This window comes from Mchenga conophoros, linkage group LG7, assembly GCF_057382185.1.
Source record: "Mchenga conophoros isolate Kocher_MC1m ecotype Shallow Benthic linkage group LG7, M_conophoros_male_GT1.1, whole genome shotgun sequence".
Classification (NCBI taxonomy): domain Eukaryota; kingdom Metazoa; phylum Chordata; class Actinopteri; order Cichliformes; family Cichlidae; genus Mchenga; species Mchenga conophoros.
Window position 1 is genome coordinate 57,673,586 of NC_140532.1, and position 71,845 is coordinate 57,745,430.

Below are 71,845 nucleotides of genomic sequence, written 5' to 3' on the forward strand. Positions count from 1 at the left end.
CTGTTTGCCCAGCACGGGGATATTGAATTCTATAAGATAAAGCCATGAATATGTATTTCTGAGTCTTCTATCAAAAGTTACAGCTATTTATATGAAGTTGTACAAAAACGCTTTCTTTCGCCAAGACAGTGCTTTTCTGACGATTACATGCATTTGAATGGGGAACTCGCCCGAAACAAAGTATAGGTTTTCATTATGTGAATAACTTTAACATCTTAGCTCCCACAGCTGCAAAACCTGTTTGCCCAGCACAGGGAAATTGAATTCTATAAGATGAAGCCATAAACAAAACATGTGTGTCTTAGTCGTCTATCAAAAATTACACCGATTTATATGAAGTTGTACAACAACGTTCTTTCGTCAAGACAGTGCGTTTCTGACGATTACATGCATTTGAATGGGGAACTCGCCCGAAACAAAGTATAGGTTTTCATTATGTGAATAACTTTAACATCTTAGCTCAAACAGCTGCAAAACCTTTTTGCCCAGACTTTATCTTGGAATCTGCAAGATAAAGCCATAAATATGTGTGTCTGAGTCGTCTATCAAAAGTAACAGCTATTTATATGAAGTTGTACAAAAACGCTTTCTTTCGTCAAGACAGTGCGTTTCTGACTATTACATGTATTTGAATGGGGAACTCGCCTGAAACAAAGTATAGGTTTTCATTATGTGAATAACTTGGAAATCTTAGCTCAAACAGCTGCAAAGCCTGTTTGCCCAGCACGGGGATATTGAATTCTATAAGATAAAGCCATAAACATGTGTGTCTGAATCTTCTATCAAAAGTTAAAGCGAATTATATGAAGTTGTACAAAAACGCTTTATTTCGCCAACACAGTTCGTTTCTGACTATTACATTCATTCGAATGGGGAACTCGCCCGAAACAAAGGCTGGCTGGCTGATACCATCTTCATTTCACCAGGGCCTGCGTTGCTGGCTCATGTCATCCACATTTCAAGAGGGCTTGTGTTCATGGCTGATGCGATCCAACACACAAACGGGACTGTGCTACTGGCTGAGGACATTCACATTTCACCAGGACCTGTGGTCATGGCTGACGCCAACTACATTTCACCAGGACCTGTGGTCATGGCTGATGCCATCCAAATTATACCAGGGCCAGTGCTCCCTGTGATGCCATCTTCACCACACCAGGGCCTGCGTTGCTGGCTGAGGCCATCCACATTGCACCAGGGCCACTGCTCACTGTGAGGCCATATTCAACACACAAGGGCGTGTGCTGCTGGCTGATACCATCCTCATTTCACCAGGGTCTGCGTTGCTGACTCATGCCATCCACATTACACCAGGTCCAGTGCTCCCTGTGAAGCCATACTCACAACAACAGGGACTGCGTTCCTGGCTGAGGCCATCCTCGTTTCACCAGGGCCTGCGTTGCTGTCTGATGCGATCCACAATACACAAGGGCCTGTGCTACTGGCTAAGGCCATTCACATTACACCAGGGTATTGGTGGTGTTGACCAATACCATCCATATTTCACCAGGGCCAGTGTTGTTGGCTGAGGCCATCCACATTACACCAGGGACAGGGCTTCCTGTGAGGCCATCTTCACCACACCAGGGCCACTGCTGCTCGTTGATGCCATCCACATTTCACCAGGGCCACTGTTTTTGGCAGAGGCCATCCACATTACATCAGGGCCTGTGATGCCGGCTTCTACCATCTACATTACACCAGGGACAGTGCTTCCTGTGAGGCCATCTTCACCCCACCAGGGCCTCTGCTGCTCGTTGATGTGCCTGTGGTGCTGACCGATATCATGCACATTTCACGAGGGCCAGTGGTGTTGGCTAAGGTCATTCACATTACACCAGGGCCTTTGCTACTGGCTTAAGACATTTACATTACACCAGGGTGTGGTCATGGCTGAGGCCAACTACTTATCACCAGGGCCTGTATTGGTGGCTGATCCCATCCACAATATACAAAGGCCTGTGCTACTGGCTGATGCTATCCACATTACACCAGGGCCAGTGCTCCCTGTGAGGCCATCTTCACCACACCAGGGCCTTTGTTGCTGGCTGAGGCCATCCACATTACACTTGGGCCTGTGCTACTGGGTGAGGCCAACTACATTTCCCCAGGGCTTGTGTTGCTGGCTGACGACATCCACAATACCCAAGGGCATGTGATACTGGCTGATGCCATCCACATTACACCAGGGGCAGTGGTGTTGGCTACGGCCATTCACATTACACCAGGGCCTGTGGTGCTGACCAATACCATCCATATTTCACCAGGGACAGTGTTGTTAGATGAGGCCATCCACATTTCACAAGGGCCTGCATTGCTGGCTCATGCCATCCACATAACAACAGGGCCTGTGCTACTGGCTGAGGCCAACAACATTTCACCAGGGCCAGTGTTGTTGGATGAGGCCATCCACATTACACCACTGCCAGTGCTTCCATTGAGGCCATCATCAACACACCAGGGCCTCTGGTGCTGGATGAGGTCATCCACATTAAACCAGGGCCTGTGCTACTTGTTAATACCATCCACATTTCACCAGGGCCATCCAACAGTGGTGTTGGTCGAGGTCTTTCACATTACACCAGGTCCTGTGGTTCTGGCCAATACCATCCACATTTCACCAGGGCGAGTGTTGTTGGATGAGGCCATCCACATTACACCACGGACAGTGAGGCCATCTTCACCACACCAGGGCCTTTGCTGTGGGCTGAGGCCATCCACATTACACCAGGGCTTGTGATGCCGGCTTCTACTATCCACATTACACCAGGGACAGTGCTTCCTGTGAGGCCATCTTTACCCAACCAGGGCCTCTGGTGCTCGTTGATGCCATCCACATTATACCTGGGCCTTTGATGCCGGCTTCTACCGGTATCACAGGCTGGTAGAAGCCTGGTGTAATGTATCCTGGTCTAATGTGGATAAGTTACACCAGGGACAGTGCTTCCCTTGAGGCAATCTTCACGCCACCAGGGCCTCTCCTTCTCGTTGATGCCAACGACATTAAACCTGGGCGTGTGGTGCTGGATATCATGCACATTTCACCAGGGCCAGTGGTGTTGGCAAAGGCGATTCACACTACATAAGGGTGTGTGATGCTGACCAATACCATCCCTATTTCACCAAGGACAGTGTTGTTAGATGAGGCAGTCAACATTACAACAGGGCCTTTTCTACTGGCTGAGACCAACTACATTTCACCAGTGCCTGTCTTGGTGGCTGATCCCATCCACAATATACAAAGGCCTGTGCTACTGGCTGATCCCATCCACATTACACCTGGGCCAGTGCTCCCTGTGAGACCATATTCACCACACCAGGGCCTGTGCTGCTGGGTTAATACCATTCTCCTTTCACCAGGGCCTGCGTTGCTGGCTGAGGCCAACTACATTTGACCAGGGACTGTGCTACTCGTTGATTGCATCCACATTACACCCGGGCCTGTTTTGCTGTCCGAAACCATCCACATTTCTCCAGGGCCACTGTTGTTGGATGAGGCCATCCACATTACACCACGAAAAGTGCTTCCTGTGAGGCCATCATCACCACACCAGGGCCTGTGGTGCTGGATGAGGCTATCCACATTACAGCAGGGCCTGTGGTGCTGGCCAATACCATCCACATTTCTCCAGGGCCAGTGTTGTTGGCTGAGGCCATCCACATTACTCCACTGCCAGTGCTTCCTTTGATTCATTCATCACCACACCAGGGCCTGTGGTGCTGGCCAATACCATCCACATTTCACCAGATCAAGTGGTGTTGGCTATTGCCTTTTACATTACACCAGGGTGTGTGCTACTCGTTGATACCATCCACATTTCACCAGGGCCAGTGTTGTTGGCTGAGGCCATCCACATAACACCAGGGACAGTGCTTCCTGTGAGGCCGTCTTCACCACACCAGGGCCAGTACTGTTGGCTGAGGCCATCCACATTACACCAGGGCCTTTGGTGCTGGCCAATACCATCCACATTTCACCAGGGCACCTGTTGTTGGCTGAGGCCATACACTTTACACCAGGGACAGTGCTACTGGCTGATGCCATCCACAATACACAAGGGCCTTTGCTACGGGCTGAGGACATTCACTTTACACCAGGGACAGTGCTTCCTGTGAGGCCATCTTCACCACACCAGGGCCTGTCCTGATGAGGACTTTGGCTTCAATAAAACCTTGGCAAATCCTTTTCAATTTCGGGTTGGCTCGCCATCCAGTTAACTGGAACTGTGGAATCACTGCTCCTCGATGGGGCTTGCTTCAGACTGGGTCCGTCTGTCGAGTCATCCTTTTACCAGATAACAAAAAAACCTGACCGTTGACAGGGTGAAACTCTGAACAACCAAAAACAACTGCAGCAGACTTGCTTTTAACTCCTAGCGATTCGACTTCGGGAACATTAGTTTCTCTGGCACATGGCATTATATGAACAGGAACGAAATGGCAACACAGGAAATCATGTGATCAAGGTCAACAGCAAGGGTCACTGGGAGCTCATTGCTGATTGGCCAAGTTAAATGACAACAGATAATCTTATTGGTCCACATCTTCCTTTAAACATAAAAAAAAAAGAAATGACTAAATTGTTTACATTATACATGAAAAAAAAACTACTTTCCACTGCTCTTTTTTTCTAGCTGGGCTACACCATCATCACCACACCAGGGCATGTGGTGCTGACCAATACCATCCACATTACACTAGGGCCTGTGTTACTTGTTGATGCCATCCACATTTCACCCGGGCCTGTGGTGTTTTCCGAAACCATTCAGATTTCACCAAGGCTTGTGTTTCTGCCTGATGACATCCACAAAAAACAAGGGCCTGTGATACTGGCTGATGCCATACACATTACACCACTACCAGTGCTTCCTGTGAGGCCATCATCACCACACTAGGGCCTGTGGTGCTGGATGAGGCCATCCAAATTTCACCAGGGCCTGTGGTGCTGGCCAATACCATCCACATTTCACCAGGGCCAGTGTTGTTGGCTGAGGCCATCCACATTACACCACTGCCATTGCTTCCTTTGATTCATTCATCACCACACCAGGGCCTGTGGTGCTGGCCAATACCATCCACATTTCACCAGGGCCAGTGTTGTTGGCTGAGGCCATTCACATTACACCAGGGTGTGTGGTGCTGACCAATACCATCCATATTTCACCAGGGACAGTGTTGTTAGATCAGGCCATCCACATTACAACAGGGCCTGTGATTCTGTCTGAGGACATTTACATTTACATTTACCAGGGCCTGTGGTCATGGCTGAGGCCAACTACATTTCACCAGGGCCTGTGTTGGTGGCTGATCCCATCCACAATATACAAAGGCCTGTGCTACTGGCTGATGCCATCCACATTACATCAGGGCCAGTGCTCCCTGTGAGGCCATCTTTACCACACCAGGGCCTGCGTTTCTGGCTGATGTGATCCACAATTCACAAGGGGCTGTGCTACTGGCTAAGGCCATTCAAATTAAACCAGGGTGTGTGGTGCTGACCAATACAATCGAAATTTCACCAGGGCCACTGGTGTTGGCTGAGGCCTTACACATAACACCAGGGACAGTGCTTTTGGCTGAGGCCATCATCACTACATCAGGGCGTGTGGTGCTGGATGAGGCCATCCACATTACACCAGGGCCTGTGTTACTCTTTGATGCCATCCACATTACACCAGGGCCTGTGGTGCTTGCCAATACCATCCACATTTCACCAGGGCCACTGTTGTTGGCTGAGGCCATACACTTTACACCAGGGACAGTGCTACTGGCTGATGCCATCCACAATACACAAGGGCCTTTGCTACGGGCTGAGGACATTCACTTTACACCAGGGACAGTGCTTCCTGTGAGGCCATCTTCACCACACCAGGGCCTGTCCTGATGAGGACATCCACATTACACCAGGGACAGTTCTTCCTGTGAGGCCATTGTAACCGGACTTACGACTTATCATTAAGAATGACCGAACTCCACTAGCCAGTAGCAGGAGATCTAGGATCGGCAGGAGCCCAAGGTATAAACACCAATAAGGAGAGACCACACCACAATAGACTGTTCACAAATTTGTTATATTTGACACACAGCAGCTGCAACAATGTAATGAAAAAAACAATAAAATAAAATACAAAATATTTCCCCCAAAATAACAAACTAAATAAAAGTGCGCGCATACAGCTTTCTCTGAGTCAATTGTATGAATGGACAATGTCTGGTAACTGATGGATCGTTGGGGCCCGTTCAGTTTGTTTAATGTTTGTCCTACCACACTCCGATGAAGGAAGAAAATTCGTAGTCCTGCAGGTATCTGAAGCTTCAATGGGAACGAAACTTTGGCTTCAATAAAACCTTGGCAAATCCTTTTCAATTTCGGGTTGGCTCGCCATCCAGTTAACTGGAACTGTGGAATCACTGCTCCTCGATGGGGCTTGCTTCAGACTGGGTCCGTCTGTCGAGTCATCCTTTTACCAGATAACAAAAAAACCTGACCGTTGACAGGGTGAAACTCTGAACAACCAAAAACAACTGCAGCAGACTTGCTTTTAACTCCTAGCGATTCGACTTCGGGAACATTAGTTTCTCTGGCACATGGCATTATATGAACAGGAACGAAATGGCAACACAGGAAATCATGTGATCAAGGTCAACAGCAAGGGTCACTGGGAGCTCATTGCTGATTGGCCAAGTTAAATGACAACAGATAATCTTGGAGAACCATTTCATGCACATTTCACCAGATCAAGTGGTGTTGGCTATGGCCTTTCACATTACACCAGGGTGTGTGGTGCTGACCAATACCTTCCATATTTCACCAGGGACAGTGTTGTTAGATGAGGCCATCCACATTACAACAGGGCCTGTGATACTGGCTGAGGACATTTACATTTCACCAGGGCCTGTGTTGGTGGCTGATCCCATCCACAATATACAAAGGACTGTGCTACTGCCTTATGCCATCCACATTACACCAGGGGCAGTGCTCCCTGTGAGGCCATATTCACCACACCAGGGCCTGTGATGCTGGCTGATACCATCCACAATTTACCAGGGCCTGCGTTGCTGGGTCATGCCATCCACATTACACCAGGGCCTGTGCTACTGGCTGAGACCAACTACATTTCACCAGGGCCTGTGCTACTCGTTGATGCCATCCACATTACACCAGGGCCTGTGGTGCTGGCCATATATCATCCACATTTCACCAGGGCCACTGTTGTTGGCTGAAGCCAAACACATTGCACCAGGGACAGTGCTTCCTGTGAGGCCATCTTCACCACACCAGGGCCTGTTGTGCTGGCCAATACCATCCACATTTCACCAGGGCCTGTGCTACTCGTTGATACCATCCACATTTCACCAGGGTTTGTGTTGCTGGCTGATGCGATCCACAATACACAAGGGCCTGTGCTACTGGGTGAAGATATTCACATTAGACCAGGGCCAGTGGTGCTGGCCAATACCATCCACATTTCATCAGGACCACTGTTGCTGGCTGAGGTCATACACTTTACATCACGGATAGTGCTTCCTGTGAGGCCGTCTTCACCACACCAGGGCCTGTGGTGCTGGATTATACCATCCACATTTCTCCAGGGCCAGTGTTGTTGGCTGAGGCCATCCACATTACTCCACTGCCAGTGCTTCCTGTGAGGCCATCTTCACCACACCAGGGCCTGTGCTACTTGCTGATTCCATCCACATTACACCTGGGCCTTTGGTGCTGACCAATATCATGCACAATTCACCAGGGCCAGTGGTGTTGGCTAAGGCTATTCACATTTCACCACGGTGTGTGGTGATGACCAATACCATCCACATTTCACCAGGGCCAGTGTTGTTGGCTGATGCCATCCACATTACACCAGGGACAGTGCTTCCTGTGATTCCATCATCACCACACCATGGCCTGTGCTGCTGGCCATTACCATCCACATTTCTCCAGGGCCACTGTTGTTGGCTGAGGCCATACACTTTACACCAGGTACATTGCTTCCTGTGAGGCCATCTTCACCACACCAGGGCCTGTACTGTTGGATGAGACCATCCACATTACACCAGGGCCTGTGGTGCTGGCCATTACCATCCACATTACACCAGGGCCACTGTTCTTAGCTGAGGCTATACACATTACACCAGGGACAGTGCTTCCCTTGAGGCCATCTTCACCCAATCAGGGCCTCTGCTGCTCGTTGATGCCATCCACATTACACCTGGGCCTGTGGTGCTGAACAATATCATTCACATTTCACCAGATCAACTGGTGTTGGCTATAGCCATTCACATTACACCAGGGTGTGTGGTGCTGACCAATACCATCCATATTTCACCAGGGCCTTTGGTGCTCGATCAGGCCATCCACATTACACCAGGTCCTGTGGTGCTGGCCAATACCATCCACATATCACCAGGGCCACTCTTGTTGGCTGAGGCCATACACTTTACACCAGGGACAGTGCTTCCTGTGAGGCCATCTTCACCACACCAGGGCCTGTACTGATGGATGAGGACATCCACATTACACCAGGGACAGTGATGATGGCCTCACAGTTCTTCCTGTGAGGCCATCATCACTACACCAGGGCCTGTGCAACTTGCTGATACCATCCACATTACACCACCATCCACATTACACCACAGGCCTTGGCCTGTGGTCAGCACCACAGGCCTTGGCCTGTGGTGCTGACCAATATCATGCACAATTCACCAGGGCCAGTGGTGTTGGCTAAGGCTATTCACATTACACCAGGGTGTATGGTGCTGACCAATACCATCCACATTTCACCACAGTTTGTGTTGCTGTCTGATGCGATCCACAATACACAAAGGCCTGTGCTACTGGCTGAAGACATTCACATTACACCAGGGCCTGTGGTGCTGGCCAATACCATCCACATTTCACCAGGGCCAGTGGTGTTGGCTGAGGACATTCACATTACACCTGGGCTTCTGGTGCTGAACAATATCATGCACATTTCACCAGATCAAGTGGTGTTGGCTATGGCCATTCACATTACACCAGGGTGTGTGGTGCTGACCAATACCATCCATATTTCACCAGGGACAGTGTTGTTAGATCAGGCCATCCACATTACAACAGGGCCTGTGATTCTGTCTGAGGACATTTACATTTACATTTACCAGGGCCTGTGGTCATGGCTGAGGCCAACTACATTTCACCAGGGCCTGTGTTGGTGGCTGATCCCATCCACAATATACAAAGGCCTGTGCTACTGGCTGATGCCATCCACATTACATCAGGGCCAGTGCTCCCTGTGAGGCCATCTTTACCACACCAGGGCCTGCGTTTCTGGCTGATGTGATCCACAATTCACAAGGGGCTGTGCTACTGGCTAAGGCCATTCAAATTAAACCAGGGTGTGTGGTGCTGACCAATACAATCGAAATTTCACCAGGGCCACTGGTGTTGGCTGAGGCCTTACACATAACACCAGGGACAGTGCTTTTGGCTGAGGCCATCATCACTACATCAGGGCGTGTGGTGCTGGATGAGGCCATCCACATTACACCAGGGCCTGTGTTACTCTTTGATGCCATCCACATTACACCAGGGCCTGTGGTGCTTGCCAATACCATCCACATTTCACCAGGGCCACTGTTGTTGGCTGAGGCCATACACTTTACACCAGGGACAGTGCTACTGGCTGATGCCATCCACAATACACAAGGGCCTTTGCTACGGGCTGAGGACATTCACTTTACACCAGGGACAGTGCTTCCTGTGAGGCCATCTTCACCACACCAGGGCCTGTCCTGATGAGGACATCCACATTACACCAGGGACAGTTCTTCCTGTGAGGCCATTGTAACCGGACTTACGACTTATCATTAAGAATGACCGAACTCCACTAGCCAGTAGCAGGAGATCTAGGATCGGCAGGAGCCCAAGGTATAAACACCAATAAGGAGAGACCACACCACAATAGACTGTTCACAAATTTGTTATATTTGACACACAGCAGCTGCAACAATGTAATGAAAAAAACAATAAAATAAAATACAAAATATTTCCCCCAAAATAACAAACTAAATAAAAGTGCGCGCATACAGCTTTCTCTGAGTCAATTGTATGAATGGACAATGTCTGGTAACTGATGGATCGTTGGGGCCCGTTCAGTTTGTTTAATGTTTGTCCTACCACACTCCGATGAAGGAAGAAAATTCGTAGTCCTGCAGGTATCTGAAGCTTCAATGGGAACGAAACTTTGGCTTCAATAAAACCTTGGCAAATCCTTTTCAATTTCGGGTTGGCTCGCCATCCAGTTAACTGGAACTGTGGAATCACTGCTCCTCGATGGGGCTTGCTTCAGACTGGGTCCGTCTGTCGAGTCATCCTTTTACCAGATAACAAAAAAACCTGACCGTTGACAGGGTGAAACTCTGAACAACCAAAAACAACTGCAGCAGACTTGCTTTTAACTCCTAGCGATTCGACTTCGGGAACATTAGTTTCTCTGGCACATGGCATTATATGAACAGGAACGAAATGGCAACACAGGAAATCATGTGATCAAGGTCAACAGCAAGGGTCACTGGGAGCTCATTGCTGATTGGCCAAGTTAAATGACAACAGATAATCTTATTGGTCCACATCTTCCTTTAAACATAAAAAAAAAAGAAATGACTAAATTGTTTACATTATACATGAAAAAAAAACTACTTTCCACTGCTCTTTTTTTCTAGCTGGGCTACACCATCATCACCACACCAGGGCATGTGGTGCTGACCAATACCATCCACATTACACTAGGGCCTGTGTTACTTGTTGATGCCATCCACATTTCACCCGGGCCTGTGGTGTTTTCCGAAACCATTCAGATTTCACCAAGGCTTGTGTTTCTGCCTGATGACATCCACAAAAAACAAGGGCCTGTGATACTGGCTGATGCCATACACATTACACCACTACCAGTGCTTCCTGTGAGGCCATCATCACCACACTAGGGCCTGTGGTGCTGGATGAGGCCATCCAAATTTCACCAGGGCCTGTGGTGCTGGCCAATACCATCCACATTTCACCAGGGCCAGTGTTGTTGGCTGAGGCCATCCACATTACACCACTGCCATTGCTTCCTTTGATTCATTCATCACCACACCAGGGCCTGTGGTGCTGGCCAATACCATCCACATTTCACCAGGGCCAGTGTTGTTGGCTGAGGCCATACACTTTATACCAGGGACAGTGGTGCTGGCTAATATCATCCACATTTCACCAGGGCCACTGTTCTTAGCTGAGGCCATACACATTACACCAGGGACAGTGCTTCCTGTGAGGCCATGTTCACCCAAACAGGGCCTCTTATGCTCGTTGATGTCATTCACATTACACCTGGGCCTGTGGTGCTGACCAATATCATGCACATTTCACCAGGGCCAGTGGTGTTGGCTAAGGCTATTCACATTACACCAGGGTGTGTGGTGCAGACCAATACCATCAACATTTCACCACGGTTTGTGTTGCTGTCTGATGCGATCCACAATACACAAAGGCCTGTGCTACTGGCTGAAGACATTCACATTACACCAGGGCCTGTGGTGCTGACCAATACCATCCATATTTCACCAGGGCCTATGGTGCTGGATGAGGCCATCCACATTACACCTGGAGCTCTGGTGCTGACCGATATCATCCACATTTTACCAGGGCCAGTGGTGTTGGATAAGGCCATTCACATTACACTAGGGTGTGTGGTGCTGACCAATACCATCCATATTTCACAAGGGGAAGTGTTGTTAGATGAGGCCATCCACATTACAACAGGGCCTGTGCCTGTTGTAAGGACACAGGCCCTGTGCCATTACAACACAGGGCCTGTGCCATTACAATGGTATAATGTGGATGGCTGAGGCCATCCACATTACACCAAGGCTAGTGCTCCCTCTGAGGCCAACTTCACGACAGCAGGGCTTGAGCTGCTGTCTGAGGTCATCTACATTTCACCAGAGCCTGTGTTGCTGGCTGATGTGATCCACATTACACAAGGGCCTGTGCTACTCGTTGATGCCATCCACATTAAACCAGGGCCTGTGGTGCTGGCCAATACGATCGACATTTCACCAAGGCCACTGTTGTTTGCTGAGGCCATCCACATTACACCAGGGCCTGTGCTACTGGCTGATGCCATCCCCATTACACCATGGCCAGTGGTGTTGGCCAATACCATCCACATTTCACCAGGGCCAGTGTTGTTGGATGAGGCCATTCACATTACACCAGGGCCTGTGGTGCTCGCCAATACCATCCACATTACACCAGGGCCAGTGGTGTTTGCTAAGGACATTCACATTACACCAGGGCCTGTGGTGCTGACTAATACCATCCACATTTCACCAGGGCCAGTGTTGTTGGATGAGGCCATCCAAATTACACCTGGGACAGTGCTTCCTGTGAGGCCATCATCACCACACCAGGGCCTGTGGTGCTGGCTGATACCATCCACATTACACAAGGGCCAGTGCTGCTAGCCTTCCACATTTCACAAGGGCCAGTGGTGTTGCTGGCTGATGCCATTCACAACACTCAAGGGCCTGTGCTACTGGCTGATGCCATCTCCATTAAACCAGGGCCTGTGGTGCTGGCCAATACCACCGACATTTCACCAGGGCCAGTGTTGTTTGCTGAGGCCATCCACATTACACCAGGGACAGTGCTTCCTGTGAGGCCATCTTCACCACAACAGGGACTGTGTTGTTGGCTAAAACCATCCACATTACATCGGGGCCATTGGTCCTTGCCGATGTCATCCACATTTCACCAGGGCCAGTGGTGTTGGCTAAGGCCATCCACATTACACCAAGGTCTGTGGTGCTGGCCATTACCATCCACATTTCACCTGGGCCAGTGTTGGTAGATGAGGCCATCTACATTTGACCAGGGCCTGGCTGCTGTCTGAGGCCATCCACATTACACCTTGGCCTGTGCTTCCTGTGAGGCCATTTTCAACACACCAGGGCCCCTGCTGCTCGTTGATGTCATCCACATTACACCAGGGCCTGTGGTGCTGACCGATATCATGCACATTTCACCAGGGTGTGTGGTGCTGACCAATACCATCCATATTTCACCAGTGACAGAGTTGTTAGATGAGGCCATCCACATTACAAAGGGCCTGTGCTACTGGCTTAGGAAATTTACATTTCACCAGGGTCTGTGGTCATGGCTGAGGCCAACTACATTTCATCAGGGCCTGTGGTCATGGCTGAGGACATTCACATTACACCAGGGCCTGTGGTGCTGGCCAATACCATCCACATTTCAGCAGGGCCAGTGTTGTTGGATGAGGCCGTTCACGTTACACCAGGGCCTGTGCTGCTAGCCAGTACGTAGACTGGGACATGTTCAGAGCATGCGCAGTCGACATCAACGAGTTTACGGAAGTAGCACTCGGAGGAGATTATTCCCACTGCGAGAGTCACCACATTCCCAAACCAGAAACCGTGGATGGACAGATCGATCCGCACTGCAGTAAACGCCAGGACCGCCTCCTACAATGCGGGTCTCGCCACTATCGATATGAGCGCCTACAAAGCGGCCTCATACGGCTTGCGGCGCGCGGTGAGAGATGCCAAACGCCGGTACCGGGAACGTGTGGAGTTCTGCTTCCACCAGGGCGACACACGGAGTATGTGGCACGGACTACGCACCATTACGGACTACAAAGCCAGGGACACTGCGCCGATCAACGCCGACTCTGCATTCACCAATGAGCTGAATCGGTTCTACGCCCGTTTCGAGGTTAGCCAGGCGGATAATGCTATCTACCGCCTGACTACCGAGGACAGTGACGTCATCAGCGAGAGTCCGGTGACCAGCATCGCGGAGCATGACGTCCGAGCGGCACTGAGGAGAGTGAACACAAGGAAAGCGGCGGGGCCAGACGGCATCACCGGCCGTCTGCTGCGCTGCTGTGCTGACCAGCTAGCAGGTGTGTTCACTTACATCTTCAACGAGTCCCTGGCGAAGTCTGTGGTCCCCACATGCTTCAAAAGATCCACCATCATCCCTGTGCCCAAGAACAGCAAACCCTCATCCCTGAACGATTACCGGCCAGTTGCACTGACCTCGGTAGTAATGAAGGTGTTTGAGAGGCTGCTGAAGAACATCATCTCCTCCTCCATCCCAGACACCACAGATCCGCTGCAGTTCGCCTACAGATCCAACAGATCCACAGAGGATGCCATCGCCCACGTCCTACACACCACTCTCAGCCACGTGGACAAGAAACAGGGTAACTATGTGCGAATGCTGTTTGTTGATTACAGTTCAGCGTTTAACACAATAGTGCCCTGCAGACTGTTCACAAAGCTGAGGGATCTGTGACTTAACAGCCGTCTGTGTGCATGGGTGTTGGACTTCCTCACTGGCAGAACTCAGGTGGTGAGGGTGGGCAGGTGCTTCTCCAACAGCATCACCATCAACACAGGAGCACCTCAGGGATGTGTCCTCTCGCCACTGCTCTACTCCCTCTACACTTCAGACTGTGTGGCCACCCATGGCTCCAACACCATTGCCATTGTGAAGTTTGCTGACGACACAGTGGTGTTGGGTGCCATCTCCAACAACGATGAGGCGGCCTACATGGATGAAGTGAAGAATCTGGCATCGTGGTGCCAGGACAACCACCTCCAGCTGAACGTCAGCAAGACCAAGGAGCTGGTGGTGGACTTCAGAAGGGGTCAGCACAGAGACTACAAGCCCATTATCATCAATGGAGCTCCAGTGGAGAGGGTGCAGTCCTTCAAGTATCTTGGTGTCCACATCTCCTCAGACCTGACATGGGCTGCCTTTTTGGTCCAGACCAAAAAGGCTAGGCAGCGCCTGTATCACCTACGACAACTGAGGAAGTTCAGGGTCTCTCCAAAGATCCTCAGGATTTTCTATACAGGCGCTGTGGAGAGCATCCTCACACAGAACATGATATCGTGGTTTGGGAACAGCTGTGTGAAGGACCAAAAAGCTCTCCAGAGAGTGATCCGTACAGCAGAACGCTGCTGCAGGATTGCTCTCCCCCCGCTTCAGGACACCTACACCAGGAGATGCCGGACTAGAGCAGCGCAGAGACTGAAGGACCCGTCCCATCCAGGCAACAAACTGTTCCAACTTCTGCAATCTGGTAGAAGGTTCCGCATCTTCCGGGCAAGGACAGAGAGACTCAAGAGGAGCTTCTATCCCCAAGCCATCCGTGCCCTAAACACACACACCCGCCCTCTCACATCATCTATAATTGACTGAGACAGGACTCTCTTCCAGACACTCTAAACCAAGGCACAATGTACATTTCAATTCCTTTAATTTTAAATATGTTTATATTGTCTATCCTGTAAAATAGTCAGATGTCTATTCATATTAATGTACAGAATTCACCTGCTTGCTGCTACTGCTGCACATTCACCCAGTGTATATACTATATATATATATATATATATATAATGTTCTTCCTCTACCCCCCCCCCCCAATTTTTGCACATGTCGAGGAGCGTGTCAGGCTACATTTCACTGTGTGTTATACTTGTATAACTATGCATGTGACAAATAAAGAAACTTGAACCTTGAATACCATCCACATTTCACCAGGGCTTGTGTTTCTACCTGATGACATCCACAAAACACAGGGGCCTGTGATACTGGCTGATGCCATCCACATTACACCACTACCAGTGCTTCCTGTGAGGCCATCATCACCACACCAGGGCTTGTGGTGCTGGATGAGGCCATCCACATTACACCAGGGCCCAAGAAACTACCTGGTACCACCTGGCCTTTTTGACGGCCACGTCTGGCCCATGTACCTGAAACATAAGAACATGGAGCACATGCCTGTGCCACGGCATGTGCTCCCTGTGAGGCTATCGTCACCACACCAGGGCCTTTATTGCTGGTTTAGGCCATCCACATTACACCAAGGCTAGTGCTCCCTCTGAGGCCAACTTCACGACAGCAGGGCTTGAGCTACTGTCTGAGGTCATCTACATTTCACCAGAGCCTGTGTTGCTGGCTGATGTGATCCACATTACACAAGGGCCTGTGCTACTAGTTGATGCCATCCACATTAAACCAGGGCCTGTGGTGCTGGCCAATACCATCGACATTTCACCAAGGCCACTGTTGTTTGCTGAGGCCATCCACATTACACCAGGGCCAGTGGTGTTGGCCAATACCATCCACATTTCACCAGGGCCAGTGAAGTTGGATGAGGCCATTCACATTACACCAGGGCCTGTGGTGCTCGCCAATACCATCCACATTACACCAGGGCCAGTGGTGTTGGCTAAGGATATTCACATTACACCAGGGCCTGTGGTGCTGGCTAATACCATCCATATTTCACCAGGGCCAGTGTTGTTGGATGAGGCCATCCAAATTACACCAGGGACAGTGCTTCCTGTGAGGTCATCATAACCACACCAGGGCCTGTGGTGCTGGCCAATACCATCCACATTTCACCACGGTTTGTGTTGCTGTCTGATGCAATCCACAATACACAAAGGCCTGTGCTACTGGCTGAAGACATTCACATTACACCAGGGCCTCTGGTGCTGACCAATACCATCCATATTTCACCAGGGCCTATGGTGCTGGATAAGGCCATCCACATTACACCAGGGCCTGTGGTGCTGGCCAATACCATCCACATATCACCAGGGCCACTGTTGTTGGCTGAGGCCATACATTTTACACCAGGGAGAGTGCTTCCTGTGGGGCCATCTTCACCACACCAGGGCCTGTATTGCTGGTTTAGGCCATCCACATTGCACCAAGGCTAGTGCTCCCTCTGAGGCCAACTTCACGACAGCAGGGCTTGAGCTGCTGTCTGAGGTCATCTACATTTCACCAGAGCCTGTGTTGCTGGCTGATGTGATCCACATTAAACCAGGGCCTGTGGTGCTGGCCAATACCATCGACATTTCACCAAGGCCACTGTTGTTTGCTGAGGCCATCCACATTACACCAGGGCCTGTGCTACTGGCTGACACCATCCCCATTACATCAGGGCCAGAGTTGTTGGCCAATACCATCCACATTTCACCAGGGCCAGTGTTGTTGGATGAGGCCATTCACATTACACCAGGGCCTGTGGTGCTCGCCAATACCATCCACATTACACCAGGGCCAGTGGTGTTGGCTAAGGACATTCACATTACACCAGGGCCTGTGGTGCTGGCTAATACCATCCACATTTCACCAGGGCCAGTGTTGTTTGCTGAGGCCATCCACATTACACCAGGGACAGTGCTTCCTGTGAGGCCATCTTCACCACAACAGGGACTGTGCTGTTGGCTAAAACCATCCACATTACATCGGGGCTATTGGTCCTCGCCGAGGTCATCCACATTTCACCAGGGCCTGTACTGTTGGATGAGGCCATCCACATTACACCAGGTACAGTTCTTCGTGTGTGGCAATCATCACCAAACCAGGGCCTGTGGTGCTGGATGAGGCCATCCACATTTCACCAGGGATTGTGTTTCTGCGTGATGACATCCACAAAACACAGGGGCCTGTGATACTGGCTGATGCCATCCACATTACACCACTACCAGTGCTTCCTGTGAGGCCATCACACTACAGCAGGGCCTGTGGTGCTGGATTATACCATCCACATTTCTCCAGGGCCAGTGTTGTTGGCTGAGGCCATCCACATTACTCCACTGCCAGTGCTTCCTTTGATTCATTCATCACCACACAAGGGCCTGTGGTGCTGGCCAATACCATCCACATTTCACCAGGGCCACTGTTGTTGGCAGAGGCCATACACTTTACACCAGGGACAGTGCTTCCTGTGAGGCCATCTTCACCACACAAGGGCCAGTACTGTTGGATGAGGACATCGACATTACACCAGGGACAGTGCTTCCTGTGAGGCCATCTTCACCACACCAGGGCCTGTACTGTTGGATGAGGCCATCCACATTACACCAGGTCCTGTGGTGCTCACCAATACCATCCATATTTCTTCAGGGACAGTGTTGATAGATGAGGCCATCCACATTACAACAGGGCCATTGGTGCTGGCCAATACCATCCACATTTCTCCAGGCTCAGTGTTGTTGGCTGAGGCCATCCACATTTCACCAGGGCTTGTGTTTCTGCCTCATCACATCCACAAAACACAGGGGCCTGTGATACTGGCTGATGCCATCCACATTACACCAGTGCTTCCTGTGAGGCCATCATCACTACAGTAGGGCCTGTGGTGCTGGATTATACCATCCACATTTCTCCAGGGCCAGTGTTGTTGGCTGAGGCCATCCATATTACTCCACTGCCAGTGCTTCCTTTGATTCATTCATCACCACACCAGGGCCTGTGGTGCTAGCCAATACCATCCACATTTCACCAGGGCCACTGTTGTTGGCTGAGGCCATACACTTTACACCAGGGACAGTGCTTCCTGTGAGGCCATCATCACCACACAAGGGCCTGTACTGTTGGATGAGGCCATCCACATTACACCAGGTCCTGTGGTGCTCACCAATACCATCCATATTTCTTCAGGGACAGTGTTGTTAGATGAGGCCATCCACATTACAACAGGGCCTGTGATACTGGCTGAGGACATTTACATTTCACCAGGGCCTGTGGTCATGGTTGAGGCCAACCACATTTCATCAGGGCCTGTGTTGGTGGCTGATCCCATCCACATTTCACCAGGACCACTGTTGTTGGCATAGGCCATACACTTTACATCACAGACAGTGCTTCCTATGAGGCCATCTTCATCACAACAGGGCCTGTACTGTTGGCTGAGGCCATCCACATTACTCCAGGGACTTTGGTGCTGGCCAATACCATCCACATTTCACCAGGGCAAATGTTGTTGGCTTCTACCATCCACATAACACCAGGGACGGTGCTTCCTGTGAGGCCATCTTCACCCAACCAGGGCCTCTGCTGCTTGTTGATGCATCCACATTTCACCAGGGCAAATGTTGTTGGCTTCTACCATCCACATAACACCAGGGACGGTGCTTCCTGTGAGGACATCTTCACCCGACCAGGGCCTCTGCTGCTTGTTGATGCCATCCACAATACACAAGGGCCTGTGCTGCTGGCTGATGCCATCCACATTACACCATGGCCAGTGGTGTTGGCTGAGGACATTCACATTACACCTGGGCCTGTGGTGATGAACGATATCATGAACATTTCACAAGATCAAGTGGTGTTGGGTATAGCCATTCACATTACACTGGGTGTGTGGTGCTGACCAATACCATCCACATTACACCAGGGCCTGTGCTACTGGCTGATGCCATCCACAATACACAAGGGCCTGTGCTGCTGGCTGATGCCATCCACATTACACCATGGCCAGTGGTGTTGGCTGAGGACATTCACATTACACCTGGGCCTGTGGTGATGAACGATATCATGAACATTTCACAAGATCAAGTGGTGTTGGGTATAGCCATTCACATTACACTGGGTGTGTGGTGCTGACCAATACCATCCATATTTCACCAGGGCCTATGGTGCTGGATGAGACCATCCACATTTCACCAGAGCCTGTGTTGCTGGCTGATGTGATCCACATTACACAAGGGCCTGTGCTACTCGTTGATGCCATCCACATTAAACCAGGGCCTGTTGTGCTGGCCAATACCATCGACATTTCACCAAGGCCAGTGTTGTTTGCTGAGAACATCCACATTACACCAGGGCCTGTGCTACTGGCTGATGCCATCCCCATTACACCAGGGCCAGTGGTGTTGGCTGAGGACATTCACATTACGCCAGGGCCTGTGGTGTTGGCCAATACCATCAACATTTCACCTGGGCCAGTGTTGTTTGATGAGGCCATTCACATTACACCAGGGCCTGTGGTGCTGGCCAATACCATCCACATTACACCAGGGCCAGTGGTTTTGGCTGAGGCCATTCACATTACACCAGGGCCTGTGTTGCAGGCTACGACCATCCACATTTCACTAGGGCCAGTGTTGTTGGATGAGGCCATCCAAATTACACCAGGGACAGTGTTTCCATTGAGGCCATCATCACCACACCAGGGCCTGTGGTGCTTGCTGATACCATCCACATTACACAAGGGCCAGTGCTGCTAGCCTTCCACATTACCCAAGGGCCTGTGTTGCTGGCCGAAACCATCCACATTTCACAAGTGCCAGTGGTGTTGCTGGCTGATCTCATTCACAATACTCAAGGGCCTGTGCTACTGGCTGATGCCATCTACATTACACCAGGGCCTGTGGTGCTGGTCGATACCACCGACATTTCACCGGGGCCAGTGTTGTATGCTGAGGCCATCCACATTACACCAGGGACAGTGCTTCCTGTGAGGCCATCTTCACCACACCAGGGACTGTGCTGTTGGCTGAAACCATCCACATTACATCAGGGCCAGTGGTGTTGACTAAGGCCATCCACATTACACCAAGGTCTGTGGTGCTGGCCATTACCATCCACATTTCACCTGGGCCAGTGTTGGTAGATGAGGCCATCCACATTATACCACGGCATGTGCTGCCTGTGAGGCTATCATCACCACACCACGGCCTGTATTGCTGGCTTAGGCCTTCCACATTGCACCAGAGCTAGTGCTCCCTCTGAGGCCATCTTCACGACAGCAGGGCTTGCACTGCTGTCTGAGGTCATCTTCATTTCAGCAAAGCCTGTGTTGCTGGCTGATGTGATCCACATTACACAAGGGCCTGTGCTATTCGTTGATGCCATCCACATTAAACCAGGGCCGGTGGTGCAGGCCGAAACCATCCACATTACACAAGGGCCTGTGCTACTGGCTGATGCCATCCCAATTACACCAGGGCCAATGGTGTTGGTTGAGGACATTCACATTACAACATGGCCTGTTGTGCTGGCCAATACCATCCGCATTACACCAGGGACAGTGCTTCCTGTCAGGCCATCATCACCACACCAGGGCCTGTGATGCTGGATGATGCCATCCACATTACACCAAGGCCTGTTGTGCTGGCCAATACCATCCACATTTCACCAGGGCCAGTGTTGTTGGCTGAGGCCATCCACATTACACCACCGCCAGTGCTTCCTTTGATGCCATCATCACCAAATCAGGGCCTGTGGTGCTGGCCTAGGCCATCCACATTACACCAGGGCCTGTGCTACTCGATGATACCAACCACATTTCACCAGGGATTGTGTTGCTTCCTGATGCGATCCACAATACACAAGGGCCTGTGCTTCTGGCTGAGGACATTCACATTACACCAGGGCCTGTGCTACTCGATGATACTATCCACATTTCACCAGGGATTGTGTTGCCGGCTGATGCGTTCCAGAAAACGCAAGGGTGTTTACTACTGGCTGAGGATATTCACATTACACTAGGGCCTCTGTAGCTGGCCAATATAATCCACATTCCACAAGGGACAGTGCCTCCTGTGAGGCCATCTTCACGACACAACGGCCTGTGCTTTTGGCTGAGGCGATCCACATTACATCACGGCCTGTGATGCCGGCTACTACCATCAACATTACACGAGGGACAGTGATTGCTGTGTGGCCATCTTCACCCCACCAGGGCCTCTGCTGCTCGTTGATGCCATCCACATTACACCTGGGCCTCTTGTGCTGACCGATATCATGCACATTTCACCATGGCCAGTGGTGTTGGCTAAGGCCATTCACATTACACCAGGGTGTGTGGTGCTGACCAATACCATCCATATTTCACCAGGGACAGAGTTGTTAGATGAGGCCATCCACATTACAACAGGACCTGTGCTACTGGCTGAGGACATTTACATTTCACCAGGGCCTGTGGTCATGGCTGAGGACAACTACATTTCATCAGGGCCTGTGGTCATGGCTGAGGACATTCACATTACACCAAGGCCTGTGGTGCTGGTCAATACCATCCACATTTCACCTGGGCCAGTGTTGTTGGATGAGGCCATCCAAATTTCACCAGGGACAGTGCTTCCTGTGAGGCCATCATCACCACACCAGGGCCTGTGGTGCTGGATGAGGCCATCCAAATTTCACCAGGGATTGTGTTTCTGCGTGATGACATCCACAAAACACAGGGGCCTGTGATACTGGCTGATGCCATCCACATTACACCACTACCAGTGCTTCCTGTGAGGCCATCATCACCACACCAGGGCGTCTGGTGCTGGATGAGGCCATCCACATTACACCAGGGCCTGTGGTGCTGGCCAATACCATCCACATTTCACCAGGGCCAGTGTTGTTGGCTGAGGCCATCCACATTACACCATTGCCAGTGCTTCCTTTGATTCATTCATCACCACACCAGGGCCTGTGGTGCTGGCCAATAACATCCACATTTCACCAGGGCCAGTGTTGTTGGCTGAGGCCATACACTTTACACCAGGGACAGTGCTTCCTGTGAGGCCATCATCACCACACCAGGGCCTGTGGTGCTGGCCAATACCATCCACATTTCACCAGGGCCACTGTTGTTGGCTGAGGCCATACACTTTATACCAGCGACAGTGCTTCCTGTGAGGCCATTTTCACCACACCAGGGCCTGTACTGTTGGATGAGGACATCCACATTATACCAGGGACAGTTCTTCCTGTGAGGCCATCATCACCACATCAGGGCCTGTGCTACTTGCTGATGCCATCCACATTACACCTGGGCCTGTGGTGCTGACCAATATCATGCACAATTCACCAGGGCCAGTGGTGTTGGCTGAGGCCATCCACATTACACCAGGGACAGTGCTTCCTGTGATTCCATCATCACCACACCAGGGCCTGTGGTGCTGGCCAATACCATCCACATTTCACCAGGGCCACTGTTGTTGACTGAGGCCATACACATTACACCATGGACAGTGCTTCCTGTGAGGCCATCTTCGCCACACCACTGTGTTAGTGGCAGAGGCCATCCACATTACACCCTGGCCTGTGTTGTTGTCCGAAACCATCCACATTTCACCAGGGCTTGTGTTTCTGCCTGATGACATGCACAAAACACAGAGGCCTGTGATACTGGCTGATGCCATCCACATTACACCACTACCAGTGCTTCCTGTGAGGCCATCATCACCACACCAGGACCTGTGGTGCTGGATGAGGCTATCCACATTACACCAGGGCCTGTGGTGCTGGCTGAGGCCATCCACATTACACCAGGGACAGTGCTTCCTGTGATTCCATCATCACCACACCAGGGCCTGTGGTGCTGGCCAATACCATCCACATTTCACCAGGGCCACTGTTGTTGGCTGAGGCCATCCACATTACACCAGGGCCTGTGCTTCCTGTGAGGCCATCCTCACCACACCAGGGACTGTGCTTTTGGCTGAAACCATCCACATTACATCAGGGCCATTGGTCCTTGCCGATGTCATCCACATTTCACCAGGGCCAGTGGTGTTGGCTAAGGCCATCCACATTACACCAAGGTCTGTGGTGCTGGCCATTACCATCCACATTTCACGTGGGACAGTGTTGTTAGATAAGGCCATCCACATTACAACAGGGCCTGTGCGACTGAATGAGGCCATCCACATTATACCATAGCTAGTGCTCCCTCTGAGGCCCACTTCACGACAGCAGCTGCTGTCTGAGGCCACCTATATTTCACGAGGGCTTGTGTTGCTGGCTGATGCGATCCACAATACACAAGGGCCTGTGCTACTGGCTGATGCCATCCCCATTACACCAGGGCCAGTGGTGTTGGCAGAGGACATTCACATTACGCCAGGGCCTGTGGTGTTGGTCAATACCATCCACATTTCACCAGGGCCAGTGTTGTTGCCTGAGGAAATACACATTACACCAGGGACAGTGCTTCCTGTGAGGCCATCTTCACCACAACAGGGCCTGTGCTACTGGCTGAGGCAGACTACATTTCACCAGAGCGCATGTTGCCGGCTGTGGCCATCTACATTTCACCAGGGCCTGGCTGCTGTCTGAGGCCATCCACATTACACCATGGCCTGTGCTTCCTGTGAGGCCATCTTCACAACACTAGGGCCTGTACTGTTGGATGAGGCCATCCTCATTACACCAGGTACAGTTCTTCCTGTGTGGCAATCATCACCAAACCAGGGCCTGTGGTGCTGGATTAGGCCATTCACATTTCACCAGGGATTGTGTTGCTGGCTGATGCGTTCCACAAAACACAAGGGCCTTTACTACTGGCTGAGGATATTCACATTACACCAGGGCCTGTGGTGCAGGCCAATATAATCCACATTTCACCAGGGCCACTGTTGTTGGCTGAGGCCATACACATTACACAAGGGACAGTGCTTCCTGTGAGGCCATCTTCACCACACCAGGGCCTCTGCTGCTCGTTGATGCCATCCACATTACACCTGGGCCTGTGGTGCTGACCGATATCATGCACATTTCACCAGGGTGTGTGGTGCTGACCAATACCATCCATATTTCACCAGCGACAGAGTTGTTAGATGAGGCCATCCACATCACAACAGGGCCTGTGCTACTGGCTGAGGACATTTACATTACACCAGGGCCTGTGCTACTGGCTGAGGACATTCACATTACACCAGGGCCTGTGGTGCTGGCCGATACCATCCACATTTCACCAGGGCCAGTGTTTTTGGATGAGGCCATTCACGTTATACAAGGGCCTGTGGTGCTAGCCAATACCATCCACATTACACCAGGGCCAATGGTGTTGGCTGAGGACATTAACATTAGACCAGGGACTGTGTTGCTGGCTGAGGCCACCTATATTTCACGAGGGCCTGTGTTGATGGCTGATGCCATCCACAATACACCAGGGCCAAAGATTTCTGTGAGGCCATCTTCACTAGAACAGGGTCTGTGCTGCTTGCTGATGACATCGAAAATACACCAGGTCCAGTGATTCCTGTGAGGCCATCTTCACCAGACCAGGGCCTGTGCTGCTTGCCATCCAAATTACCCAAAGGCCTGTGTTGCTGGCCGAAAACAACCACATTTCACCAGGGCCTGTGGTGTTGCTGGATGAGGCCATCCACATTATACCAAGGCCTGTGCTACTCGTTGATACCATCCACATTTCACCAGGGCTTGTGTTGCTGGCTGATGCCATCCACAGTACACAAGGGCCTGGTCTACTGGTGAGGACATTCACATTACAACATGCCCTGTTGTGCTGGCCTATACCATCCACATTTCACCAGGGCCATTGTGGTTGGCTAAGGCCATACACTTTACATCAGGGACACTGCTTCCTGTGAGGCGATCTTCACCACACCAGGGACTGTACTGTTGGATGATTCCATCCACATTACACCAGGGCCTGTGCTACTCGATGATACCATCCACATTTCAGCAGGGCCAGTGTTGTTGGCTGAGGCCATATACTTTACATCAGGGACAGTGCTTCCTGTTAGGCCATCATCAGCACACCAGGGCCTGTGGTGCTGGATGATGCCAACAACATCAACAACAACAACAATCTTTATTGAAGGGAATCATTGCCATGGTAACAACAAATGGTAGTTAAAAAAAATGTAGCATTAACAAAGATGAGGAGATACATTTACTGAATACCAAATAAAGACACCTTCAATGCTAAAGATATCACAGGTGTAATGTAATGTTGCTATGGTTTAGATTTTATTTTCTATCATTCATAGACTATGATGTGTTTGTAGCCACATGGACATCCCACACTGATTTCAGGACCCTGCAAAGAAAACAACATGGCCACCATGTTGGATTTTTGGAGTCACAAATCTGGGCTAACGTTAGCAAGCTGCATTCAGAGAAACTATGGATTTTGGGACTTGTGAGCCATACTTTTCGCTGGCAGCTTTATCTACATTTAAATTAAATCAATGTCTCTCCCAGAGCTCCAGTTCGGTGGCGTCTTATATGGCTCGATCACCTTACACTGGTACCAAGGTCAAAGCTTTCAAAGTACGGACATCTACATGCATTTTCGATCTGGATGGGTAAATATGGTTGTCATCAGAGAGGTGAAGAACAAGAAATTGTTGTTTGCTGAAATGAATGATCACGTGTAAATCTTATATTTTGTTGACTTGGAATTTTACAGTGAATCAGTCCTACAGTTTAAATGAGCCTCCATTGACAGACTAGGTTACTGTGGAAATGCAGGGATTGGCGTGATTTGACCTGTAAGGCAGGGTCAGGAGGGGTGTGTTCACATGTTGGTGCCATATTCTACGCCCTTCTGGCTGCTGTAAAGAAACACGAAAAGGCAGCAGCTATCCGGCATTTTGGCTAAACTCAAAGACGTTCATAAGATGACTGGAGAGCAAAGGACTGCACTACTGTTTTGACTTTCATGTGTGCATGTCCCAGTAGCTCTGATGTAACGTGAAGACTCTTTTAAAGCAAAGAAACAGATGAATAAAATACTAGCATTTTACTCAGCAAAACTGAAGTGGATGGTTTGTGGATGGTTTGTAGCAGTTAGCAGGCCAGACTATTTGTCATTAAAAAAAAATACTCCAAAAGGCACCATGAGCACAAACACAGTTGAGAGGTTCAGTTCAGCCACAGTGTATTAGTGGAAGCCAAAGAGTTCATCAAAGAGGACATGCACCCAAACTTTAAGCCTCAGCAAAACTGAAGCAGTTTGATTCTGAGAAAGAGTTCAGTTATCATAGACAGAAACTATCCATGTTTAAAGTTGGACATTTTAACATGGGACACCCATGATTCCCAGCCTCAAGTGGCCACTATTGGAACTGCATCTTTCAGCACCTCAGTGCTGCTTTTCTTTTCCAGCCCCAGATGATGTAGCTTTGTGTACCTATCTACACCCTAATTACAAACATTGGTAAAAAAAAAAAAAGAAAAGGAAAAAAAAAGTTTTCTTAAGTTTCTAACTTTGGCTTGATTCATGGCTTCCTCTTCATTGGTCCATACATGATGTAAGTATGTATTCTAGTTGTCAACTAGAAAGTGCATTTTCTGAAGAAACTGCAGTGTGAATGCTTGAATCTGAATGTATGCATTGAAATGAATTAATTGCTGAATTTTAAGTTAAAAAGTTTGAATGAGAAAAAAAGAAAAAGAATTTAATCTGAAAACAAAAGTGCTGAAGTGCTAAAAGCTGACGTTTACACAGAAGAAGAAGTTGGAAAAAAGCTGAAAATGTTTTAATTGTAAATTAGAAAAACCTTAGAAATGAGAAAAGAAAATTTAGAGTCAGAAAACCTCTGAATGAATATTAAAAGTTCATATTCTTTGAGTCACTGAATGACTAAAATGTGATCCCTCCACTTGGATCCACACAGTTTAAAAATTTTAAATGTCTGAGCTTTGAAAGACAAGGTGCTGGAAAGAGAACAACGATGGCAATGTTTTGAGGGTAAAATCATACCTGTAGAGCAAACACTGAGGACACAGCAGCAGTTGAAAGAGAAGTGTTTAAGATGAATCTTGGCAGAGTGAGAGACAGAGCTAGTTAAGCAGGCAGGTGTGAGCCTGGTTGCTATAGTGACTGCACCCAATGGCTCCATACACACGCACACAGACATGCGCCTCACTTCTGCTGCTTAAAATGAACAGAAAAGTCATGTGAGTGAAGTTGGCCCCCCACCTTCTTCAAATCCAACAAAAGTGGTATCAAACGTTTGTGCTACGTTTGTGCTGGTTTGTGCTGCAAAAATTTTCATTTCTGCTACTATCATTTTAAAGATATTAATCAAAATTTCTAGAGGTCATCAGAGGTCAACCAGCCCCCCCACATTACCCAAATCCAACAAAAGTGGTATCAAACGTTTGTGCTACGTTTGTGCTGCTAAAATTGTCGTTTGTGCCGCTTTCATTTTAAAGATATTAATGAAAATGTAAAGGTCAAAAGGTCAACCAGCCCCCCCACATTAATGGAATCGAACAAAATTGATGTCAAATGTTTGTGCTACGTTTGTGCTGGTTTGTGCTGCTAAAATTGTCATTTGTGCCGCTTTCATTTTAAAGATATTGATAAAAATTTCTAGAGGTCATCAGAGGTCAACCAGCCCCCCCACAGTAATGGAATCAAACAAAACTGGTGTCAAACGTTTGTGCTACGTTTGTGCTGGTTTGTGCTGCTAAAATTGTCGTTTGTGCCGCTTTCATTTTAAAGATATTACCAAAAGTTTCTAAAGCTCAACCAGCCACTTTCTTTACCGTAAAGAAATTGAGAGATATTAACCAGCATTGGATATTTTTTTCTTATGATCACACTCTTAAACCTAGTAATCAAACTGCAATAACTTATTTAAAAACTAGGTTAAATATAGCATTTAAAATAATTAATGCATTCGGTTAGAGAAAAAACTTTATTTGCTGGTAACAAAATACAAAACTACGAGAACAATGTAGTATATATGTTTCCTGTTAGAAAAGGTAAATACATTGAACTGTCTGAGCCTCACAAGTCTAATACAATAACTGAAAAATAACAGCTATTTCCATCATCTAACTCACAAACTAGAAAAGGACTTTCTTTCATGAGATCTTGCCATCATTTCTTTGTGTAGAGCACAGCGTGCGGACATACGCTGGTGTTTTCAGATGCTATGGTTACATCCTTTCTTAGGTCATCATACATCTCCCAGATGTACGGGGTCCTGTTACAGAATGTCATATAATGCCCGAGTGTTTCTGGTGTTGGGCCCTCCTGAAATGTAATGACTGCTTTCAGTGTGAATTTCTCTCCTTGAAGTAGCAGAGTGGATGGGAATTCAGTAAGCAAAAACCTTTTTGGACTGTGAAAACTGTGCTCCAGAGTTTCTGTAGAGCATTTTCCAAGGTCTGTGTCAATCTGTTAGGGAAAATATTCTAAAACACTTCTTCAGTAAAGACTCAGAGAAGAGAAACACACAGAGTTCTTGCTAGCAAGGGCAGCTCCCTACTGAGAGACTCAGGTGAGGAACTGCCCTGGTCTTTATTTTATACTCCATTGAACGTATGTGTGTGTGTGTGTGTGTGTGTGTGTGTGAGAGTGCGTCTATGTGGTATGGATTGACATTTGACCTGCGCTGTACCTGGGCTCCGGGGACATTTCGACTTTTTGCTGTGTATTCATGTGTCCCCCTAAAACATGACTTGTAAATGTGCCCTTTAACAAGTGTATGTCGACGGCAATACGAAGACGGATTAAAAACACAAAGGTAAGCCTTTTTTAATGTAAAATGCACCATGACTTTAATACTATATGAAATTATAGGTGCACAGGCCTATATTAAACTGGTTTAATTTATGCTTTATGGACTGTTAGTGAGTCTTTGAAGAAGTAAAACGGCCCCAGCGTTTGTCATTGAGTAAATAAAATAGGGCTGACGACTAACCGCGTCAACGCGATAAAGCGGGCTAACCCGTGTTAGGATTTACTCGGTGTTAAAGCATTATTGTGGCTTAAACGTGTTAATGCCGACATCGCGACTAACGCGATTAACAATTAAACCAGCGCAGTCTGAGTCAAAATCCCTGATGTCGCTGTTAGCTAATTTCGGGCAGTTTGTCCAATGTCTGTCCATTCTGCTGACAGCCCTAAAATAAAAGCAAGGGTATAAGTGTATTTAGTCGTGTATTTATTTATATGCCTGAAGAAAAAACTTCTTACAGTTTTGATGCCTAAGCTTTCTCAGTACTTGTATCACTCTCTGCAGTCGCCATTACAGAAATGTCACATGTCGCCATTTTGAGTACTAGGCCTTTAACATTTTAAAAGAAGGCATAAATTAGGACTATGAATAAGTCAGCTGTGTTTATGCTGTAAACTACACTACTGCTAGTTTTGCTACTACTGATGATGATGACAATGATGACGTTAATCGTAATACTTTATATGCTTTGGTAATACAGCCAATCAAAACGTACAGGAGAACATGCGAAGGAGACGCATTCCTCCACGGGAGGATGCAGTCTGTCATGTTTCTGCTGGAAGGGACAAACTGGGACTTGATATCCACTACATAAATGCCTTCAAAGGTAAGTTGGTCTTTAGTTTGGATTAGATTTGGAGTTTGTCACTTTGTCTTTTGTCACTCACTTGGTATGCCTCTGCAATTCAGGTCGGGGCATTTTCACGACTGTTCCATTCCAAAAAGGAGACTTCCTTTTGGAATACAGAGGTAAACTCATAACAAAAGAAGAATGTGAGCGGAGACACAGAGTTTATCATGACAGCCTGAAGGTGTTCATGTTTGAATTCAAGTTTGATGGAAAACTCTGGTGGTGCATATTATATCAGTGTAGTTTGATTAAGATTAAATGACACATTGCTTTTGATTTATGAAAAAAAAAAAAGCTTCCTAACTAACTAGTTAAGCTAATACTTTTTTGCCTAACCCCACAGTGTGGATGCATCTCAAGAAGATGGGTCATTAGGCAGACTTGTCAACGACAACCACATCAGTCCAAGTGCTAAGATGAAAATATTAAATATCAATGGAAAGCCCCATCTATGCTTATTTGCAAGCAGAGACATAAGTCCAGGCGAAGAAATAGACTATAATTATGGTGACTCGGATTGGCTCTGGAGATGCAAGGTATTTCTACAATTGTACTTTTTGGAACTGATAAATTGCATACCGTAAGCCATTTTTACATTTGTACCTACTCAAATTGGCTTAACGTGACTTAGGGCATCTAGTTTTTCACTGAAATTGAGTATCACCTACTGTGCCTGGGGTCACTATAGCAATGCAGCCGAGCATCCAGTGATATAAATGCCACAGCAAGCATGGACGTCAAGGTGACAAAATGCCTGCTGCTCAGTCTATACTTTAGTGTTCAATTCAGGGATCACGCTGTTAATTTTGGTCGCTATTTCAAACATTTCAGAGTTTCAAAAATGATGGCTTGATTTTCACGAAGGAGGCGCACTCATAACTTATCGAGTGACACCATTGACCAGCCACCTGGTGGCATTCAGTCTATGTCAAATTTTCTGATCACTTTGGATCACTTGGAACCTTGGTGCAGTAGTTACTGAAAAACTACATGGTACTATAACCTACTGGAAAAACAGGGGTAGGTACTAATGGAAAACAGGCAATTGTGATGGCTGCCACATCAAAGCCCTCTAAAAGCACTAAAAAAATATCAGCAGGTATGCAGAAATAAAAAAAATGGCTTTCGGTTTCTAAATTTTAACAGTGATTGATGTTTAATGTGATTCTACACAGCAAAATCTCCAGTGTTAAATTAACACTGGAGAGTGTCTATAAGGGTCCACTGTGTGGACCCTTATAGACAGTGTTAAATACAACACTGTTGAGTGTTAAATTAACACTTTTGACAGTGTTATATGTTTAAAAGTAACCTAGTCAGTTTTGAAGATTAACAATGGCTAACACTGAGCAGTGCTGATTTTCTAACACTGGAAAATAACTCAAAATGTTAGAAATATTCCAGTGTTAGAAAATCAGCACTGCTCAGTGTTAGCCACTGTTAATCTTCAAAACTGACTAGGTTACTTTTAAACATATAACACTGTTAAAAGTGTTAATTTAACACTCAACAGTGTTGTGTGGACCCATATAGACACTCTCTAGTGTTAATTTAACACTGGAGATTTTGCTGTGTAGCCTCTTTAGTTAGATTCATTTTAAATTTTGGCCCTCGAAGATAAATGGGCCCTAGTGACAGTTCGTTGCTGCTACAGGTGATTGTTTTACTCCTTTAGCAATGGCTTAAAAAATAAAGAAATCACACTGACTATTTGTCTCTTAATCATAGGGACTTAAATTCTCTATACATGACAGTGAATATTTTAAAGACATTAGCTTGAAACTTATCTTTCTCATACAGTTTATTTAATGTTTCAAAAGCCTCTTCAAAAATGCACTGTATATTCATTTTCTATCTGTTACACACGAAGACTGAGACCAGCCAGATTCAGAAGACTGTGAGCTGCCTAAAGCCGCAACCAAACAGCTTTCCAAACAATGATCTGGACCTGAAACATCCAGAGCCTGAAAGGGTAAATATAATCCAGTGTACCACTTAATGAACTAATAATTTAATCTATCATCATTCTTTATGGATGCTGTGTGTGTGTGTTTGGCAGTCACCTGGGTGTGATGTGATTTACATGGACCGTGGCTTGTAGGTCCTTTTCATTGTTTCAAAGTGCAAGTCTGGATAACATCTGAGTGTGTGTGTGTGTGTGTGTGTGTGTGTGTTAACCACCCAAATGTGACTTAGGAGGACCACACTGTTATTGGGAGACTCCGTCAAAGTTTGCTTCATGGTGACATCACTCTGGTTTTAGGAGGGGTCTTCTTGTATTTTTTGACAGTTTGACCTACAGCATGCAGAACTGACTACATGTGCTTTGTTTCTATGTTGAAATGGTTTGAAACTCAGGCTTGAACATTAAGATAGATAGTGTTAGGTATTTTAGTACCATGGTAGCATTTACTGGATATTGTTTTATAGTGACATTATGCAGGAAAACTCTGTCATTCAATAAGGCCCCTTTGTTTCAGTGTTTTTCTCTTTGACCCAAGAATTGATGTGTGAGAATCACAGGCTGGTACAAGGTTGAAATACCACAGAGATCACTCCCTCAGCTACATTAGTTTCTTAATCTTTTAGACGCCTGTTGAAGGCCAAATGGTTTGTTTCAGATTTCACTAATGAAAGAACTCTTCGTTTTGTGCCTTGAAAATATGTCGCTGAGATAATCACAATTGTAGCTGAACTGATAAACTACACAAAGGATGCTTCTTCACCCAAGGGCAGGAAGACGCTGCCTTATCTTGGTCTGTACTGGTTTAAACTGATAAATCTGCTGTCTCATGAATTTTTACCCTCTATATAAACTGTTGTACTTGTGAATAAAGTTGAGTCACTTTGGGAAGACAATCTAAAGCAGTCTCTGTTTTCTTGTTCTCCCAAGCTGCTCCCGAGCTCGTACTAACACGCTGAATGGCATGCTTGAATATTACTTGAGAATATATTTGACTGTGTTACAGACTAAGGGACATTCTCTGCTGATAGGTGAAGGTACATTCTCTGCTGATAGACGTCCACACCTCGGAGGAAGCCGATCCACGGAGTAGGCCCTGGAAACCGTTTCCTTCAGATAGTACTATACAACTTCTTAACTTGTTTTAGGCACTTTTTACTGCTGTAGTGCATGGGTTCTCTCTGGCTGTGTACTCTGGCTTCTTCCCACACTGTAAAACCTAATAAGTTCACAGAACTCAAAAATTGTTGTGTAACAGATTACACAACAATTTTTTAGTGATGTTTTTAAAAGTTTTAAGTTTAACTACAATAAAAATTATAGTTGCAGTTGCCTTAAATTACCTCAATGTTAACTCATAAATGTTGATATTCCTCAACTTATAATTAGGGAGTAATAAACTCAAAATGTTCAATTTTTTCAACTTAATTAAGGTGGGAAAGACACTCAAAATATTTTACATATTGCAACTCATACGATGTGGGAAATAAACTCAAACTTTTTCATATTTTCTAACTTATAATATGGGAAATAACACTTAAAATCTTCAATATTTTTTAAAATACTGTGGGAAATACACTTACAAATAATTCTAAACTGTTTACCCAGTAAATTATAATCAGCTAAAAGTGTTAGAAAACATGAAAGTAACAACACTAACAATTTAACAACTTTTTATTAAACACAATGTGCTTTTAAAAAGGCACAAACAACAGAGCTCACTCATAAAAAAGTGCTTCATAAATAAAACAAGAGAAAAAGACTCCAAGGGTCTCCATCTCAATTCTAAAATTCAATAACATTTTCAGTATTAACAGCAATTGCAGCTATTAGAACATTGATGCATTTAACACTTACTGTACCTTGACAGCTGCAGCTCACTTTCTTTTTTAAAAATACATAAAAAAAACAGTACTGGTTTCCACTGCTGTACTTATAGGGAACAAACATCAAGGCAGTGCATTTACGTATTAGGCAACAGAACATTAAACATGAATAGTGAACTGAACAGTCATTCATCTTAAATGTGAGGTAGAAGAGGCAAATGATTAGGAAAAAAACAAACAAAAAAGCTTCCTCAATACTCAGCTTAACAAGTAGTCCATTCTGAGTGATTCACTCATTGAACAAATCATTCTTCAGCATCAGTAGACGCCCTTTCAGTGGTTTGTTGTCCTCAAGGCACATCACAACCTTTTGGATAAATGTGAATGTAAGCTCAAGTTTCTTTGGGTATTGTAGGTCTAATGCATAGATGTACCCAAAGAGCAGGAGAAATGACTCAGCCAGATTTGTGGGACCATTCACAAGTATTTCATCCTCAACGACAATGCAGATGCTTTCGGGACTGAAGAGGGCCGAATCAGTAGTGTCATCCGTGACAACTGTCAGCAGAGCCACAGGAGTGTCAGTGAGGTCTGGACCATCTGCTGACTGCAAAACAAAAATAATACAAGAATGAGTTCAGCCCCACAAGGACACAAATCATGCTATTGATTAGAGGTGTGAATCTTCATAAGTCGCACGTTTCTTTTAGGATTATAATGTCAACGATTTAATTTGATATTGCGATACATCATGATGCATTACAATAATCTTAATTTGGGTTTGGTTTCAAAACATATGTGCAAATAAATGTTTTCAATAATAAATATATGCCAAGATATTTGTTTTTGTTATTTACCAAACATTTCTCTGACCACAACATGGCACCTCCAAAAAAATAGAACACTTGAATTTTAAAAAGGGAGATAGTTTTTATCTGCAGATTTTTTTTGTATAATAATCTTTCAACTATTTTCATGTTTTCTGGTTTATGCGTAACAATCTTCTTGCAATCTTATTCAACAATAGTTGATATATGGGAGAAAACAAGTCAGATGAGGACTGTGTTGAACATCCTTCCTGATATACAGTGGGGCAAAAAAGTATTTAGGCTACGTTCACACTGCAGGTCTTAATGCTCAATTCCGATTTTTTGATCAAATCCGATTTTTTTGTCTGCTCGTTCACACTACAAATAAAATGCGACAGCAAACGCGCTCTAGTGTGAACGCTCAAAGCGGCCCGCATGCGCAAAAGAAGATGTCACACACAACGCGCTCTGTTTAGACCCAGAGCAACAGTATTGTTTGACTGATGGCCCTTAATATAAAGACTTCGGACTTCACGTTTCCCAATTTTTGCTTTAAGTTATTTTGTTATTTACATAATAATGTAATTAACCTAATAATGATCCTTATTGCTGTTTAAGAGAGGAGCGGTGCTTCAAAGGATAGTTGCAGATTTCTGTCAGAATCTGCAGATTATACAGTACAAATAAAATGTTTACGTTGTCTTCCCAACAGTTTCACTAACATCTACACTGGATGGCCAGGAAGCGTTCGCGATGTCTTCTCGGGCGCTTCTCTGGCGCTGATAATTGGCTTCAGTGTGTCGGTGACGTAAAAGGCGGATTTAATGCGACTTGACCGTTCAAACAGCAGTCGCTTTCTAAAACATCGGATATGTATCGGATTCAGTACCACATACGAAAGTGACCCAGATCGGATTTGAAAATATCGGATTTGCGCCGTTCACACTGTCATAGCATGATCGGATATGGGTCGCATAGGGTAAAAAAAAATCGGATTTGATGCGCTTTCGCCTGCAGTGTGAACGTAGCCTTAGTCAGCCACCGATTGTGCAAGTTCCCCCACCTAAAATGATGACAGAGGTCAGTAATTTGCACCAGAGGTACACTTTAACTGTGAGAGACAGAATGTGAAAAAAAAATCCATGAATCCACATGGTAGGATTTGTAAAGAATTTATTCGTAAATCAGGGTGGAAAATAAGTATTTGGTCAATAACAAAAATACAACTCAATACTTTGTAACATAACCTTTGTTGGCAATAACAGAGGTCAAACGTTTACTATAGGTCTTTACCAGGTTTGCACACACAGTAGCTGGTATTTTGGCCCATTCCTCCATGCAGATCTTCTCGAGAGCAGTGATGTTTTGGGGCTGTCGCCGAGCAACACGGACTTTCAACTCCCGCCACAGATTTTCTATGGGGTTGAGGTCTGGAGACTGGCTAGGCCACTCCAGGACTTTCAAATGCTTCTTACGGAGCCACTCCTTTGTTGCCCGGGCGGTGTGTTTTGGATCATTGTCATGTTGGAAGACCCAGCCTCGTTTCATCTTCAAAGTTCTCACTGATGGAAGGAGGTTTTGGCTCAAAATCTCACGATACATGGCCCCATTCATTCTGTCCTTAACACAGATCAGTCGTCCTGTCCCCTTGGCAGAAAAACAGCCCCATAACATGATGTTTCCACCCCCATGCTTCACAGTAGGTATGGTGTTCTTGGGATGCAACTCAGTATTCTTCTTCCTCCAAACACGACGAGTTGAGTTTATACCCAAAAGTTCTACTTTGGTTTCATCTGACCACATGACAGTCTCCCAATCCTCTGCTGTATCATCCATGTGCTCTCTGGCAAACTTCAGACGGGCCTGGACATGCACTGGCTTCAGCAGCGGAACACGTCTGGCACTGCGGGATTTGATTCCCTGCCGTTGTAGTGTGTTACTGATGGTGACCTTTGTTACTTTGGTCCCAGCTCTCTGCAGGTCATTCACCAGGTCCCCCCGTGTGGTTCTGGGATCTTTGCTCCCCGTTCTCATGATCATTTTGATCCCACGGGATGAGATCTTGCGTGGAGCCCCAGATCGAGGGAGATTATCAGTGGTCTTGTATGTCTTCCATTTTCTGATGATTGCTCCCACAGTTGATTTTTGCACACCAAGCTGCTTGCCTATTGTAGATTCACTCTTCCCAGTCTGGTGCAGGTCTACAATACTTTTCCTGGTGTCCTTCGAAAGCTCTTTGGTCTTGGCCATGGCGGAGTTTGGAGTCTGACTGTTTGAGGCTGTGGACAGGTCTCTTTTATACAGATGATGAGTTCAAACAGGTGCCATTCATACAGGTAACGAGTGGGGGACAGAAAAGCTTCTTACAGAAGACGTTACAGGTCTGTGTGAGCCAGAGATTTTCCTTGTTTGAGGTGACCAAATACTTATTTTCCACCCTAATTTACGAATAAATTCTTTACAAATCCTACCATGTGAATTCATGGATTTTTTTTCACATTCTGTCTCTCACAGTTGAAGTGTACCTCTGGTGCAAATTACTGACCTCTGTCATTTTTTTAAGTGGGGGAACTTGCACAATCGGTGGCTGACTAAATACTTTTTTGCCCCACTGTACACCCTGGTTCTCCTTGAGTTCTGAGCAATGTCATATGGTTGATGCTGAGGCCAGTACACTTACATCACAAGTCCTGAATAACGTGGAGGCATCTTCACGCAGGTACACAGGAAGTGCACGAAGGACGAGGGCCCGTCTTGTATTTACATCATGCTGTTCCTAGATGAACACACAATATCTATTAGAATAGTATTTACACAAATGCAGAGTAAAAACAAAGTGTTGGATAGCCATGTTCTGATTGTCATTGTTATAGATCAGGGGTGTCAAAACTTTTTGTGTAACGGGCTAAACCTGTCAATCTAGAAGGGTAACCCAAAAAAAATCTAAAAATTTTGAATAATTCAAGGCAAAATTCTCTAGTTTCTTTGTATTTATTTTTTATTTAAATTGGGACACAAATTATAAAACTCACCCACTGACAACTGGTGAAATGTTGACTCTCTGTAGCGCTCTTTGCAGTCTGATATCTGTAAACAATATGTGCACAAAGACGACTTATTAATGTTCAAAAACATTTCTTGCACAGCACACACACACACAAGTAGTCAGCTGATCTCATCTGATGCAGATCTGCTCCTTGATCAAGTGACATTTGTCCGGATTTTTGGCACGAGTGACGTCGAATCAGCACCGCAGCTGGATGGCCCGATTTACATACCCAGCGCAGCTGATACTCACCACAATAATTTACTAAGATTATATGCACTCCTGTTATTAAGTCCAGTTCAGTCTGTTAATGTTAACCGTTTCAAACTAATGTTGATAGGTGTGTTGCTAAGCTTAATAACTTAAATAACAAACTTGAAATTTACCCGTCCTATTTTCCCTTTTATTGTTTTTTCTCTGTGCTGTAAATCTTCTGTCTAAGAAGAAATTTGAGGCTGCTGTTCTGAAAATAAGCTACCAAAGCTTTTTCTGAATGAATCAATAAAGATCCATTTATGGAAAGCTGTGATGAAAGCAGTTTTGTCTTTAATTATATTCAACAATATAACATATTCGACCACTTTTAAGTGATTTTGTGATCTTTAATACACTTTAATACACTAAAGTTAAGGTTATTTACCTAATTTCTAGTAAGTAGCCCTCAGTGAAAAAAGTTTGGACACCCCAGCCTTACAGGTTAGGGAGTATTTGTGATCCGCACAGTCTGCATCAATGATTCTTTCTTAGCCTGGGAGCAGAACGCGGCTCTTTATTTTCATTTCATTTCAATTTATCTAGCAAAGATCGATAGGGTCTGGCTTAAAGGTGTCAAGGAGGCGCCTCAGTCTGGCTGGTTGAGCCTTGTCGAATTAGCGCGAACAATTTAGCTGAACTTCGTTCGTAGCACCGAGTTCGACCAGTGTATAATGTTAGGCTGAATCAGGCGATGCATTTTTCCGCAAGCCTTGACTTGTAGAGCTCGCTTAGTGGAATACCCCTCTAAACTGTTAAAAGGATTTCGAGATTATCTCACAACCACACATTTGAGACTACGAAAAAATACAAACGTGTCTAATTACCATCATGATAACACACTCATGTTGTTTATTATTGTTCGCTTCATGCTAGCACACACACACAGCTCAACAGCGTAAACTACTGACTGTGTAACACGGACACTTATTGAAATAAGTATACTCACAATACGCACGTACGTTACCGGCGAATACGACAACCAGTGGAAAGTTTTAGTAGAAAGTTCAAATGCATGGAGCTAGAACTGCCACCGTCAACTTCCCGGGCAAGAATACAATGCATTATGGGAAATGTTGTCCCCCACGGAAAACCGCCAAAACGTTACATCATTCTAATTTGAAATAACATTACGTATTTGTCACATTAGAAAACTTCTAAAATTACAATTACTTGGATTCGAATTCATTTATAACAAACATTCACTGTGCACAAAGTACGAATATATTTCCAGTAAAAAATAAAAAAGAATGTTTATCGAAATTAAATTTAAACAAAACAAAAACACGTTAGACTTACCAAATTTAGGGCAGTTGATGAAAAAAAATAAGGTGGTGGGTTGAAGTTGGGGACTCTTAATCCACACGGGCTGGCCAAAACTTCCCCGTATCAAGGTAAATTCAAGATGGCTGACTAAGCTTTCCTGAGGGAGCGACAAGACTCCACCCACCAGAACGTCACTAATATATGCTTCTTAAACTTTTTGAGCGTTCCAAAAAATTTAGCTAAAAAATATTGAGCCCTATTCAATTAAAGCTGCATAAAAGCCAACAGAGCTCAATACTTTATAGTTTGCTCAACTACAAAACGACATTTGAGTGTTATGAGCTTATTAGTTATGAGCTAGAACAACTGTTAGGGATTACAGTGCACAGTCCAAAGATGTAGCTTATGGGGTTAGGTTAACTGGTGATTCAAAACTGCCCTTTGGTGTGAATGCAAATGCTTGTCCTTCCATGTTAGACTGGTGATCTGTCCAGGTTGTACTGCCCTATGGTAGCTGGTATAGGCCCCAAACCTGCTTGCTACCCCACAATCCTGATAAGGATAAGTGGAAGAGGATGGATGATTGCAAAGGAATCAGTTGTTAATTATTGTAGCCAGTATTTTTTTCAGAAGAAAAAATACCCCCCCCAACACACACACACACATCATTCTTTATGGATGCTGTGTGTGTGTGTGTTTGGCAGTCACCTGGGTGTGATGTGATTTACATGGACAAAGTTTATTAGTTGATATCTGCAACTGAATTGAAAACACCTCACCTTTCCAACTGTCCAAAACAAATAAATGTTGCAATATTTTGCTAACAGTTTCACAATCATCGTCTGGTGTGCACAACAATATCATCTTTGGACAAGTGCATTCAGTGTGTGGGACCGGTTTCCTCCCTCAAGTGGCTTGGCTATAAGTGCAAAGGTGAGACATTTAGTGAATAGGTACAGTGTATAGTAAAAAGCATTAATAGAGTTCAACAAGTTAAGACTAGCTGAAATGAACACTGCTCCCTTTTTAATTAATGGGTGGTCACGTCTAATTAAAGAAATGTAGTATTACCTCATTGGTGCAGGACCTTGTAAAAATGGTATACTTGGGATTGTCCTCAATTCCCCATTCCATAACATAAACTGCTCAAAATAATAAAGGGAACACTTAAACAATGCGATGTTACTCCAAGTCAGAACACACTTCTGTGAAATCAAACTGTTCACTTAGGAAGTAACACTGACAACCAGTTTCACATGCTGTTTTGCAAATAGAGTAGACAACAAGTGGAAATTATAGTCAATTCACCATAATAAAGGACTGGTTCTGCAGGTGGTGACCACAGACCACTTCTCAGCACCTATGCTTTCTGGCTGATGTTATGGTCACTTTTGAATGCTGGCGGTGATTTCATTTTAGTGGTAGCATGAGACGGTCTACAACCCACACAAGTGGCTCAGGTAGTGCAGCTCATCTAGCGTAGCACATCAATGTGAGCTGTGGCAAGAAGGTTTGCTGTGTCTGTTAGTGTAGTGTCCAGAGCATGGAGGTGCTACCTGGATGTGGAGTAGGCCATAGGAGGGCAACAACCCAGCAGCAGGACCGCTACCTCCACCTTTGTGCAAGGAGGAACAAGAGGAGCCCTGCAAAATGACCTCAAACAGGCCACAAATGTGCATCTGTCTGCTCAAATGGTCAGAAACTGACTTCATGAGGGTGGCTTGAGGGTCCAGCGTCCACAGGTGGGGATTGAGCTTGCAGCCCAACACCATGCAGGATGCTTGGCATTTGCCAGAAAACACAAAGTTTGGCAACTTCGGCACGGGCACCCTATGCTCCTCACAGCTGAAAGGAGGTTCAAACTGAGCACGTGACAGTCTGGAGATGCCGTGGGGAACGTTCTGCTGCCTGCAACATCCTCCAGCATGATCATATTGGCAGTGGGTCAGTAATGGTGAGGGGTGGCATTTCTGTACCTGCCAGAGAGCCTGACTGTCATTGGGTAACAAGATGAGGTCCTCGGACCCTTTGTGAGACCACATGCTGGTGCGTTTGACCCTGGGGTCCACCTAATGCGAGACGACACTGGACCTCATGTGGCTGGAGTATGTCAGCAGTTCCTCCATGACAAAGGCATTGATGCTATGGACTGGCCCGCCTGTTCCCCAGACCTAAATCATGTCTCACTCCATCCACCACAAACTGTCCAGGGGTTGGCAGATGCTTTAGTCCAGGTCTTGGAGGAGATCCTTCAGGAGACCATCCGCCACCTCATCCCGTGCATGCCCAGGCATTGTAGGGAAGTCATACAGGCATCTGGAGGCCACACACATTCAACTACACACTTTCATGCCATTCAACTACCTAAAGAACAAAGTATTTAATAAGAATAATTCCTTCATTCACATCTGGGATGTCCTTTTTTTGGAGGGGGGGGGGGGGGGGATTAGCAGTGTATGTGTAGTCATTAAAATATCCTTAAGTGTGAACAGTTTGGTTTTTTTTTTTTTTTTCAGCATTTGACATTACTGCAATGCTTTGACAAAAAACTACTTCACTTAAATAGAACTGCAAAGCTAAATTAAGTCTATCAAAATGTGTTTCAGTTTGTTTAGGGGTCTGGCACAAATCTTGCCTTACAAAATTGGCAAATCAGAATTGCCACCAGTCAACACAGGTGTGTATCCCATTCATATTTGGCTTGACTTTGTTTTTCAGTTTATTTTTTACCTGTCTAAAGTATTGATCAATTAAAATAACTTTTGTTCTTACATTCCAGAAAGAAGAAATTTCTGAATATTCAGGGGAGGATGGATTGCCACATTCAGTTCTGGATCAAATATCAAGCGATGATGATGGCAACCACAGCATATCAGAAGAAGAATATGTGCCAGATTCAGAGTCATATGATGAAGATTCAGATGAAGACATCTCATTATTGCCAAGCACATCAAAAGGTCTGCTATGCCAAAATGACATCTCCAAAGCGCATGAACAATCAGATTCAATGAATTTAATCCACAACTTGACAAAGGACAAGCCACAAGATAAAAATGAGCTTTGCGAAACTGAATCAGAAAAAATGACTTTAAGTAAAAGAAATTACTGCTATTTTTGTGGCAAACCACAAGCTAAAATTTCCCGCCACCTGAAAACGCACAAAACGGCTCCTGATGTTGTGCATGCATTTTCCCTGCCTAGAGACTCAAACGAGCGTAAAAGTCTGTTAGAGAAATTGAGAAATAAGGGAAATTTTAAGCATAATGCTGCAGTTTTGCATGGTGGAGTGGGACCACTGAAAGTGAAGAGAAGACCCAAGATTAAAGCAGTAGAGGGAAAGTTCGCTCATTGCTTTTATTGTCAAGGGATGTATGTTCGCAAGGATCTTTGGAGACATGTCCGCAGATGTCCGAACAAACCAAAAGATGACACGGATAAAGAACCTGGAAGAACCAAAGTACTCGGCCTGGCTTTAACTCTGGAGTCTCAGTGTTATCCGCAGGTGTCAAGTGGAGTCTGGAAGGTTCTTGCTGTTATGAAACAAGATGAGATTGCCTCAGCTGTGCGAAATGACTTTACTGTTATTCAGTTTGCCCAGTCCCTCTACAATAAACATGGACAAGACCCTACAAAGTATGATTATATACGACAGAAGCTTCGTGAAGCGGGACGTTTGTTGTTGTGTCTGCGCACAGAATTCTCAGTGCATAACATGGAAGAAGCTATTAAGCCTGCTAATTTCCAGAGAGTTGTGCAAGCAGTAAAGAAAGTTTCAGGTTTTGATGAAGAGACACTGTCATACAAAACTCCAAGCCTTGCGCTGAAACTGGGACATACACTGCATAAAATGTCTGACATTATCCATTGTCGTGCCCTCATGACAGAGGATGAAGCCCTAATCAAGTCCACTGATGCGTTCAAGAAGTTGTATGTCTCCAAATGGTCCGAGATGGTGTCTCACCGTGCCTTGAACACATTGAGTGAGGCAAAGTTTAACAAGCCATCAACATTGCCCTTTACAGAAGATGTTCGGATTCTCCATCACTACCTTCAAAAATCTGCAGAAAGTGCCTTTTGCAGCTTGGAGAACGAAGCCACAGCTCAGAATTATGCCCAACTTGCACAAGTTACACTCTCACAAATCATTGTGTTCAACCGAAGACGTTCTGGAGGGGTTTCAAAGATGCGCCTCAAAAGTTTTCTTGAAAGAGACAAAACAGCACTCCACACAGATGTTGCCATGGGGCTCTCAGAAATGGAACAGAGACTCTGTAACTATTTCTGTAGAATAGAAATAATGGGAAAAAGGGACAGAAATGTTCCAGTTCTGCTAACACCAAGCATGCTGGATGCTCTGTCACTACTGGTTAGTAGGAGGCCTGACTGTGGTATTTGTGCCACTAATATCTACCTCTTTGCAAGACCCCGATCAATGAGTCATTACAGAGGAATGGACTCCTTGCGTGTTCATGCACACCAGTGTGGAGCAAAGCAGCCTGAGTATCTAAGATCGACACAGCTCAGAAAACATGTTGCCACACTCTCACAAGTCCTTAATTTGAAAAACAACGAACTTGATCAGGTTGCAGATTTCCTGGGTCATGATATCCACGTTCACCGCGAATTCTACAGATTACCAGTTCCCACAACACAGCTGGCCAAGATTTCCAAACTGCTTTTAACACTGGAAAAAGGACATCTTTCCCAGATCCAGGGGAAATCACTGGATGAGATCAAAATAGAAGGTTTGTATTGAAAGGAGCAAATATTAGGGCAGTAGTTGAATATTATGCTTTATCAACAGAATTAAAACCTAAAAGCACAGACCATTCTGTTAAATGTCCATGATTTAAGGTTCTTGAAGTCTATTGTTTCATCACTTTGCAACATTTGGCAAACTGCAGAGTGGTGGCCTTAAATAGTAAAACTATGTACTATAATTTCCAGTATTTGTTCTGTATTTTGTCATATCTCGTTGTTAATGTGAGGTTTTTGGGGGGGTTGTGTTTGTTTGTTTTTTTGTTTTGTTTTTTCCCCCCCCACAATTTCTCAGATGAAATTGCATTAAGTGATGCTGAAACAAAGGACAGTGAGAGTGAATCAGATGATGATGACACAGCACTCACAATGTCGGCGTGTGGCACCAGTGAGCCTGTACATGCAGTAGCTGATTCCACAAACACAGCGCAGCTCCAAGACACTGTAGATTGTGGTAAGTTACCACTAGCTTGGTTTCTGTGGATAAAATGTTTGTTACAAATATTAAAACTTAATCAAATTGTGTAATCAGCAGATGAAGGACCACTCACAATGCCTGCAGCAAGTGAGACTGCTGCTCCCTCTGAAGGTAAGGGGTGCAGTTGGTTCTCTAAGCTTATTATTGTTTCATCACTTTGCAACATATGGCAAACTGCAGAGTGGTGGCAAAAAGTCACTTGGATGAGTGACAAAATGTTTCTCCAACTGAAAACGCTACGTCCAGATTAACAGAATCAACGTTTTGGGATTTACTTACCTGGATGATTGAGCATGCATCAAGAGACTTTTATTCAACTTTTTATTCAGTCTTTTATTCACAGCGGAACACTAAATGTTGTCTCATTTTAGAAATTTGATAAATTTTCAAAGAGAATTTTAGCTCGTTTTGATATTGATGGTAGCAACACATTTCAGAAGTTAGTACAGGGTAGCATCCATTCTTTTAACAAGCAAATGTTTTTTGTTTTTTTTGTTTGGTTTTTTGTTTGTTTTAACTACTACTACTTTATATATCTTCCAGAGAAAAATGCTGCTCAATCCCACAATTCCCGAAGAGCTCCCAAAAACATGTGGTCCAAGGCTGAGGTTGCTGCAGTGATGAGGCATTTTAAAGACCACATAAACGAAGGGAAACTAGCCACCAAAAATGAATGCAGTCATTGCAAATTGGTAGAAGATCCGGTGTTGGCAGGAAGAACAGTTCAAAACATAAGAGATTTTGTAAGAAACAGAGGATTAACTGCAAAAAGGCAGAAAAAAATGAATTAAAATAACTGTTTAGCCAGATGTGGTTTTACATCTTGGTCAGATTGCCAATTGTTGTTAACACTGATGTTCTGTTTAAAGAAAAAAAAAAGTTCTTGTTAAATACAGAAGCAGTTTGTATTTCATAATTTTTACATTTAATTTATTTAGGGTTTTTTTTGACGGGTTATATTTAAAATAAAAAATTATAAATGCATATTTTCTCCCCTTAATATTTACCTTTAAACTATTAAAATTCATTTTAAATGTTTTTAATTTTTCTGTTTTCTATATTTTTATATTTCTGTGGGAAGCGTGGGCATTTTTGTCCATAGATTTCTTTTTTTATTTATGGTTAAAATTAATGTTCAGATCCAAGAACACTAATAAAATGATGTTCCAGTAATCCTGTGTCCTGTCAGATGTGTATTCATGGTAATGATGAGCTATTTAAATATTACATCATTGTCCCTTTAAAGACCCAATATTGTTTTTTTTGGACCTCATAAAACACATTGTTGTCAAGTGGACAATGTCTCCAGAAAACACAATAGAGTCTGGTTGGTGTGTATCAGTGTATCTAGACTTCTATAGGGAGTGTATGAGGTCTGAAGTGACCCAAATTTTTTTCAGATTTTTTCGAACACTTTAACCTCGCTCCCTTGGCTCTAAGTCCATTGAAAAGGGTAGTCCACTTAAACCACCACCGGGCGGATTGACGTAGGATAGTCCCTCCATACCACATAGACCCGCATGTGTGTGTGTGTGTGTGTGTGTGTGTGTGTGTGTGTGTGTGTGTGTGTGTGTCCTGCTGATCAAAGGGTCATAAAAGGCAGATCCTTGGTCAGGAAGAGGGTAGACCTCCCTCACCCTAGATAACATTGGTGAGGAAGTCAAGCAGTTAAAGCACTTAGACTAAAACAGATGTAACTACGTCAATCCTACCATAAAACAATAAGAGAAGGTATGACCTCTCTCGTGCTCCCAGGATGTGGGTGTGCATTCTAGTGTGGAATACACACCAAGCCTTTGCAGCCTGTTAAAGATCACACACAATTAATTATATGCCTCTAAGTATACATGGTTGAATATTTCCTAATACAAATAACTACATGCAGTATTCTACCATATGCAAACTTATATCACTAAAAGATTATACTGACTACTAAATACAATTTTCCATTAACACAATCCATACAAGCTCTCTCAGGGTGAAACTGTGACAAACAGTCCCTGTGCAAAGTTGCTTTCCTGATGAATCTGTTTTAAATGCTGTTGGAGATGCATCAGGACTTTCGATTGGTCTTAGGCATGGCGATGCTGGAAGGTTGAGCCCTTGTTCAACAGCAGACTGAAGGTGAGCTATGCCAGAAGCTGAGAGGACTGACAGATCAATGGAAACAAAAGGTATTTGCCTTGTGTTTGGTGTGTAAAGTTTGCAGTACTGGGAGGAACACTGTCTTGTGAAGTGAACACTTGGATTTTCCGTCATTGTTTTTTGAATTACTGTGGACACATGGCACTGTGCATCAACACGATGAACACCAGTCTTCAACTGAACAGGGCAGAATATTGAGCTCAGCACCTCTGCCCTCAATGAATAGGCATGTTGAGTGACACCCTTTGAAGCAAGGGATTTCACAAGCTGGAATACTTTGTTCTCCTCTGAACTATTCAACATGTTTTGAGCAGTACGACTGTCACAGTAAACGCAGCACAGACTTTGACAGAAGGCATCAAAGGCACAGGTGTTCATGACACAGTATTGTCCTTTGCCAAGTTTTACTGCACTGTAAACCCCAACAGTCTACCTGACTTATAAAGTTTGTGGATATAACAATTGAAATTCCTCAAAGTTGAAACAACTTAAAACTTTTGTTCTGTTAACGATTCAAACAGTTATAATTGTACATGGCTTAGAAGTTAAGAGTAAATACTGCTTTCTTAATTATGATTTTTGAGTAAATGTTTTTTTTCCGAGCTCCGCATGTGTATGTCAACTACGTCATGACGTTTTCTCTCTAACCTGAACGACGTTGACAGAAAATTCTGTTCAATATGGCTGCCCTTCTCGAGCGACTGGAGAGCACATTTGGAGAAACTTGTAAGTAAAACGGAACCTTCGTTATGTTTATTTTTTCCGTAAAAAAGCAAGTATATTAATATGTTGCAGGCAAGAACTTCGATTTCGAATGCGCTGTTGTGTTAAAAAGCACAGAACAGGGCTCAGGGAGGGGCGGCCATCTGTTGGGGTGAGAGAAGGAAGACAGGATAAAAGACATGCTGTGGAAGAGAGACAGAGGTTAACAACAGATATGATTCAATGCAGAGAGGTCTGTTAATACATAGTGAGTGAGAAAGGTGACTGGAAAGGAAAAACTCAATGCATCATGGGAATCCCCCAGCAGCCTATGTCTATTGCAGCATAACTAAGGGAGGATTCAGGGTCACCTGGTCCAGCCCTAACTATATGCTTTAGCAAAAAGGAAAGTTTGAAGCCTAATCTTGAAAGTAGAGATAGTGTCTGTCTCCTGAATCCAAACTGGAAGCTGGTTCCACAGAAGAGGGGCCTGAAAACTGAAGGCTCTCCCTCACATTCTACTTTTAAATACTCTAGGAACAACAAGTAGGCCTGCAGAGCGAGAGCGAAGTGCTCTAATAGGGTGATATGGTACTACAAGGTCATTAAGATAAGATGGGGCCTGATTATTTAAGACCTTGTATGTGAGGAGCAGGAGTTTGAATTCAATTCTGGATTTAACAGGAAGCCAATGAAGGGAAGCCAAAACAGGAGAAATATGCTCTCTCTTTCTAGTCCCTGTCAGTACTCTTGCTGCAGCATTTTGGATTAGCTGAAGGCTTTTCAGTGAGTTTTTTGGACATCCTGATAATAATGAATTACAGTAGTCCAGCCTGGAAGTAATAAATGCGTGAACTAGTTTCTCAGCGTCACTCTGAGACAGGATATTTCTAATTTTAGAGATATTGCGCAAATGGAAGAACGCAGTCTTACATATTTGTTTAATATGTGCATTGAAGGACATGTCCTGGTCAAAAATTACTCCAAGGTTCCTCACAGCATTACTGGAGGCCAAGGTAATGCCATCCAGAGTAAGAATCTGGTTAGATACCATATTTCTAGGCTTTTCAGGGCCGAGTACAATAACCTCAGTTTTATCTGAATTAAGAAGCAGAAAGTTAGCGGCCATCCAGGTCTTTATGTCTTTAAGACATTCCTGCAGTTTAAGTAATTGGTGTGTGTTATCTGGCTTGGACAGATAGAGCTGGGTGTCATCTGCATAGCAGTGAAAATGTATGCTATGTCTTCTAATGATGCTGCCTAAGGGAAGCATGTATAATGTAAACAGAATTGGTCCTAGCACTGAACCCTGTGGAACTCCATAATTAACCTCAGTGTGTGAAGAGGACTCTCCATTTACATGAACAAACTGGAGTCTATTAGATAGATATGATACAAACCACTGCAGTAGACACGTTTCATTCTCTTTAATCTAACTGAAATTGCTCTGCTCGTGCTTTGCATTTCACTACGACAACATTTTTCTATATTTGTAACACCTGCTGTAGGTACCTGTAATACCTACAGCATGTTCTAATCGCTCTAATAGGATATTATGGTCGACAGTATCGAATGCTGCACTAAGGTCTAGCAGGACAAGCACAGAGATGAGTCCACTGTCAGAGGCCATAAGAAGATCATTTGTAACCTTCACTAAAGCTGTTTCTGTGCCGTGATGAGCTCTGAAACCTGACTGAAACTCTTCAAATAAACCATTCCTCTGCAGATGATCTGTTAGCTGTTTGACAACTACTCTTTCAAGGATTTTTGATATGAAAGGAAGGTTGGAGATTGGCCTATAATTAGTTTCATCAGTTGTTCAGTTCTTATAAAATGTTGTATAATTGTACCAAATCACTGAGGATACATCCAATGTGTAAATCACAATCAACAATTTTACTGTGATATTCGCTCGTGTTTAGAGAATCTCCATCATCTTTGTTACTGAGTTTCCATTTTTGTAGGGCCAAATTTGTATTAAAAATTAATATTTTCATATGATGTGAAATGACTCAATCATTTCTAATTTTTAGAAGAAACCATTCATTAAGTCCCTTAAGGTGAAGATTTCATATATTGATAATGATAAAATTAACACAAATTAAAGGTTTCACTGATGAACACACAATTTTTCCTTGCTTTGAACCCCATGTTCTATATAGATTACAGCTCTGATCTGGAGAACACTATTTTAAAATACTGTGTAGGGTTTTTGTCAAATGATTAAGAAACAGACTCTCTGTCACAAGAGACAGAAAGGTTGTATCTTAAAAGAAAAGTCTCCAAAATTTGGTAGAGTCTGATGTCATGCAGTTTCATAAACATGTATTCTCCCCAAAGAATGACACCTGAAAACTTTGCGTTAAATGAACTTTTCTTTTCCCTTTTTAGGAGGTGCCTGATATCAACGTGAAACGCACTGCAGTACTTCGTGCCCTTCCTGTATGTCTATGTCTGTGTCACTTTTGGGCTCCTGAGAGGGGTTATCATCCACTTCCTACTCCACAAAGGCTTTGTGTGGATACTGACGCTTCACTGTACCATCCTGTCTGGCAACCTCTGCTTCTTTTCGTATTTGTTTTGCAGAACAGATCCGCATGTTCCCTTCAATAAAACCAAGATGACATGCAATGAATTTATCTATCCTTATAGGGAGATTTTCATGCTTGAACAGACCATGTTTAATGTTCTTGAACTCTGCTTCAACATTAGCTGAAGTTGCAGTGAGTTTTTCGCTCTGAAATAGGGGAACCATTTCTCCAGTCCAGAGTGGTAGGTATCCTCCCAATCTAATTAGGTGTGGGACGAGCTCAGGTAGATAGTGCATATTGTCTCGATCACCATGATCTTCAGCATGGCACCTGCTCCCCTCACAAATATCTGCCACCCTCTGCCTTAAGTCGGTGTTTATTTCTGTGCATGGATCCAATCTAATGTCTTCTTCTTCCTTATCATCAGAAACATAGTCTCATCTGCAATTTTTCTTTTCAGATTTGATTTGGACACTTCTGACATAATGGGGTTTCCAAAACTGTCACAGCCTTCTGTCTCACTTAATGCCACAATAGCAATGCTACGTATTAGGACCTTTGCTTCTTCCAAGGATTGGGACTTGACAAGTTGTGCCATTGATCGCACGTAGAAATCCCTCACCCGATGAGGCTTTTTTCTCAAACAGTCCCACTGGCAAATCATTTTGATTAAGTGTGCCACACCCACTCTAATGAAACATTCAATTCAATTCAATTTTATTTATATAGCGCCAAATCACAACATAAGTCGCCTCAAGGCGCTTCATAGATACAGAGAAAAACCCAACAATCATATGACCCCCTATGAGCAAGCACTTTGGCAACAGTGGGAAGGAAAAACTCCCTTTTAACAGGAAGAAACCTCCGGCAGAACCAGGCTCAGGGAGGGGCGGCCATCTGCTGCGACCGGTTGGGGTGAGAGAAGGAAGACAGGATAAAAGACATGCTGTGGAAGAGAGCCAGAGGTTAATAACAGATATAATTCAATGCAGAGAGGTCTGTTAACACATAGTGAGTGAGAAAGGTGACTGGAAAGGAAAAACTCAATGCATCATGGGAATCCCCCGGCAGCCTACGTCTATTGCAGCATAACTAAGGGAGGATTCAGGGTCACCTGGTCCAGCCCTAACTATATGCTTTAGCAAAAAGGAAAGTTTGAAGCCTAATCTTGAAAGTAGAGATAGTGTCCGTCTCCTGAATCCAAACTGGAAGCTGGTTCCACAGAAGAGGGGCCTGAAAACTGAAGGCTTTTATTCGATTCCATTACTGTGGGGGGGCTGGTTGACCTTTTGACCTTTACATTTTCATTAATATCTTTAAAACAGATGCAGCACAAACCAGCACAAACGTAGCACAGTTGATTGACACCAGTTTTGTTCGATTCCATTAATGTGGGGGGGCTGGTTGACCTCTGATGACCTCTAGAAATTTGTATGGATTTCTTTAAAATGATAGCAGCACAAACGTAAATTTTTGCAGCACATACCAGCACAAACGTAGCACAGTTGATTGACACCAGTTTTGTTCGATTCCATTAATGTGGGGGGGCTGGTTGACCTTTTGACCTTTACATTTTCATTAATATCTTTAAAACAGAGGCAGCACAAACCAGCACAAATGTAGCACAGTTGATTGACACCAGTTTTGTTTGATTCCATTAATGTGGGGGGGCTGGTTGACCTTTTGACCTTTACATTTTCATTAATATCTTTAAAACAGAGGCAGCACAAACCAGCACAAACGTAGCACAGTTGATTGACACCAGTTTTGTTTGATTCCATTAATGTTGGGGGGCTGGTTGACCTCTGATGACCTCTAGAAATTTGTATGGATTTCTTTAAAATGATAGCAGCACAAACGTAAATTTTTGCAGCACATACCAGCACAAACGTAGCACAGTTGATTGACACCAGTTTTGTTCGATTCCATTAATGTGGGGGGGCTGGTTGACCTTTTGACCTTTACATTTTCATTAATATCTTTAAAACAGAGGCAGCACAAACCAGCACAAATGTAGCACAGTTGATTGACACCAGTTTTGTTTGATTCCATTAATGTGGGGGGGCTGGTTGACCTTTTGACCTTTACATTTTCATTAATATCTTTAAAACAGAGGCAGCACAAACCAGCACAAACGTAGCACAGTTGATTGACACCAGTTTTGTTTGATTCCATTAATGTTGGGGGGCTGGTTGACCTCTGATGACCTCTAGAAATTTGTATGGATTTCTTTAAAATGATAGCAGCACAAACGTAAATTTTTGCAGCACATACCAGCACAAACGTAGCACAGTTGATTGACACCAGTTTTGTTCGATTCCATTAATGTGGGGGGGCTGGTTGACCTTTTGACCTTTACATTTTCATTAATATCTTTAAAACAGAGGCAGCACAAACGACAATTTTAGCAGCACAAACGTAGCACAAATGTTTGACATCAATTTTGTTCGATCCCATTAATGTGGGGGGGCTGGTTGAAGTTTTGACCTTTACATTTTCATTAATATCTTTAAAACAGAGGCAGCACAAACCAGCACAAACGTAGCACAGTTGATTGACACCAGTTTTGTTTGATTCCATTAATGTGGGGGGGCTGGTTGACCTTTTGACCTTTACATTTTCATTAATATCTTTAAAACAGAGGCAGCACAAACCAGCACAAACGTAGCACAGTTGATTGACACCAGTTTTGTTTGATTCCATTAATGTGGGGGGCTGGTTGACCTCTGATAACCTCTAGAAATTTGTATGGATTTCTTTAAAATGATAGCAGCACAAACGTAAATTTTTGCAGCACAAACCAGCACAAACGTAGCACAGTTGATTGACACCAGTTTTGTTTGATTCCATTAATGTGGGGGGGCTGGTTGACCTCTGATGACCTCTATAAATTTTCTTGAATATCTTTAAAATGATAGCAGCACAAACCAGCACAAACGTTTGACATCAATTTTGTTCGATTCCATTAATGTGGGGGGGCTGGTTGACCTTTTGACCTTTACATTTTCATTAATATCTTTAAAACAGAGGCAGCACAAACGACAATTTTAGCAGCACAAACCAGCACAAACGTAGCACAGTTGATTGACACCAGTTTTGCTTGATTCCATTAATGTGGGGGGGCTGGTTGACCTCTGATGACCTCTACAAATTTTCTTGAATATCTTTAAAATGATAGCAGCACAAACGACAATTTTTGCAGAACAAACCAGCACAAACGTAGCACAAATGTATGACATCAATTTTGTTCGATTCCATTAATGTGTGTGTGTGTGTGTGGGGGGGGGGGGGGGGGGGGCTGGTTGACCTTTACATTTTCATTAATATCTTTAAAACAGAAGCCACACAAACCAGCACAAACGTAGCACAGTTGATTGACACCCATTTTGTTTGATTTAATTAATGTGGGGGGGCTGGTTGACCTCTGATGACCTCTAGAAATTTTGATTAATATCTTTAAAATGATAGCAGCACAAACGACAATTTTTGCAGCACAAACCAGCACAAACGTTTGATACCACTTTTGTTGGATTTGAAGAAGGTGGGGGGGCCAACTTCACTCACATATGTCATGTCTACTGAATTCTCATTTTTCATGCCTGTGGAGTTTATTATATGGATGTGGTAACAGTGTAAAGACAGCCTGCTCTTCTGATTTAACTTTTCAAGCATTCACACTAATTAGTGTTTAAACCTCCCATGGTTCTATATCTGGGGATGTGGCTTTGGTTTGCACTGATGAAAGCTTATAGTTGAAATGTGTTTGACGGTAAATGGTCAATAAAGAAGACAGCATTTTGTTTTGTTTTTACACAATGATTTTGTCATGTGCTGTGTGCAGGCAGGAACTGCGGACCCAATGTGCAGACACTTGGAGGTAAAAGTGTGAACTCAAAACAGCTTTAACGCTAAACACAAATATAACAAAAGCAAGAATACCAAAAGAAACTTACACAGGCAGCCAAACAGAACACACAGCATAGGATGAGGGAGATCGCAACAAAGACCAAAGAAAACTCAGGGCTTACATACCCAGAGAGAGCCATCAGGGAATGGGAGACAACAGAGAAACACAGCTGGGACAAATAAGGGTAGCGAGACAAGGGAAGCAAATCCAGATACATTAACATGAGACATGGACTTTCAAAGTAAAACAGGAAACATAACACAGACAACGCGGACTTGACGACTGGGATACAGCAGACAGGGGGAGACAGAACAACTATGTAACACAGAGACAGAAACCAGAAGACAGAACTCTAAGAAACCAAAAGACTAGAAATGATAAATAATGGCAAAATCAAAGTTCAATAATAATGTAAAACTCAAAATTTTGGGTCAACGAACCCAGGCACCCTAACAGATTTATTTTTACAGTTAATTTTTTTCTATTTAATTATTTAGTTACAGTCCACCATACCTCTGATCCCCTGTCAATCCATCCACCCCCTTTTTAATGGTGTATCTGATTCAGGGTCATGAAGGGCTGGAGCAGCTGTCACAGACTGAGCAAGGTACACCCTGTACAGGTCACCAGTCTATGGCAGTGTCCCACTGTGTGTATTTTAAAAAGTACCGCATCTTAAAAACCACGGCTGCAGATAGATGGCCTTGGCAACTCTTCACTACATTATGAGGGGGATTTTATTATAGCAAATGACAAAAAAAATGGACCACTCATGATCTATTCAAAATACAATCTAGAGATGTTTTAGTCCCTTAAAGAGAGCTAATTATGTTTATTTCCAGCTCCATACTTTAATTTGTGCACTACAGCAAATTTGTGTGATTCATTGCTGAAAATATGCTTATTTATCCTATACTGAGTCTTGGTGCAGTCCTTCAATTTATCTTCCATTTGAAATATGCCAGTTTAGCTGTCCTCTCTTTGAGCCAACCTTTGTCTTATTGGCTGCTCCTCAGAAGTTTTGAATAGCAGGTGGGTGGTACTTCTGTGCTTGGAGCAGGGATTACTTGTACATATACTGACCTCATTATTTGAAACTTGGCCCATGTTCGATATGAGCATTCACCATTTATATATACACAATATCTGTTGGTGTGTGTGTGTGTGTGTGTGTGTGTGTGTGTGTGTGTGTGTGTGTGTGTTAGAAAATATGGAAAAGGAATATTAAGTATTGGTCGAGGAGTTTGATTTCCAAACCAAATGCAAATCTTACTTTCATTCAGCAGTCCACCTTTTCTCAAAGCTCAGTTAAAGACACTTTTGACAATGTCATCTGGGTTGTAGCTTTGTTCCTGAAGATGTGCATGTCTTCAGGAATGAAAAGAAAGAAAGAAAGAAAGAAAGAAAGAAAGAAAGAAAGAAAGAAAGAAAGAAAGAAAGAAAGAAAGAAAGAAAGAAAGAAAGAAAGAAAGAAAGAAAGAAAGAAAGAAAGAAGTCCAGGAGATCTGAGTAGTTATTATGTCTGATGAAAAGAACAATCGAAAACAACCAAGGCACTTTATCTTCAGGTATTTGTATTAGGATCAGCACAGATTTCACTCTCTGGCATTATTTATAGCATAATAAGACATTTTACTTTTAAAAATCAAGGACACCAACAAGGCAGATAGGGCACATGCACTGGGGCCACAAATGTCCCAGGTTTAGTCCGTAATTCAATTCAATTCAATTTTATTTATATAGCGCCAAATCACAACAAACGTCGCCTCAAGGTGCTTCATAGATACAGAGAAAAACCCAACAATCATATGACCCCCTATGAGCAAGCACTTTGGTAACAGTGGGAAGGAAAAACTCCCTTTTAACAGGAAGAAACCTCCAGCAGAATCAGGCTCAGGGAGGGGCGGGGCCATCTGCTGCGACCGGTTGGGGTGAGAGAAGGAAGACAGGATAAAAGACATGCTGTGGAAGAGAGCCAGAGGTTAATAACAGATATGATTCAATGCAGAGAGGTCTATTAACACAGCGGTCCCTAAGCGCCACGGACCGGTTCATGCCCGACAATATTTTTACGGACCGGCCTAGTACCGTAAAAAAGAAGATTTATTCATAACACACGTGAAAAGACCCAGGAAAACAGAGTTAACGATAAAAACGATAACAAAATAACGCTAAAAAAACGATAAAAATCCTGAAAACCATACATTTCACACCTGAGCCTCAACTCTCAACTCTCGTGGCCCGGTACCAAACGACTCACGGACCGGTACCGAAGCCCGGGGGTTGGGGACCGCTGTATTAATACATAGTGAGTGAGAAAGGTGACTGGAAAGGAAAAACTCAATGCATCATGGGAATCCCCGGCAGCCTACGTCTATCGCAGCATAACTACGGGAGGATTCAGGATCAGTGCTCTAAGTGCTCTAATGGGGTGATATGGTACTACAAGGTCATTAAGATAAGATGGGGCCTGATTATTCAAGACCTTGTATGTGAGGAGCAGGATTTTGAATTCAATTCTGGGTTTGAAGGGAAGCCAAAACAGGAGAAATATGCTCTCTCTTTCTAGTCCCTGTCAGGACTCTTGCTGCAGCATTTTGGATTAGCTGAAGGCTTTTCAGCGAGTTTTTTGGACATTCTGATAATAATGAATTGCAGTAGTCCAGCCTGGAAGTAATAAAAGCATGAACTAGTTTTTCAGCGTCACTCTGAGACAGGATCTTTCTAACTTTAGAGATGTTGCGCAAATGGAAGAACGCAGTCTTACATATTTGTTTAATACGTGCGTTGAAGGACATATCCTGGTCAAAAATTACTCCAAGGTTCCTCACAGCGTTACTGGAGGCCAAGGTAATGCCATCCAGAGTAAGAATCTGGTTAGATACCATATTTCTAGGCTTTTCACGGCCAAGTACAATAACCTCAGTTTTATCTGAATTAAGAAGCAGAAAGTTAGCGGCCATCCAGGTCTTTATGTCTTTAAGACATTCCTGCAGTTTAACTAATTGGTGTGTGTTATCTGGCTTCATGGACAGATAGAGCTGGGTGTCATCTGCATGGCAGTGAAATTGTATGCTATGTCTTTTAATGATGCTGCCTAGGGGATGCATGTATAGTGTAAACAGAATTGGTCCTAGCACTGAACCTGTGGAACTCCATAATTAACCTCAGTGTGTGAAGAGGACTCTCCATTTACATGTACAAATTGGAGTCTATTAGATAGATATGATACAAACCACTGCAGTACCTGTAATACCTACAGCATGTTCTTGTCAGCCGGTGATCGGCTGTGATCAGCTGATCACGGGGCCGGGGTTAAAGAGAGACGCCACCCACCTGTTCGCCGCTCAGACATCAGTCTCTTCGTGTCAGGAGCTCCGAAACTCTGCCGACGTCAGTCTCCGCCTGATTCAGCAACCGTGAGTGACAATCCCTTTCAATCCTTTTTCTCTTCCCGGCTCCGCTCGCTCTCTGTCTGTAACGACAGTTCCGAAGCCACGCTTCGTGCACTGATCATTACTAGAATAACTGCGTGTCTGCTCCAAACCCACCGCTAGCCTTCGCCGCGCTTGGGTCTAGCCAGCACGCCACACGGGCACGCCGAATTACTGTGTGTGATCCGCCCGACCGTGACAGTTCTAATCGCTCTAATAGGATATTATGGTCGACAGTATTGAATGCTGCACTAAGGTCTAGCAGGACAAGCACAGAGATGAGTCCACTGTCAGAGGCCATAAGAAGATCATTTGTAACCTTCACTAAAGCTGTTTCTGTGCTGTGATGAGCTCTGAAACGTGACTGAAACTCTTCAAATAAGCCATTCCTCTGCAGATGATCTGTTAGCTGTTTGACAGCTACTCTTTCAAGGATGTTTGATATGAAAGGAACATTGGAGATTGGCCTATAATTAGCTAAGACTGCTGGGTCTAGAGATGCTTTTTGAGTAAAGGTTTAACTACAGCCAGCTTGAAGGCCTGTGGTACATAGCCGATTATTAGAGATAGGTTGATCATATTTAAGATTGAAGAATTAATTAATGGCAGGACTTCTTTGAGCAGTTTTGTAGGAATGGGGTCTAAAAGACACGTTGATGGTTTGGAGGAAGTAATTATTGAAGTTAACTCAGAAAGATCAATTGGAGAAAAAGAGTCTAATATAACATCAATGGTACTAAGAGTAGCTGTAGATAATATTACATCTGTGGGATGATTATTGGTAATTTTTTCTCTAATGATAAAAATTTTATTTGTGAAGAAGTTCATGAAGTCATTACTAGTTAACGTTAAAGGGATGGTTGGCTCAAAAGAGCTCTGACTTTTTGTCAGCCTGGCTACAGTGCTGAAGAGAAACCGGGGGTTATTCTTATTTTCTTCAATCAGTGACGAATAGTAAGATGTTCTGGCTTTGCAGAGGACTTTCTTATAAAGCAACACACTATTTCTCAAGGCTAAATGATGATCCTCTAAATTTGTGACACGCCATTTCCTCTCCAGCTTATGAGTCATCTGCTTTAGGCTATGTGTTTGAGAATTATACCACGGAGTCAGGTACTTCTGATTTGAGACCTTAGTTTTCACAGGAGCTACAGTATCCAGAGTCGTATGTATTGAGGAGGTGAAATTATTAACAAGATAATCGACCTCTGTTGGAGTAGTATTCAGATAGCTGCTCTGCTCTATGTTGGTACAGGGCATTGAAGATGATAACAGTGGTTGGATTATATTCTTAAACTTAGTTACAGCACTTTCAGAAAGACATCTACTTTGATAAAGTCTACTTTCCACTGCTGTGTAATCAATTATTTTAAATGTAAATGTTATCAGGAAATGATCAGACAGGAGAGGGTTTTCAGGAAACACTGTTAAATGTTCAGTTTCTATGCCATATGTTAAAACAAGATCTAGAGTGTGATTATTAAAGTGGTGGGTGGGTTCTTTTCCTTTTTATGAAAAGCCAATTGAGTCTAATAACAGATTAAATGCCATGTTGAGGCTGTCATTTTTAGCATCTACATGGATGTTAAAATCACCCACAATAATTATTTTATCTGAGCTGAGCACTAAATCAGATAAAAAGTCTGAGAAATCAGACAGAAACTCTGTGTAAGGAGATGGGGGGGGGGGGGGTAGCAGGAGGAGAGAAGCTGCAGAGATGCGTGTAAGACTGCAACTCTGCTTCCTGGTCCCAACTCTGGATAGTCATATTTTGGGGGGTTTAATAAATTTGTCCATATTTCTAGAAATGAGAGCTGCTCCATCCAAAGTGGGATGGATGCCGTCTCTCCTAACAAGATCAGGCTTCCTCCAGAAGGTTTGCCAATTATCTATGAATTCCACATCGTTTCTGGGACACCACTCAGACAGCCAGCAATTTAAGGAGAACATGCGGCTAAACATGTCACTCCTGGTCTGATTGGGGAGGGGACCAGAGAAAACTACAGAATCTGACATTGTTTTGGCAAAGTTGCACACCGATTCAATATTGCTTTTAGTGACCTCCGATTGGCGTAACCGGGTGTCATTACTGCCGACGTGAATTATGATTTTACTGAATTTACGTTTATCCTTAGCCAGCAGTTTTGCATTTCCTTCAATGTCGCCTGCTCTGGCCCCTGGAAAACAATTGACTATGGTTGCCGGTGTCTCTAGCTTCACATGTCTGAGAACAGAATCACCAATTACCAGAGTTTGACCCCCGGCGGGCGTGTCGCCGAGTGGGGAAAAACAGTTAGACACATGAACGGGTTGGTGGTGTACCTGGGGCTTCTGTTTAGGACTATGCTTCCTCCTCACCGTCACCCAGCCGCCCTCTTTCCCCAGCTGCTTGGGGTCTGCCGGGGAACAGCTAGCGGGGCCTACGCTATCTTCGGCTGCACCAGTTACAGGGGCCTGGCTAGCTACGGGTGAATGAAGGGTGCGAAGCCGAGTCTCCCTTCGAATGTGGATCACATCAGCCAGCAACACAGGCTCTTGTGAAATGTAGATGACCTCAGACAGCAGCGCAGGCCCTGCTGTCATGAAGTTGGCCTCAGAGGGAGCACTAGCCCTGGTGCAATGTGGATGGCCTAAGCCAGCAATACAGGCCATGGTGTGTTGACGATAGCCTCACAAGGAGCACATGCCGTGGTATAATGTGGATGGCCTCAGCCAGTAGCACAGGCCCTGTTGTAATGTGGATGGCCTCATCTACCAACACTGGCCCAGGTGAAATGTGGATGGTAATGGCCAGCACCACAGACCTTGGTGTAATGTGGATGGCCTTAGCCAACACCACTGGCCCTGGTAAAATGTGGATGACATCGGCAAGGACCAATGGCCCTGATGTAATGTGGATGGTTTCAGCCAACAGTAAAGTCCCTGGTGTGGTGAAGATGGCCTCACAGGAAGCACTGTCCCTGGTGTAATGTGGATGGCCTCAGCAAACAACACTGGCCCTGGTGAAATGTCGGTGGTATTGGCCAGCACCACAGGCCCTGGTTTAATGTAGATGGCATCAGCCAGCAGCACAGGCCCTTGAGTATTGTGAATGGCATCAGCCAGCAACACCACTGGCCCTTGTGAAATGTGGATGGTTTCAGCCAGCAATACAGGCCCTTGGGTAATGTGGAAGGCTAGCAGCACTGGCCCTTGTGTAATATGGATGGTATCAGCCAGCACCAAAGGCCCTGGTGTGTTGATGATAGCCTCACAGGAAGCACTGTCCCTGGTGTAATTTGGATGGCCTCATCCAACAACACTGGCCCTAGTGAAATGTGGATGGTATTAGCCAGCACCACAGGCCCTGGTGTAATGTGAATGTCCTCAGCCAACACCACTGGCCCTGGTGTAAAGTGGATGGCATTGGCCAGCACCACAGGCCCTGGTGTAATGTGAATGTCCTCAGCCAACACCATTGTCCCTGGTGTAATGTGGATGGTATTGGCTAGCACCACAGGCCCTGTTGTAATGTGGATGGCCTCATCTACCAACACTGGCCCAGGTGTAATGTGGATGGTATTGGCTAGCACCACAGGCCCTGTTGTAATGTGGATGGCCTCATCTAACAACTCTGTCGCAGGTGAAATATGGATGGTATTGGTCAGCACCACACACTCTGGTGAAATGTGCATGATATCGGTCAGCACCACAGGCCCAGGTGTAATGTGGATGGCATCAACGAGCAGCAGAGGCCCTGGTGTGGTGACGATGGCCTCACAGGAAGCACTGTCCCTTGTGTAATGTGTATGGCCTCAGCCAACAACAGTGGCCCTGGTGAAATGTGGATGGTATTGGCCAGCACCACAGGCCCTGGTGTAATGTGAATATCCTCAGCCAGTAGTAAAGGCCCTTGTGTTTTGTGGAACGCATCAGCCAGCAACACAAGCCCTGGTGTAATGTGGATGGTATTGGCGAGCACCACAGGCCCTGGTGTAATGTGAATGTCCTCAGCCTGAAGCACAGGCCCTTGTGTATTGTGGATCGCTCAGCCAGCAACACAAGCCCTGGTGAAATGTGGTTGGTATCAACGAGTAGCACAGGCCCTGGTGTAATGTGGATGGCCTCAGCCAGCACCACAGGCCCTGGTTTGGTAATGATGGCATCACAGGAAGCACTGGCATTGGTGTAATGTGGATGGCCCGAGCAAACAACACTGGCCCTGGTGAAATCTGGATGGCATCAACGAGTAGCACAGGCCCTCGTGTAATGTTGATGGCATCATCCAGCACCACATGCCCTGGTGTGGTGATGATGGCCTCACAGGAAGCACTGTCCCTGGTGTAATGCAGATGGCCTCATCCAACAACACTGGCCCTGGTGAAATGTGGATGGTATTGGCCAGCACCAAAGGACGTTGTGTAATGTGGATGGCCTCAGCCAACACCACTGGCCCTGGTGTAATGTGGATGGCATCAGCCAGTATCACAGGCCCTTCTGTGTTGTGGATGTCATCAGCCAGCAACACAAGCCTGGTGAAATGTGGATGGTTTAGGACAGCACCAACGGGCCTGGTGAAATGTGGATGGTATTGGCCAGCACCAAAGGCCCAGGTGTAATGTAGATGGCCTCAGCCAAAAGTACAGGCCCTGGTGTGGTGAAGATGGCCTCACTGGAAGCACTGTCCGTGATGTAAAGTGTATGGCCTCAGCCAACAACAGTGGCCCTGGTGAAATGTGGATGGTATTGGCCAGCACAACAGGACATGTTGTAATGTGATTGTCCTCAGCCAGTAGCAAAGGCCCTTGTGTACTGTGGATGGCCTCATCCAGCAACACCACAGGCCCTGGTGAAATGTGGTTGTTTTCGGCCAGCAACACAGGCCCTTGGGTAATTTGGATGGCTAGCAGCACAGGCCCTGGTCTGGTGAAGATGGCCTCACAGGAATCACTGGCCCTGGTGTATTTTCGATGGCATCAGCAAACAGCACAGACCCTAGTCTAGTGAAGATGGCCTCACAGAAATTACTGGCCCTGGTGTAATGTGGATGGCATCAGCCAGCAGCACAGGACCTGGTGTAATGTGGATGGCATAATCTAACAACACTGGCCCTTGTGAAATATGGATGGTATGGTAAGCAACACACACCCTGGTGTAATGTGGATGGCCTTGGCTTACACCACTGGCCCTGGTGCAATGTGCATGATATCGGCCAGCATCACAGGCCCTAATGTGGATGGCATCAACGAGCATCAAAGACCCTGGTGGGGTAAAGATGGCCTCACAGGAAGCACAGGCCCTGGTGTAATGTGGATGGTAGAAGCCGGCATCACAGTCTCTGGTGTAATGTTGATGGCCTAAGCCAACAACAGTGGCCCTGGTGAAATGTGGATGGTGTTGGCCAGCACCAGAGGCCCTGGTGTAATTTGAATGGCTTAGGCCACCAGCACAGGCCCTCGTGTGGTGAAGATGGCCTCACAGGAAGCACTGTCCCTGGTGTAATGTGGATGGCCTCAGCAAACAACACTGGCCTTGGTAAAATGTCGATGGTATTGGCCAGCACCACTGGCCCTGGTGTAATGTGGATGGCATCAACGAGTAGCACAGGCCCTGGTGTAATGTGGATGGCCTAAGCAAGCACCACAGGCCCTGGTTTGGTGATGATGGCATCACAGGAAGCACTGGCAGTGGTGTAATGTGGATGGCCTCATCCAACAGTACAGGCCCTGGTGTAATGTGGATGGCCTCATCCAACAGTACAGTCCCTGGTGTGGTGAAGATGGCCTCACAGGAAGCAGTGTCCCTGGTGTAAAGTGTATGGCCTAAGCCAACAACAGTGGCCCTGGTGAAATATGAATGTCCTCAGCCAGAAGCACAGGCTCTTGTGTATTGTGGATCGCATCAGCCAGCAAAACAAGCACTGGTGAAATGTGGTTGGTATCAACGAGTAGCACAGGCCCTGGTGTAATGTGGATGGCCTCAGCAAGCACCACAGGCCCTGGTTTGGTGATGATGGCATCACAGGAAGCACTGGCAGTGGTGTAATGTGGATGGCCTGAGCCAACAACACTGGCCCTGTTGAAATGTGGATGGTATTGGCCAGCACCACAGGCCCTGGTGTAATGTGGATGGCATCAACGAGTAGCACAGGCCCTGGTGTAATGTTGATGGCATCATCCAGCACCACAGGCCCTGGTGTGCTGATGATGGCCTTACAGGAAGCACTGTCCCTGATGTAAAGTGTATGGCCTCAGCATAATGTGTAATGTGGATGGTATTGGCTAGCACCACAGGCCCTTGTGTAACGTGAATGGCCTCATCCAACAACACTGGCTCTGGTGTAATGTGGATGGTATTGGCCAGCACCACAGGCCCTGGTGTAATGTGGATGGCATCAGCCATGACCACAGGCCCTGGTGAAATGTGAATGTCCTCAGCCAGTAGCACAGGCCCTGGTGTAATGTGGATGGCCTCATCTAACAACTCTGTCGCTGGTGAAATATGGATGGTATTGGTCAGCACCACACACCCTGGTGAAATGTGCATGATATCGGTCAGCACCACAGGCCCAGGTGTAATGTGGATGGCATCAACGAGCAGCAGAGGCCCTGGTGTGGTGACGATGGCCTCACAGGAAGCACTGTCCCTTGTGCTTCTTGAAATGTGGATGGCCTCAGCCAACAACAGTGGCCCTGGTGAAATGTGGATTATATTGGCCAGCAACACAGGCCCTGGTGTAATGTGAATATCCTCAGCCAGTAGTAAAGGCCCTTGTGTTTTGTGGAACGCATCAGCCAGCAACACAATCCCTGGTGAAATGTGGATGGCCTCATCCAGCACCACACGCCCTGGTTTGGTGATGATTGCCACACAGGAAGAACTGTACCTGGTGTAATGTGGATGGCCTCATCCAACAGTACAGGCCCTGGTGTGGTGAAGATGTCCTCAGAGGAAGCACAGGCCATGGTGTAATGTGGATGGCCTCAGACAGCAGCCAGGCCCTGGTGAAATGTAAATGGCCTCAGCCGGCAACATGCGCTCTGGTGAAAGGTAGTCTGCCTCAGCCAGTAGCACAGGCCCTGTTGTGGTGAAGATGGCCTCACAGGAATCACTGTCCCTGGTGTAATGTGTATGTCCTCAGCCAACAACACTGGCCCTCTTTAAATGTGGATGGTATTGGCCAACACCACAGGCCCTGGCGTAATGTGAATGTCCTCAGCCAACACCACTGGCCCTGGTGTAATGGGGATGGCATCAGCCAGTAGCACAGGCCCTTGTGTATTGTGGATCGCATCAGCCAGCAACACAAGCCCTGGTGTAATGTGGATGGTGTCGGTCTGCACCACAGGCTATTCACATTACATCAGGGTGTGTGCTGCTGACCAATACCATCCACATTTCACCAGGGCCAGTGTTGTTGGCTAAGGCCATCCACATTACACCAGGGACAGTGCTTCCTGTGATTCCATCATCACCAAACCAGGGCCTGTGGTGCTGGCTGATACCATCCACATTTCACCAGGGCCACTGTTGTTGGCTGAGGCCATTGTTACGAGTTCAAATTGGGGATGGACACAAGAGAAAAAACCACAATAACAACACTGGTCCGGCCGGGTTGAGTCAAACGATGATTTTAATGCACACACGCGTGGGAGATGGACACTGTATGCAGACAGCCTCAGATCTCAAAATGGTGGAGCATTACTCAAACTCTTATAGCCTCTGGTGCCTCCACCTTATCATAAAAAGCCTAAACATTCACATGCTTTTCTCTCACACGGCGCCTAAGCTACAACCTTGGCTCCCTGTTTATCTGCTCCTGCTGAGATGGGGCAGAAAACTCCAGTATACTCTCTCTTCTAATCAGACAAATAAGGCGATGACTTTCTGCGAACAGTATTTCTTATAACTCAGCAGTATAATGCATCATAAAACAATATCATTCATTCACAATAAATCAGCAGTCTACTTTAATGCAAATCAGTTTAACTAATGCAATAGTTGTCAGCTTCTTCTAATTCAGGAGAATAATGCAAACTAAAACTACATAATAATTCACAATCTTTAATTAGGAGTATAACATGGCATAAAATAATATTATAATCTAACAATTCCCCCTGATGAGGTCATTAGAATAATGACCTCACCAACACCCTTCAATTCAGTGTGGCCGGGTTCACTTCTTCTCACTCCGGAGGTCCTTTGTCCCCCTGATGGGCGAGCCATATGTGAGATGACCTCTGTGTTTGTGCAGTTCAGGTGCAAGAAAAACTATTACTACAACACTATCAGGTACAGATGACACTCCCCAGGTCTTTCACAGCTTTATTTAGCGCTACCTTATACCCTTCAGACGTACTCAGACTAGAACCTCTGTCCAAGGAGCTTTTAACCTTTATTTTATTGCTGCAGCCACCAGTATCTTCCAGTTGTGTGATCCTCTGCTCTTCATTCTTCAACCTCAGGGGTTAGACAACCCTTCAGTCGTGGCACAGATCAGGGGATTATTCTGCCCCGATTGCAAACAACGATCTGTGCATCCTCGGGTCCTGTGTGTCCTCCAGAAAAGATCAGGAACGCGTCCCCCTTTTGCCCAAGAGCCTCTCGAACCTCGTTGGTCTGGTGTTCCCGGATTTCCGCCAACCCCTTCATGGTTATTGCTGTGATTATGGGATCCATCCTTTTAAGGTGACTACCCGGAGCCCAAACGCCATGACCCTTGGACCCAACTGGTGTCTCGGCAGTCACCGTATCTATCTCTGCTGCCAAGGATCCTCGCATATCTGTAACCTCGTCTGGTGTCTGTTCCTTTCTCTGTAAGAGACAGAAAACCAAAACACCTCTCTTCCTAACCCTAATAATCTAATGTTGTTATCTACTGACCTTCTAGTGATTCAGAATTGGTTTAAAACATTCAAAATGTTTCAGGGACTTATTCTAATCATATCCTATGTGTGTGTAAGCGTGTTTGCATTTAGCCCCCTGCACTCAAGGCATTTCCTACACTTTATCAGTCCGGACCATCACGCCGAACGAAGCTTATGACCTTCAAAAGGCCGAGTGCCAACTCATTATAAGCACATTTGCAAGGTGTGTCTGAAAATGATTGAAACCACTCTTTTTAACAAAAGGCAAATAAATTAACGAATCTTCTAAACGCTATCCAGTTCATTTCAATGATTGATGCTTAAACATGGAAATAATGATTTATGCTTCTCACTGATTCTCTAAAAAAGTCCGGAAACTTCTCGGGCCACTATTAGCTTAAGCTTTACCATACCTAAGGTATTCAAGACACAAATGAAATTATAAAATGTTCAAATAATCCTTGTTTGATGTTAAAACTCAACTTCCCCCTTTTTGGCACACTCCAATGTGTCAAATCAACAGAGTTAGAAAATTAAAAGAAAAGGTTAGGCAGCTACAAGGTTTCCCAGATTATTAAGTTGACCTGCGTGTAATGTTCTGACTCAGGTATTTAATATTTTAATAAATGTCATTTAATCAACTACCACTACTTAAGCTTAGCAAAAGACATAATTGAATAAAAGATCACAAAGAATAATATGATATCAGTGGTGTGTAAGCGCGTGCGGCCTTCTTTGCTCCAAGTCACTCAAATCCATAGATCAGCCAAACATCGCGCTGACTGTAGCTTTTAACCCTTATTAGCTTGAGCACAACTCTATAATGAGCAACAAACTGCAATATGTATAAAGATAATCATAGTTACACCTGCAAAGAAAGATTATATGATTATCCTAACACCTGTAAATAAAAGATCAACCTGAGGTTATAGCAATCACTGGAACGCAAATGTTAGTATAATATCAAAAACTTCAATTAGATGATGATCAATGCAATGCTTAGTACTTGATTCTGATACAATAATAATGCCGATGTGAAAATAACAGTAAAACACCCCCTTTTTTCCCGTTTAATTTGACACATAAACGTTTATAGATGGCTCTCTTAAATTTGACCTTCCCCTGGTTTCTCCCTCCCTGACCACAGCAGGGGAAACTCTGTTTTGATTCAGCCATGAATGCAGCTCACCTGATTCATCACTGAGCTCCACCATCACTGGCGTCTGACAGGGTGGCGCTGCATATTCTTCCTTTAATATCACTATTTTCAACCTGTTAATTAGAGTGCTTAAACTTGAAGTCGACTACGTCCACAACAAGTTAATACAACTATAAATGTGGCCAATTATCAATCTATTACCAATTAATACAACAGATAGTTTTTATTTTCTGCATGCTATTAGTCAACCACTCACCCAGAGGATCTCCAATCCCAGAAAATTCCTTCTCCTCATTTAATGAGTCTGTCCTCCTTCCATCACTGGTAACTGGTCCATCCAGAGCCATCTGATCTCAAAATATACATACAACAAGCCAAACCACACCTTGGTCACACCAACCCTCTTCCGCCCTAATGATGTTCAACGCCATCTTAGTCTGGACTGCCGAAAGCGACTTTAACGTTGACTGTTACGACAATCCATTGTATAACATATCCCAGTCAGATTCGCCAATCTCTGCACAAGGGTTATAATCGTTTTGCCATTTCCATTAGTTTTATTCATTTATTTCTTTTCTTTTTTTTATTTCAACTCCAGATCTTCAATAGTCACCGGTCCTGATGTTTGTACCAGTTGTAATCAGTTTTTACCAATTCTTTGCTAGTTTAGTCTAGTTTTTATTTTCTGAAAATCCTCAGTTTCAGTTTAATTATGATTAGTGTCAGTTATAGTTTTATTTATATTTTGCAAAAATTAAGTATAACAAAATCCCGGTTTCATCATATCAGCCATGCTCTTCTGCTTATCCTTGAGTATTAAGACTATTAACTTTTGCAGCACTGCGTGTTCCTAATTTTGGTTCAAGTTAATTGATAAACCTTTTGAAGGTGATTAACTCACACAATTATTTAGGCGTCCCAGTCCCGTTGTCCCGGGATGCATCACGCTGCCTTATCTAGGGTTAGCTGTTTCCTGAGGATGCAGGTTGAGTGGGGGAGCTCTTCAAAAGGGGGAGTGTGCTCCCCCTGATGAGCTCTTCAAGGTAAGCTAGAATAACCTTCTCGTGTGAGCTTTTCAAGTGCACTTCAAGGTTTGTGGGACTTTCGTTTTATAAATGTCCCTCATGACCCCCTGATGACCCAGTAATTTATTTTAGCGCACTGTAGTGTACATTTAGTTTTCGCTTGTAGCTCTCATACTCCACTTACCACTCTCCTGAGTCCTGATGTTTCCTAGAGAGGACAACAGTACCTTTAAAATTATATCGCATGTGTGGGGTTGTGGCCTTGCCAATTGTTTTTCCTACCTTTTAAATGGCCGGCATGCCCACAAGCACATTTTATGGAAGCTAGAGAGATAAACTTGATATTTTCATTTGAACCGTTTTGTTAAACTCAGATTTTTATTATTTTTTGAAAATAAACATCTAATAAACAATTTGAGGGTTGGTTTTTTTGGGGGTTTTTTTAAGCTTATTTAGTTTCACAGAGAACATGCCTACTCTTTTAATGTGTACTGTAGTGCACGTCGGGACTTTATACCTATATTTTATTTCACTTTTTCCTAGTAGACAACTCTTTAACAAAGGCAGAGAGAATTCTTAACAAAATAACTGAGCGAGATTCAAGCATAGTTTTTTTTTTTTCTTCAAAGAATGAGAGTCATGTGAACCAAATACCCCAGTAAGAACTACACAAAGATTATCGAGATGCAGTGGCAGGTGTAATAGAGACACAGGGCCACCTGATATCTATCATCCTATCTGGTTCAAAACCAATATGTAGGAGAATCTGGAATTTTTTATTTTAAGTTGAAAATAAATATGGGTAAAATGCAGAAATGTTTTCCAATAGATTAAAAATAAGAGTCGCAATTATAGATGAGTCCATGGGCCCTAATTGTTTCTACAAGATCACGTCGTTGCTGAAAGTTATCAGTGATTTCAATATGCAAAAAGGATTCACCGTATCTGGAGTTCAAGCTCCTCTTGACTGAGAAACCTGGGACAAACATGTAGACATGACCTGAATAATATCAGTAATGAAGAGTTCTCTCCAAAACTCAAGAAAAAGCTTGCCTGAAATGGTTAACAGTCCAAGGCATTTCAATTATAGAATGGTTGGGTGTAACAATGAAACAGCTGTGAGATGAGGGAAGTGCCAAATGTTCCTTTGTGTCTCCAAATAAAAATCAGTACTTCCTCAGATATCCTAAATCAATTGACTTTTGTGAAATAGAAAGTTCAGTGCCATCACTTATTCCTGAACCAATAGTTTACAGCTAGTGAAGTGTCAGTGACTTCTGGGTTGGTCCCTGATCTTCATCTTATGAGATTGTTATTTTAATAACACCTGATTTATTTAAAAGAAAAAAGAAAAAAAAGAAAAAGAAAAACGAAACTATTTTTCCCTTTTCCCCTCTTTTTCTCTGGGTCTCAGGAGGACATTGTGTCTCTCTCCACCACAAGACTCTTGCTATATCTAAAAAACAGTCATATTAAAATGATCCTCAATGGGACTCAGGCGCTTCCTCCCGACTTTCCTGACATGATTCTGCGCGTGGACGGAGCAGCAACACAGACGACTCAACTACCGTAGCGCCTTGACTTAGCTATTGTAGGGCACGCACACATCAATGAAACTAAACACATTTTACAACAAATTCAATGGACTTTGGCTAATTTTGTGGACAGGCATTACAGTTTTAGTTAGTTTTTTGTTATTTTATTTGTTATTTCCATTAAAGCAAACGTTTTTCCTCTTCTAGTTTTCGTTATTTCATTTGTTTTCTTTAATAATAATAACCTTGCTCTGCACACTGGATTAAACATGCTCAACATTTTACTGCATGTTGTTTCACTATCTTATTGAATCAATTACTCCATTATCCTTTTTTCTCCCTCCTCTTGCTCACAGACACATAACGGGTATGGCAGTCCATTCTCCCTGCAACACGGACTATACTGCCCATGATGCTACATTCTTTCGAGCTATTCTTGTAGCATTCTGCCTGTTAGCTTAGCACAACAACAACAACAACAAAAAGGTGCTCTCTCACCCAGGAAACACACAGCCGCGCGAGAGATAGAGCGTCGCCCTGTAACCATGGCAACCGTAACGCTGCCGCCTGGAACAACAGCACGTGGCTGTCAAACAAAACCCAAACAGTCCTGACCCGCGACAATATGAAACAGGAAAGTACCGCGGTGTGATCCATTTATTTCAACAAAGTAACTGTATTCTAAATACCACCACTGTAACGGAATACAGTTACTCATATTTTGTATTTTAAATACGTAACGGCGGTACATCTATTCCGTTACTCCCCAACACTGCCTACATCTAAATGAAAGTAAAACTGAAGTCATTGAGTTTGGGCTTCCTAAAGACCCCAACCTTTCCTTTGATTTTATGGGACCCCTAACTTTCAAATGTACTTCCTCCATTAAGAGCCTCGGTGTTACTTTTGACAGTGCTTTTAAACTTGATAAACAAATCAGCTCCGTAGTCAAGGGATCTTTTTATCATCTACGGATTTTAGCTAAAGTCAAGTCCCACCTGTGCAGGAGCGATCTAGAAAGGGTGGTCCATGCTTTTATTACATCACGGCTGGACTACTGTAACTCCCTTTATGCTGGTTTAGATCTTTCCTGTCTGCATCGCCTCCAACTGGTGCAGAACGCTGCTGCTCGCATGCTGACCGGTTCCAAAAAGAGAGACCACATCACTCCGGTCCTCTGCTCTCTCCACTGGCTCCCAGTTGCTTTTAGGATTGATTTTAAAATTTTACTGCTGGTTTTTAAGGTTCTTAACGGTACTGCACCTCCTTACCTGGCAGAGCTTCTTAGCATTTACCGCCCCAGGAGATCTTTGAGGTCAGCAGACCTGATGCTTTTAGATGTTCCCAGGTACAGATTAAAGACTAGGGGAGAGAGGGCTTTTGCTGTGGCTGCACCCAGACTGTGGAACAGTTTACCTCCTCACATCAGATTCTCCACAAGCCTAGGAACTTTTAAAACTGCTCTTAAAACTCACCTCTTCTCATTGGCTTTTACCAAGGTTTAACTTACTGTTTTAACTTATTGTTTTATCAGTGAGGTGTTTTATGTACTTGCGCTTTATTGTATTTTATATTTGTATTTTATTGTACAGCACTTTGGTCAGCCTTGGTTGTTTTTAAATGTGCTTTATAAATAAACTTGACTTTACTTGACTTGGCTGAGGACATTTACATTGCACCAGGGCCTGTGGTGCTGGCCAATACCATCCACATTTCACCAGGGCCACTGTTGTTGGCTGAGGCCATACACATTACACCAGGGACAGTGCTTCCAGTGAGGCCATATTCACCCCACCAGGGCCTCTGCTGCTCGTCGATGCCATCCACATTACACCAGGGCCTGTGGTGCTGACGATATCATGCACATTTCACCATGGCCAGTGGTGTGGCTAAGGCCATTCACATTACACCAGGGTGTGTGGTGCTGACCAATACCATCCATTATTCACAAGGGACAGTATTGTTAGATGAGGCAATCCACATTACAACAGGGCCTGTGCTACTGGCTGAGGACAATTACATTTCACCAGGGCCTGTGGTCATGGCTGATGCCATCCAAATTACACCAGGGCCAGTGCTCCCTAGGAGGCCATCTTCACCACACCAGGGCCTGCGTTGCTGGCTGAGGCCATCCACATTTCAGCAGGGCCTGCATTGCTGGCTCATGCCATCCACATTACACCAGGGCCTGTGCTACTGGCTGAGGCCAACTACATTTCACCAGGGCCTGTGCT

At 44.9% G+C, this 71,845-nt stretch overlaps 2 long non-coding RNA genes across 3 annotated transcripts; one reads left to right on the forward strand and one right to left on the reverse strand.

Annotated features, from left to right (window-relative positions):
* Positions 1–33,554: 33,554 nt before the first annotated feature.
* Positions 33,555–39,249, reverse strand: LOC146571278 (uncharacterized). 2 transcript variants are annotated; one of them, XR_014893231.1, is made up of 4 exons: positions 39,125–39,249; positions 37,560–37,614; positions 37,208–37,303; positions 33,555–34,325 (listed from the first exon to the last, which is right to left on the reverse strand). It is a non-coding gene; the product is annotated as an uncharacterized LOC146571278 (long non-coding RNA). The 2 variants fall into 2 exon arrangements; XR_014893230.1 differs by having other exon boundaries at positions 38,775–39,222.
* Positions 39,250–43,818: 4,569 nt separating this feature from the next.
* Positions 43,819–45,703, forward strand: LOC146571279 (uncharacterized). The gene is made up of 3 exons (XR_014893232.1): positions 43,819–44,303; positions 44,382–44,438; positions 44,871–45,703. It is a non-coding gene; the product is annotated as an uncharacterized LOC146571279 (long non-coding RNA).
* The last annotated feature ends 26,142 nt before the right edge of the window (positions 45,704–71,845 follow it).